The sequence below is a fragment of the Lithobates pipiens genome, unplaced genomic scaffold (genome assembly GCF_037356315.1).
Source record: "Lithobates pipiens isolate NorthernLeopardFrog02 unplaced genomic scaffold, aLitPip1_a1.2 Scaffold_3, whole genome shotgun sequence".
Taxonomy (NCBI): domain Eukaryota; kingdom Metazoa; phylum Chordata; class Amphibia; order Anura; family Ranidae; genus Lithobates; species Lithobates pipiens.
This window is the reverse complement of record NW_027507790.1, coordinates 283,570,940-283,643,028: the sequence shown is the minus strand read 5'-3', so window position 1 is coordinate 283,643,028 and position 72,089 is coordinate 283,570,940. Positions and strand designations below refer to the sequence as shown.

The following is a 72,089-nucleotide window of genomic DNA, read 5'->3' as shown; positions in this document are numbered from 1 at the left end:
TGTATATTGTCCCCGGGGTCATCGTACATCACAGGGACTGTATATGACTCCCGGGGTCACCGTACATAACAGGGACTGTATATGGTCCCCGGGGTCACCGTACATCACAGGGACTGTATATTGTCCCGGGGTTACTGTACATCACAGGGACTGTATATTGTCCCTGGGGTCACCGTACATCACAGGGACTGTATATTGTCCCCAGGGTCACCGTACATCACAGGGACTGTATATTGTCCCCGGGGTCACCGTACATCACAGGGACTGTATATTGTCCCCGGGGTCACCGTACATCATAGGGACTGTATATTGTCCCTGGGGTCATCGTACATAACAGGGACTGTATATGGTCCCCGGGGTCACCGTACATCACAGGGACTTTATATGACTCCCGGGGTCACCGTACATAACAGGGACTGTATATGGTCCCCGGGGTCACCATACATCACAGGGACTGTATATGGTCCCCGGGGTCACCATACATCACAGGGACTGTATATTGTCCCCGGGGTCACCGTACATCACAGGGACTGTATATTGTCCCTGGGGTCACCGTACATAACAGGGACTGTATATGGTCCCCGGGGTCACCGTACATCACAGGGACTTTATATGACTCCCGGGGTCACCGTACATAACAGGGACTGTATATGGTCCCCGGGGTCACCATACATCACAGGGACTGTATTATGTCCCTGGGGTCACCGTACATCACAGGGACTGTATATTGTCCCGGGGTTACTGTACATCACAGGGACTGTATATTGTCCCCGGGGTCACTGTGCATCACAGGGACTGTATATGTCCCCGGGGTCACCATACATCACAGGGACTGTATATTGTCCCCGGGGTCACCGTACATTACAGGGACTGTATATTGTCCCCGGGGGCACCGAACATCACAGGGACTGTATATTGTCCCCAGGGTCACCGTACATCACAGGGACTGTATATTGTCCCTGGGGTCACCGTACATCACAGGGACTGTATATTGTCCCCGGGGGCACCGAACATCACAGGGACTGTATATTGTCCCCAGGGTCACCGTACATCACAGGGACTGTATATTGTCCCCGGGGTCACCGTACATCACAGGGACTGTATATTGTCCCGGGGTCACCGTACATCAAAGGGACTGTATATGGTCCCCGGGGTCACTGTACATCACAGGGACTGTATATGACCCCCGGGGTCATCGTACATCACAGGGACTGTATATTGTCCCCGGGGTCACCGTACATCACAGGGACTGTATATTGTCCCCGGGGTCACCGTACATCACAGGGACTGTATATTGTCCCCCTGGGGACACTGTTTCATTTTTAAGATCATGTTATACTGTGGAGGTGTTTTGCCCCAATGTGGGGTACAGGGGCAGGCCATCTGGGGTGTTGGGGGGGTCGAGCCTCATGTTCTCTCCGTATAGTTGGAATATGACTTTTTTTTTTTCTTATGTAACATTTTGGGGATCACATCGTCCAATCATTCGCCGTCTGTCACTGATCTGTCTGCATTATTCTGGGATGGGGTTGCTGTTGGTTACCGGCCCTCATTTCCATCTGGAGGACACAGCCGCCCCCTGCTGGCTCCGCCCAGACACCAATGTTTGGGATTCGCTGTTAATGGGAAACGTCTGCGGAGAACATTTTATAATTTATCTATTTCTGGCACCACAAAAATTAATTATTGATAAGAGCCGAGAATCTTCAGTTCCATTCTGGCCGTCGGGCAGAGAGATTGGAGGAGAAGATAATCCGGGGGGCTCAGATCAGACGGGAACTTTCCATCAGCCAATAAATTGGGACCACATGTCGGAAATTGCGGATCATGTCCAATATGATGAATCACTTCACAGGTATTCTGCCGGGAGGGAGTGCCGACATTTGTTGTGGTGCCGCCATCTGAGGGCCCATTCACACCTTTCACCACAAGGGGGAGACAGTGTGCTGTGTCAGAGAAAATGTCCATTGTATCCAGATTGGCTCCATATGCCCCCTATAGACCAGAGAGCAGCCTGAGAGCCCAACGGGGTTCCCACCATCCCTGTGCCGAGTTCCCGGGTCTGTACACCCGCTGTGCCCATTATGAGGGGTTCCCACCATCCCTGTGCTGAGTTCCCAGGTCTGTACACCTGCTGTGCCCATTATGAGGGGTTCCCACCATCCCTGTGCCGAGTTCCCGGGTCTGTACACCCGCTGTGCCCATTATGAGGGGTTCTCACCATCCCTGTGCTGAGTTCCCGGGTCTGTACACCCGCTGTGCCCATTATGAGGGGTTCCCACCATCCCTGTGCTGAGTTCCCGGGTCTGTACACCCGCTGTGCCCATTATGAGGGGCTCCCACTATCCCTGTGCTGAGTTCCCGGGTCTGTACACCCGCTGTGCCCATTATGAGGGGTTCCCACCATCCCTGTGCTGAGTTCCCGGGTCTGTACACCCGCTGTGCCCATTATGAGGGGCTCCCACCATCCCTGTGCTGAGTTCCCGGGTCTGTACACCCGCTGTGCCCATTATGAGGGGCTCCCACCATCCCTGTGCTGAGTTCCCGGGTCTGTACACCCGCTGTGCCCATTATGAGGGGTTCCCACCATCCCTGTGCTGAGTTCCCGGGTCTGTACACCCGCTGTGCCCATTATGAGGGGTTCCCACCATCCCTGTGCTGAGTTCCCAGGTCTGTACACCTGCTGTGCCCATTATGAGGGGTTCCCACCATCCCTGTGCCGAGTTCCCGGGTCTGTACACCCGCTGTGCCCATTATGAGGGGTTCTCACCATCCCTGTGCTGAGTTCCCGGGTCTGTACACCCGCTGTGCCCATTATGAGGGGTTCCCACCATCCCTGTGCTGAGTTCCCGGGTCTGTACACCCGCTGTGCCCATTATGAGGGGCTCCCACCATCCCTGTGCTCAGTTCCCGGGTCTGTACACCCGCTGTGCCCATTATGAGGGGTTCCCACCATCCCTGTGCTGAGTTCCCGGGTCTGTACACCCGCTGTGCCCATTATGAGGGGCTCCCACCATCCCTGTGCTGAGTTCCCGGGTCTGTACACCCGCTGTGCCCATTATGAGGGGCTCCCACCATCCCTGTGCTGAGTTCCCGGGTCTGTACACCCGCTGTGCCCATTATGAGGGGTTCCCACCATCCCTGTGCTGAGTTCCCGGGTCTGTACACCCGCTGTGCCCATTATGAGGGGTTCCCACCATCTCTGTGCCGAGTTCCCGGGTCTGTACAGCCGCTGTGTCCATTATGAGGGGTTCCCACCATCCCTGTGCTGAGTTCCCGGGTCTGTACACCCGCTGTGCCCATTATGAGGGGTTCCCACCATCCCTGTGCTGAGTTCCCGGGTCTGTACACCCGCTGTGCCCATTATGAGGGGTTCCCACCATCCCTGTGCCGAGTTCCCGGGTCTGTACACCCGCTGTGCCCATTATGAGGGGTTCCCACCATCCCTGTGCCGAGTTCCCGGGTCTGTACACCCGCTGTGCCCATTATGAGGGGTTCCCACCATCCCTGTGCTGAGTTCCCGGGTCTGTACACCCGCTGTGCCCATTATGAGGGGTTAATTTTGTTTATTGAAAATCTTACAAACAACAACTTATATACAATAAAACCATAATAAATAAATAAAACATATTTACAAAATAATTGAATATAATTATACAAACCAGAAAGAACAAGAACAAAATAAACGGTGAAAACTAAATTGCACACAACATAATCCCTATGGGAGAGCCAGACTAAGGAACATCACCGTCACCATGCATGTAGCCTTTTATCAAAATTACATTGGATCTGAAAATCTAAGGGAGTGAAAGAAGAATACAAAGAAAGCCGCACACCCCGAGATCAACAGGCAGCCGCTACAGAGCCCTGATATTCCTCCACGCCTTTATCCAGGCCTCCTGCTGCCACCTGTCTTTCTCAAGACCCCGAATCTTCCCAACCTCACCACGTAAGGATACCTGACACCGTGCACTCCACGTGAAATAACGGACTACTAAAGTAACTAAAAAAAGGGTTTCCAAATCATAATCCCGACGAGTCTGGAAAGCCCCATACACCCACTCTGCATAACTCATATGGGGGAGGAAGGGTATACTCAGAGCCCTCCCCACCCTCTTGTACACCTCTATATTAAAAGGGCACTGAAGTAGAAAGTGATCCATGGACTCCACCACTCCTCCACACTCTACTCTCAGGCAGCCCCGATCACTCATGGAAAGAAACTTCAAGTTGCCCTTCACATATAGTTTTCCATGAAAGGCAAGCCAAGCCTGATCCCTAAACTTCATTGGGATTCTCTCCAAATTAATCAACCGCAAACCCACCCCCAAAACCAGGCTTGGGCAATCCCTCAAGGCCAGTGGCTCGCAAAAAGCAGAGCTCATGATCCGCTTCTCAAGAAGTTTCCTTGGAAGAGATCTGACTTCTCCTGCCGTTACTTGCCACTGCCGAAGCATTTTCAAACACGGGGCAACATAAGCCGGGAGCTTATCATGCTTGACCCTCAGGCTTTTCACTGGCCCACCATTTTCCCAGTCTCGCAGAAAGGGCCTAAACCAGGACTGGAAAATACCAACCCACCCAGGCGGTCTCTCTGCCAACATGTTACCAAGATTGTACTTCACAAACATCAGAGAGAAAAAGACTACAGGGTTGATCATCCCTAGACCACCCTCCCGCCTAGAAAGGTAAGTCACATTCCTTTTGACAAGGTTTATTCTGTTCCCCCATAACAGCTGGAAGAAACAAGTATAGACCCTGGTATAGAGAGAAGCTGGCAAAACGCAAACAAAACTGACATATAGAAAAATCGGAATCAGGTAAGTCTTGATCAGATCAACCTTTTCCCTCAAGGAAAGCTGCCAACCTTTCCAGCTTGCCACCTTGGCATCGGCATTCTCCAGCCTGTTCACCCAATTTGCATGACCATAGTCACCTGGGCCAAATTCAATGCCTAGAACTCTCATTTTTTGCTGGGGTTCCGGGAAGTCATCCGGGAGAACAAAGCTCTCACCTTCCACGCCCATCCAGAAAGCTTCACACTTGTCCTGGTTGACCTTTGAACCTGATGCCTCTGAATACTGCGTTATCACTGAGACCACCTCCTGCGCCTCCCCAGTCCCAGAGACAAAAACAGAAACATCATCAGCATAGGCCACAACTTTCAAAGGAGGCTCACCAGCGATGCCCAAAGGTACCCCACACAATGGCCCATTCTCCAGCCTTCTAATGAAGGGGTCAATTGCAAATGCATATAACAGAGGACTCAATGGGCACCCCTGATGCACACCCGAGCCGACCACAAAGGGTTGCCCGACCCAACCATTAACTAGCGGAAAGCTTTCAGCCCCTTTGTACAAAATCTTGAGCCAATCAATGAAACCCCCCTCCAGGCCATATCTGCCAAGAAGGAGCCATAAGTATTCATGATTAACCCGATCAAAGGCCTTAGCCTGATCCAATGTCAGCAAAAATTTACCCCAACCAGCAGCCCTACAACGCTCCAAGGCCTCCCGGACGGCTAACACTGCTGAGAAAGTGCTTCTACCTTGGACCGAGCAGTGCTGGTGGTGAGATAACAAACGGCCTGCCACTGGTGATAATCGCCAGAAAAAAATCTTTGCCAGTATCTTTCTATCGACATTAAGAAGGCTAATGGGGCGCCAATTCTCAATCGTCGAAGGATCTTTACCCTTTGACAGAAGGATCACTGCAGATTGCCTCATGGAGGGAGGGAGAGAACCCTCATACAAACAGCCATTAAAAACCTCCGCAAGGTAGGGAGCCAGGATCGTCTTAAAACATTTATAAAATTCAGCTGTCAACCCATCTGGCCCTGGCGTTTTCTTGATGGCCAGTTTATCAATAGCCTGGACTACCTCATCTGCAGTGATTTCATCTGTCAAATTCATCAAAGGAACATTACTTTCCAGTCCTGGTGTAGAGTCCAAAAAACCCAACATCCTTGTCTGATCAAGGTTCCTTCCTCCCAGGAGATCGGCATAGTATGACCTGACCACCTCCAGGATCCCTGACCTAGACTTCGTCAGAGAGGGGTTATGAGGGGTTCTCACCATCCCTGTGCTGAGTTCTCAGATCTGTACACCCGCTGTGCCCATTAGGTGTGACTAGGCCTCAGCCAGTGGAAGATACCAGGCTTGGCCCAAGGAGAGAAGAGTCCCTGTCTGCCTTTAGAGGGAGGATTGTCATTAAGCTGAAATGAATTGAGAAGGAAGAGGAGAAATTGATTGTTTTGATGGCTGAATTCAGGGAGAAGAAACAGATTTGTGCCAGTATAGTGTACAGTAAGAAGAGACCGGCTCTGAGGCCTGAGTTGAAGGACTTGGAACAAGTTGTGAGGAAGCAGAAGGAACCGCCGAGCTCTCTGAAGGAGAATAGAGGAATATTTAAGGAGAAATATAGAAATGAGGAACGTTTCAGCTGAATGAGTAGAGGAGCCGCTTCCTGCATGGAGGGTGATCCAATCAGTGAGGAGATGCCGGTACCGGCAGAGTCAGCGGAGAGTGAGGAGGTGGGCCCAGAGGATGAGCCCGGAGGATGAGTTCGGAAGATGAGCCCAGAGGATGAGCCCGGAGGATGAGTTCGGAAGATGAGCCCAGAGGTTGAGCCCGGAGGATGAGCCCGGAGGATAAGCCCGGAGGATGAGTTCGGAAGATGAGCCCAGAGGATGAGTTTGGAGGATAAGCCCAGAGGAGGAGCTCAGAGGATGAGCCCGGAGGATGAGTTCGGAGGATGAGCTTGGAGGATGAGCCCGGAGGATGAGCCCAGAGGAGGAGCTCAGAGGATGAGCCCGGAGGATGAGCCCGGAGGATGAGCCCAGAGGATGAGTTTGGAGGATAAGCCCAGAGGAGGAGCTCAGAGGATGAGCCCGGAGGATGAGCCCGGAGGATGAGCCCGGAGGATAAGTTCGGAGGATGAGCTTGGAGGATGAGTTCGGAGGATGAGCTTGGAGGATAAGTTCGGAGGATGAGCTTGGAGGATGAGTTCGGAGGATGAGCTTGGAGGATAAGTTCGGAGGATGAGCTTGGAGGATGAGTTCGGAGGATGAGCCCAGAGGAGGAGCTCAGAGGATGAGCCCGGAGGATGAGCCCGGAGGATGAGCCCGGAGGATGAGCCCAGAGGATGAGTTTGGAGGATAAGCCCAGAGGAGGAGCTCAGAGGATGAGCCCGGAGGATGAGCCCGGAGGATAAGTTCGGAGGATGAGCTTGGAGGATGAGTTCGGAGGATGAGCCCGGAGGAGGAGCTCAGAGGAGGAGCTCAGAGGATGAGCCCGGAGGATGAGCCCGGAGGATAAGTTCGGAGGATGAGCTTGGAGGATGAGTTCGGAGGATGAGCCCGGAGGAGGAGCTCAGAGGAGGAGCTCAGAGGATGAGCCCGGAGGATGAGCCCGGAGGATAAGTTCGGAGGATGAGTTCGGAGGATGAGCTCGGAGGATGAGCCCGGAGGAGGAGCTCAGAGGATGAGTTCGGAGGATGAGTCCGGAAGAGGAGCCCGGAGGATGAGCCCGGAGGATGAGCTCGGAGGATGAGTTCGGAGGATGAGTCCGGAAGAGGAGCCCGGAGGATGAGCTCGGAGGATGAGTTCGGAAGATGAGCTCGGAGGATGAGCTCGGAGGATGAGTTCGGAGGATGAGCTCGGAGGATGAGTTCGGAAGATGAGCTTGGAGGATGAGCTCGGAGGATGAGTTCGGAGGATGAGTTCGGAGGATGAGTTCGGAGGATGAGTTCGGAGGATGAGTTTGGAGGATGAGCCCGGAGGAGGAGCTCAGAAGATGAGTCCGGAAGAGGAGCCCGGAGGATGCGCTCAGAGGATGAGCCCGGAGGATGAGCCCGGAAGATGAGCCCGGAGGATGAGCTCGGAGGATGAGTTCAGAGGATGAGCTTGGAGGATGAGCTCGGAGGATGAGCCCGGAGGATGAGTTCAGAGGATGAGCTTGGAGGATGAGCTCGGAGGATGAGCCCGGAGGATGAGCCCGGAGGATGAGCCCGGAGGATGAGCCCGGAGGATGAGCTCGGAGGATGAGTTCGGACGATGAGCCCGGACGATAAGCTCGGAGGATGAGTTCGGAGGATGAGTTCAGAGGATGAGCCCGGACGATGAGCCCGGACGATGAGCTCGGAGGATGAGTTCGGAGGATGAGCCCGGCTCTTTAGCCACTTCGCCCAGTCATAGGCCTATCCAGGGTGCCCATCCTTTCATGATATGCTCTTGCTATGCCTTTGTCCATCTAATGTCACCAGCTACAGTGCCACCTAGTGACAGAAGAGAGAGGAGCAGCAATTAGAGAGGAATCAGTGGATCTCCTAGCAATTAGTCAGAAATTAGTTCTCATCCTAAACATCCCTAAAGAGTTAACCTCTATGAATGGCGGATGGAAAACGTCCATCTTAATTAGCGGGGGAGGGGGACACGGGGGGGGGCGCACCCCTCGCTCTCCTAAATCATCTTTTCAAACACAATTAGAACTGTTTGCAAACTCTGTCAGATCTGCAGAAGAATGCGATGTAATCCAACGCCGCTCGTTAGCCGCGGCGGATGCCAGCGCCGATCTTTAACCACGTTACCGCGCTGACAAACAATCCGGGGGGTCAGATTGGAGGATCTTAGAATAAACTTCCAGATTGGAAACAAATCCGCCCTGCGAGCGCGCGGCGCCCGGCCTGTGCCCACCAATGATACGGCTCAGAGATTGTCCATCGTGCTGGTAAATCGCTGCAGCTAATGGGCTTCATCTACATGGGGGACATAAAGGAGAACTAAAGGAAAAACCTTTTTTTGGTGTAGTAATTGAGGGTTCTAACCTCAGGTGTCCCCATTGGAAGATTTCCCCTCACTTCCTGTTCTGGTGACAACCCAACATTTGTGCTTTTCTTTTACTTCCGATGAACAAGTAGAGAGGAAACATTTCCCTAATGGGGACGCAGACAGCAATAAAACCTGACAGGGGGTCTCATCCCTGGCCCCTCCCATCAGTCTTGGCCCCTCCCTTCAGTTTTATATCCTCCCCTGGCCCCTCCCAACAGTCTGCAATTACTGATGCTGAAGAGTCACCAGAAGTCATTGGATATTTTGACAAGTTTCCTGTTTGGACAAAACAAATCAGATCCTCGGAGACCCCCTCCCCCTCCCCCTCGGGGCCCGACCTTCTCTATCCCACCCCCTCCCTCCTCTCCCCTCCCCCTAGGGGCCCAACCTTCTCTATCCCACCCCCTCCCTCCTCTCCTCTCCCCTCCCCCTAGGGGCCCGACCTTCTCTATCCCACCCCCTCCCTCCTCTCCCCTACCCATTGGGGCCCAATCTTCTCTATCCCACCCCCTCCCTCCTCTCCCCTCCCCCTAGGGGCCCAACCTTCTCTATCCCACCCCCCTCACCCTAGGGGCCCAACCTTCTCTATCCCACCCCCCTCCCTCCTCTCCCCTCACCCTGGCCCTAGGGCCCCAACCTTCTCTATCCCACCCCCCTCCCTCCACTGCCTTCCCCCTCCCCCTAGGGGCCCGACCTTCTCTATCCCACCCCACCCCCTAGGGGCCCTGCCTTCTCTATCCCAGTCCCCCTTTACATCAGAGTCCACAGAGTTCCCCTTTACATCAGAATCCACAGAGTTCCCCTTTACATCAGAGTCCACAGAGTTCCCCTTTACATCAGAGTCCACAGAGTTCCCCTTTACATCAGAGTCTACAGAGTTCCCCTTTACATCAGAATCCACAGAGTTCCCCTTTACATCAGAGTCCACAGAGTTCCCTTTTACATCAGAATCCACAGAGTTCCCCTTCACTATAAGGGGAGCTCTGGGAACCCTGATCTAAGGGGGAACTCTGTGGACTCTGATGTAAAGGGTGCTCTGAGAACACCGATTCCCCTTAGTGTACTCACTTAGAGGCAGGAGAGAGAAGGGGAGACTTCAGTCACAGACAGGGATGGATGGTGAGCTCACTCAACCCTTGGCAGTCACCACCTCTCATACAGATGGATCTGAGGCTGCTGGACTTCAAGTGTCCTGGTATCAGGTGGTCTGAATATTGTGTCCAGGCATCAGGCGGTCTGAATATTGTGTCCGGGTATCAGGCGGTCTGAATATTGTGTCCAGGCATCAGGCGGTCTGAATATTGTGTCCAGGCATCAGGTGGTCTGAATATTGTGTCCAGGTATCAGGCGGTCTGAATATTGTGTCCGGGTATCAGGCGGTCTGAATATTGTGTCTGGGCATCAGGCGGTCTGAATATTGTGTCCAGGTATCAGGTGGTCTGAATATTGTGTCCGGGTATCAGGCGGTCTGAATATTGTGTCCGGGTATCAGGCGGTCTGAACATTGTGTCCGGGTATCAGGCGGTCTGAATATTGTGTCTGGGTATCAGGAGGTCTGAATATTGTGTCCGGGTATCAGGCGGTCTGAATATTGTGTCCGGGCATCAGGCAGTCCGAATATTGTGTCCGGGCATCAGGCGGTCCGAATATTGTGTCCGGGTATCAGGCGGTTGAATATTGTGTCCGGGTATCAGGCAGTCTGAATATTGTGTCTGGGTATCAGGCGGTTGAATATTGTGTCCGGGTATCAGGTGGTCTGAATATTGTGTCCGGGTATCAGGCGGTTGAATATTGTGTCCGGGTATCAGGCGGTCTGAATATTGTGTCCGGGCATCAGGCGGTCTGAATATTGTGTCCAGGTATCAGGCGGTCTGAATATTGTGTCCGGGTATCAGGCGGTCTGAATATTGTGTCTGGGTATCAGGAGGTCTGAATATTGTGTCCGGGTATCAGGCGGTCTGAATATTGTGTCCGGGCATCAGGCAGTCCGAATATTGTGTCTGGGCATCAGGCGGTCCGAATATTGTGTCCGGGTATCAGGCGGTTGAATATTGTGTCCGGGTATCAGGCGGTTGAATATTGTGTCCGGGTATCAGGCAGTCTGAATATTGTGTCTGGGTATCAGGCGGTTGAATATTGTTTCCGGGAATCAGGCGGTTGAATATTGTGTCCGGGTATGAGGTGGTCTGAATATTGTTTCCGGGTATCACTCCGGCTGATTTGTTGATTAAAGTTCTTTGTATTTTATACGGACAGAAGATTCTGATTGTAAATACAAATAAGGAAAGAAATAGAAGCAAAGCACCCGCAGGATGATCAGCACAGGAATATATTATATATGAATCTATATTGTTATTATTAATGATTATCTTCATTTATTTTTATGATAATCTATCGAAAGATTATTGATTATAATTTTTCCAGGTCCCCTCCCCCGCTCTCTACGGACTCGCTCCCGGCGGTGGGATGATTTTTCAGGCGGATGCTCGGTGACGGTTTGGAAGTTTCGGCCCCCGCGGACGACCTCCGAATACTTCCTATCTCCCTCCACATCTCGGAGAGCAGAACGCGAATCGCAGAACCGGGCAAGACGCCGACTCAGCGGTCCTTCCGTGTAAATACACAACGCTTCAGGAATCGGACGCAGTGTTTATCCCGCAGCCAATCACGATTATCCGCCAGGGAGGGATGAAAGGAGCCGCAAATGGGAAGCGACAGAGGTCACGCCGGGTCGTGGCTCGCGCCGCGGCGAAAAGCAACCGAGCGGCTGGAGAATTCGCTGTGTTTAGGGAGCAATCAGACATTGCCGGCCCGGCAATCAGAGAACACCGCGAAAATGAGCGGACCGCGGGAAATACGACACTCAGCATATTCCTCGCCAACATGGCGCAATCTACAGGAGGCAGCAGTCATCTCTGTACACCACTGCGATATATGTCAGCGCTATATACATATATATAGAGAGAGAACACAAATAAACAAATAAATGAAAGTTAACCTAGAACTCCATATAGACTGAGCACCCTATATGGGTCTATATATAGGCTGAGCACAGTATAAGTGTCTATATACAGGCTGAGAGCACTATGGGGTCTATATATAGGCTGAGAGCACTATGGGGTCTATATATAGACTGAGTGCACTATAGGGGTCTATATATAGGCTGAGAGCACTATGGGGTCTATATATAGGCTGAGAGCACTATGGGGCCTATATATAGGCTGAGAGCACTATGGGGTCTATATATAGGCTGAGTGCACTATAGGGGTCTATATATAGGCTGAGAGCACTATGGGGTCTATATATAGGCTGAGAGCATTTTGGGGTCTATATATAGGCCGAGTGCACTATAGGGGTCTATATATAGGCTGAGAGCACTATGGGGTCTATACATAGGCTGAGAGCACTATGGGGTCTATATATAGGCTGAGTGCACTATAGGGGTCTATATATAAGCTGAGCACACTATAGGGGTCTATATAAAGGCTGAGCAGACTATAGGGGTCTCTATATAGGCTGAGCGCACTATAGGGGTCTCTATATAGTCTGAGCACACTATAGGGGTCTCTATATAGGCTGAGTGCACTATAGGGGCCTCTATATAGGTTGAGAGCACTATAGGGGTCTATATACAGGCTAAGCACACTTTAGGGGTCTATATATAGGCCTAGCACACTATAGGGGTCTATATATAGATTGAGCGCACTATAGGGTCTATATATAGGCCGAGCGCACTATAGGGGTTTATATATAGACCGAGCGCACTATAGGGATCTATTAATATGTCGAGCACAGTATAGGGGTCTATATATAGACCGAGCGCACTATAGGGATCTATTAATATGTCGAGCACAGTATAGGGGTCTATATATAGACCGAGCGCACTATAGGGGTCTATAAATATGCCGAGCACACTATAGGGGTCTATATATAGACCGAGCACACTATAGGGGTCTATATATAGACCAAGCGCACTATAGGGGTCTATATATAGACCGATCACAGTATAGGGGTCTATATATAGACAGAGTGCAACTATAGGGGTCTATATATAGGCCAATCACACTATAGAGGTCTATATATAGACCAAGTGCACTATAGGGGTCTATACATAGGCCAATCGCACTATAGGGGTCAAATATATAGACCATGCGCACTATAGGGGTCTATACATAGTCTAGCCGCACTATAGGGGTCTCTATATAGGCTGAGCGCACTATAGGGGGTTTCTATATAGACCGAGTGCACTATAGGGGTTTATATATAGACTGAGCGCACTATAGGGGGTCTATATATAGACCGAGCGCACTATAGGGGGTCTATATATATAGGCCAAGCACAGTATAGGGGTCTATATATAGACCGAGCGCACTATAGGGGGTCTATATATAGACCGATCGCAGTATAGGGGGCTATATATAGACCGAGCGCACTATAGGGGTCTATATATAGGCTGAGCACACTATAGGGGACTCTATATAGGCTGAGTGCACTATAAGGGTCTCTATATAGGCTGAGCGCACTATAGGGGTTTATATATAGACCGAACGCACTATAGGGGTTTATATATAGACCGAGCTCAGTATAGGGGTCTATATATGAGAGCACTATGGTGGGTGGGGAGTGTATGGTGGGGGTGGAGCCTATGGAGGGGGTGGAGTGTATGGTGGGGGTGGAGTCTATGGTGGGTGTGGAGTCTTTGGAGGGGGTGGAGGGTATGGTGGTGTGGAGACTATGGAGGGGGTGGAGTCTATGGTGGGGGGGAGTGTATGGAGAAGGTGGAGTGTATGGTGGGGGGTGGAATGTATGGTGGGTGTAGGATTGTATAGTGGGGTGGAGTCTATGAAGGGGGTGGAGTCTATGAAGGGGGTGAAGTCTATGGTGGAGGTGGAGTCTATGGTGGGGTGGAGTCTATGGTGAGGGTGGAGTGTATTTTGGGGAGTGGAGTTTATGGAGGAGATGGGGGTCTATGGTGGTTGTGGAGTGTATGGAGGGGGTGGAGTCTATGGAGGGGGTGGAGTGTATGGTGAGGTGGAGTGTAAGGTGGGGGGTGGAGTCTGTGGGGGTAGGAGTCTATGGGGGTGGAGTGTATGGTGGGGAGGAGTCTATGGAGGGGGTTGTGACGGAACCGATCCCACACTCCGGTTGAGTGTTTCCGTCTATATACCGCTTCCTAAGTCCTGGAACACAAGTCCAATGGATCTGGCTATAGGAACCCCCAAGAACTAGACGACACCAGTCTTAGGAGTACATCAGGAATGACTTTTATTTGAGATCTCACACAAAATATATATACAGCGGGGTGACTAAAACCTAACCTAATTAGCATGAGCTAATTATCTAATCAACACTCAGACTAGTTTGACTGAAGGGATAAGACTTTTCGGCTCCTAGCTCACAATTCAATAAACATTACTATAAACATAAACAAAGGATTAATTAGCACAAACAACAACGTTTGGAATGTCCTTACAAGCCAGACTAGACTCATTTACACAACAGACAGGTGGCTGGAGTTGATGACATTAGCATCTGGCAGTGTGTGTCCCAACATGAGACAACACACATTATATATACACATATACAGCATTAAATCTGACTAGCACAGATTATAGTGGGGTCCTCATTCACCCCGTGCCCCTTAAAATCCAGGGCCCATAATCGATCGGCAAGAGGCTCGCATTCAGTCCTCTCAAAAAGCCTGTGTCCTGGCTAGGTCTGTCACAGGGGTGGAGTGTATGTTGGGGTTGAGTGTATGGAGGGGGTGAAGTCTATGGAGAGGTGGAGTGTAAGGTGGGGGTGGAGTCTGTAGGGGGAGGAGTCTATAGAGGGGGTGGGGTTTATGGAGGGAGTGGGGTGTATGTGGGGTGGAGTCTATGGAGGGGGTGGAGTGTATGGTGGGGTGGAGTCTATGGAGGGGTGGAGTGTAAGGTGGGGGTGGAGTCTGTAGGGGAGGAGTCAGTATAGGGGGTGGGGTCTATGGAGGGGTGGAGTGTATGGTGGGGTGGAGTCTATGGAGGGGTGGAGTGTAAGGTGGGGGGGGGAGTCTGTGGAGGGAGGAGTCTGTGGAGGGGGTGGAGTGTATAGAGGGGTGGAGTGTATGGTGGTGTCAGAAACCATGAATCAGACTGAGACAAAAGTATAGTTAAATCTCACTTGTTTAATAATAATAATCAAAGAAGTGTAAACAGAGTAAACGTAGTGAAAACAACCAAAGTTCAGGAAGCAGAACGGATAGTCAGACAAGCCAAACATCAGAAAGCCAGAGATGAGCGTAGTAGAACAGCAAGCAGGATCTGGAGCCAGAAGGAATGTCAGCAAAGCAAGTCTTGAATAGGATCGCAGGAGTTTCTGTGATGTGACCAAGGCAAAGGCAGAGATCCTCTGGGCTGGAGGGCTTAAGTAGGCAGGACTGACGAGCAGGATATCATCAACAGCTGAGTCACTGTGGAGAGATAGCAGCTGGCAATTAGCCGACACCTGAGTAGCCAGCTCAGAGAAGGGACAGTATCCCCTCCTCAATGACCCCTCCCCCTCAGAGGACCACCAGGCTTGACGGGAAATTGTCTGTGGAAATCACAGAGGAGGACAGGGGCATGTATGTCCGAAGATGAGACCCGAGAGCGTTCCTCCGGACCGTACCCCTTCCAATGCACCAGGTACTGTATGCGCCCTTGGAACCTAAAAAACAATGGACTGAACTTCATACTCCTTATGGTTCTCAACTTGTACAGGGTGAGGACGTGGCACCGAGGTGGTAAATCGGTTACAGACCAAAGGTTTCAATAAGGAGACATGAAACACATTTGAGATGCGCATACTAGGAGGAAGGTCCAACGCGTAAGCTACTGGGTTAATCCTGCGAAGAATACGGAAAGGCCCAATAAACCGAGGTGAGAACTTCAGTGAGGGAACACGAAGCCGGAGGTTGCGAGATGACAGCCAGACCCTGTCCCCAACCTGGTAGGAAGGTGCTGGCAGGCGTCTGCGGTCAGCATGGAGTCTGTACCTATCATTAGCATGACGCAAAGCCTCCTGGACTTGTACCCAAGTGGAACGAAGACCACGGAGATGCTCCTCTAACGCAGGAATACTCTGCGGAAGAAACGAGTCAGGCAACATGGAAGGTTGGAAACCATAATTCACCATAAATGGAGACAATCGGGAGGCAGAATTCAAGGCACTGTTGTGAGCAAACTCTGCCCAAGGTAATAGGTCAGACCAGTTGTTATGATGGTCAGAAATATAGCAACGTAGGAATTGCTCCAAGGACTGATTGGCTCGTTCTGCGGCCCCATTAGACTGCGGGTGATACGCAGAAGAGAACGCAAGCTGGATTCCCAACTGTGCACAAAAGGCTCGCCAGAACCAGGAGACAAACTGACCGTCCCTGTCCGAGACAATCACCTTGGGTAGCTCAAGTAAGCGAAAGATCTCCTGAGAAAAAATGAAAGCCAGTTCCTTAGAGGGGGCAACTTCTTAAGTGGAATACAATGACACATCTGTGAGAACCGGTCAACCACCATAAGGATAACAGTGTTGCCCTGGGAGTTGGGCAATTCCACAATGAAATCCATAGACAGGTGAGTGCAGGGCCTCTCTCCATTGGGTATGGGTTGTAGGAGGCCCACTGGAAGGTGTGGTGGAGTCTTACTCTGAGCACACACTGGACAGGCAGCTATGAAGGCAATAACATCATCCCATAGACTAGGCCACCAGAATTGTTGGGAGATGGCCCAAATGAGTTGATTCTTCCCAGGGTGGCCAGCTGCCTTGGGAGAATGGTAAGTCTGGAGCACGGCAGTACGGAGACTCTCTGGGACAAAGCAGCGGTCACAAGGTTTATCAGGAGGAACATGGACCTGAGCAGCAAGAATTTTGTCCCCCAAAGGAGAAGTAAGACTGGAGAGAACCGTAGCCAAGATACGATCAGGAGGAATCATAGGAACCGGAACCGACTCCGACTTGGAAGTGGAGGAAAATTGTGGTGACAAGGCATCAGCCCTTACATTCTTAGTACCGGGTAAGAATGAGACAATGTAATTAAAGCTCAACAAGAAAAGAGCCCATCGCACTCTTCTGGGAGAGAGTCGCTTAGCCTCAGACAAGAATGTGAGATTCTTATGGTCAGTAAGAATAAGAACGGGCACAGTGGTACCTTCAAGGAGATGTCTCCATTCTTTCAGGGCTAAAATGATCGCCAACAGCTCTCTGTCACCAATCTCATAATTGCACTCAGCAGGTGACAATTTCTTGGAAAAGTAGCCACACGGATGCATAGCGCTCTCAGAGTTAGGACGTTGAGACAGAAGGGCGCCAACTCCAGTCTCAGAAGCATCAACTTCTAGGATAAAAGGCAACGTAGGATCAGGATGTGCCAACACAGGAGCAGAAACAACGGCAGCCTTGAGAGTCTCAAAGGCCTTAATGGACTCCGGAGACCAACTCTCTGGGTTGCCGTCCTTCCTGGTCATATCAGTCAGGGGCTTGACCAGAGATGAGAAGTTATGAATAAACTTCCGATAGTAGTTGGCAAAGCCCAGGCAACGCTGCAGAGGATGTAAACCCACGGGGTCGAGGCCAATGTAGGACTGCCGACAGTTTCTCTGGGTCCATCGAAAAAACAGCAGTGGAAATGACAGGAATGTAACCTGTTCGTGATGGAACTCGCACTTCTCCAGTTTACAATAGAGATTGTTCTCTCTTAGTTTCTGAAGTACACGACAGACAAAAATTATGGAGGAGTGTATGGTGGGGGAGGAGTGTATGGTGGGGGAGGAGTCTATGGAGGGGTGGAGTGTATGGTGGGGGTGGAGTGTATGGTGGGGGAGGAGTGTATGGTGGGGGTGGAGTGTATGGTGGGGGTGGAGTCTATGGAGGGGTGGAGTGTATGGTGGGGGTGGAGTGTATGGTGGGGGAGGAGTGTATGGTGGTGGAGGAGTTTATGGAGGGGTGGAGTGCATGGTGCGGGAGGAGTCTATGGAGGGGTGGAGTGTATGGTGGGGGAGGAGTCTATGGAGGGGTGGAGAGTATGGTGGGGGAGGAGTCTATGGAGGGGTGGAGTGTATGGTGGGGGAGGAGTCTATGGAGGGGTGGTGTGTATGGTGGGGGAGGAGTGTATGGTGGGGGAGGAGTCTATGGAGGGTGGAGTGTATGGTGGGGGAGGAGTGTATGGTGGGGGAGGAGTCAATGGAGGGGTGGGTTGTATGGTGGGGGTGGAGTGTATGGTGGGGGAGGAGTCTATGGAGGGGTGGAGTGTATGGTGGGAGTGGAGTGTATGGTGGGGGAGGAGTCTATGGAGGGGTGGAGTGTATGGTGGGGGTGGAGTGTATGGTGGGGGGGAGTCTATGGAGGGGTGGAGTGTATGGTGGGGGTGGAGTGTATGGTGGGGTGGAGACTATGGTGGGGGTGGAGTCTATGGTGGGGGAGGAGTCTATGGTGGGGGAGGAGTGTATGATGGGGAGGAGTCTATGGAGGGGTGGAGTGTTTGGTGGGGGACGAGTCTATGGTGGGGTGGAGTGTATGGTGGGGGAGGCGTGTATGGTGGGGGAGGCGTATATGGTGGGGGAGGAGTCTATGGAGGGGTGGAGTGTATGGTGGGGGAGGAGTCTATGGAGGGGTGGAGTGTATGGTGGGGGAGGAGTCTATGGAGGGGTGGAGTATATGGTGGGGTGGAGTATATGGTGGGGGTGGAGTGTATGGTGGGGGCGGAGTGTGTGGTGGGGGAGGAGTCTATGGAGGGTGGAGTGTATGGTGGGGAGGAGTGTATGGTGGGGGAGGAGTCTATGAAGTGGAGGAGTGTATGGTGGGGGTGAGGTGTATGGTGGGGGAGGAGCATATGGAGGTGGTGGAGTGTATGGTGGGAGAGGAGTCTATGAAGGGGTGGAGTGTATGGTGGGGGAGGAGTCTATGGAGGGGTGGAGTGTATGGTGGGGGAGGAGTCTATGGAGGGGTGGAGTGTATGGTGGGGGAGGAGTTTATGTAGGGGTGGAGTGTATGGTGGGGGAGGAGTGTATGGTGGGGGGAGGAGTCTATGGAGGGGAGGAGTGTATGGTGGGGGAGGAGTCTATGGAGGTGGTGGAGTGTATAGTGGGGGAGGAGTGTATGGTGGGGGGAGGAGTCTATGGAGGGGAGGAGTGTATGGTGGGGGAGGAGTCTATGGAGGGGTAGAGTGTATGGTGGGGGAGGAGTGTATGGAGGGGTGGAGTGAATGGTGGGGAGGAGTGTATGGTGGGGGAGGAGTCTATGGAGGTGGTGGAGTGTATGGTGGAGGAGGAGTCTATGGAGGGGTGGAGTGTATGGTGGGGGAGGAGTGTATGGAGGGGTTGAGTGTATGGTGGGGGAGGAGTCTATGGAGGGGGTGGAGTGCACATACATTTTGTAAGTATTCGTTGATTTTGGCCGGTGTCCTATCATATAGTGTCCCCCATCGGATAGTGTCCGCTGTGTAGTGCGCATGCGCAGTACACAGCACACACAGATTCCAAAAATAGCCGAGGATGGACGGCGCCAGCGCCGTGATTCCAGGTTCTATCGCCACCATCCAAGTGGACATAGCATAGGAATATAAAAGAGCCGAGCGCAGTGAGGGGCCCTCTAATTTTCCCAGCCCTATGTCCGCTTGGATGGTGGGGCTTCCACCTCCACTCACGGCACAGGCGCCGTTCATCTTCAGAGATTTTCCGAAGCTTCTTCTGCCGGGGCGGACACTATATGATGGCCGGACACTATCTGCCAGAACACCGAACTTCAGACACTGAAGAGATGAATGACGCATTGCGCATGCGCGGTTTGAACCTCCAGCTGATTCCACATCACAGGAAGTGAAACGCGTCGTATTTTCTGTCACAACACCGGAATGTCTCCAATCGCGTCTCTTTTGGTATCTTTTGGTGGTCGGACTCGCCGTCCTCTACAGGAAGATTGATCTGGCCACACAGCGGATAAAGAGGACATTTTTGGGCAGCCATTTTGTTGGTTGGCATCGGAGCGCTCATAATATCGCACTCCGGACTCTATTCCAGGTCTGATCACCGATTCATCACAATCTCCGATCTCTGGCGGCTATAAAGAAGTGAAGTGGTTGGAGTTTCTGACGGGTCCCATCAGATTGGGTAACAGAAGTGAAGTCTGAAGAAGTTTTCCATCGCCGCCATCTTGCTACACCCCGCCCTCCTACACAGTCTGACTCCATCTTGTTACACCCGCCGAAGTCATACCGATCACACTCCTCTCATATAATGATGTGGAGGATTTACTGGATGTAGAATTATAAAATGTCAGATCTGCACATTCACCGATGATTATAAAATTCAACATCCGAACAGACGGATCTCTAAATCCTCCAAATCATTATATAAGTGGAGCTCAGTGGTAAGATAAGTGAGAAATGCAAGACTCCAGTGGGTGTAACAAGATGGCTGCTTGGTGACTTCTCATTTTATTCTTAGACGAGAGCTGGGTGTAGAAAGATAGCGGCGGTGAAACGTCATTTCCGTTAGCAAATCTGATGGGTCGCCGAATGTGACGAAACATGGGAGGAGGCGGGGCTGACAGGACGGCGACAGCAAAAACAAACAACATATGGGGCGGGGCTAATGAAGCGGAGAGGCGGGGCCATGTAACGAGGCTTTATGGAGTGAATATAGGGAGGGGGCGGAGCGGTGTGCGTGGCTCCGCCCTCCCCGGTGACATCACGCCGTGTCCCGGATGTGGCGCAGTACCGGAGAGAAGTCGCCATGGTGAAGATCTCCTTCACTTCTCCCACCGGAGGGAAGAGCCCGAAAGAGGGCCACAGCCTGGTCACCGAGGAGGTAAGAGCCCCTCCCTCCCCCCACCGACCGATCCCCTACCGCACTGCACAGCCTGGTCACCGAGGAGGTTAGAGCCCATCCCCCACCGACCGATCATCCCCTCCCCCCACCGATCACATCATTACTGCCCCCCCATAATATAGTACAGTCTGTCCCCCCCCCATAATATAGTACAGTCTGTCCCCCCCCATAATATAGTACAGTCTGTCCCCCCCCCCCATAATATAGTACAGTCTGTCCCCCCCCCCCATAATATAGTACAGTCTGTCCCCCCCCCCCATAATATAGTACAGTCTGTCCCCCCCCCCCCCATAATATAGTACAGTCTGTCCCCCCCCATAATATAGTACAGTCTGTCCCCCCCCCATAATATAGTACAGTCTGTCCCCCCCCATAATATAGTACAGTCTGTCCCCCCCCCCCATAATATAGTACAGTCTGTCCCCCCCCATAATATAGTACAGTCTGTCCCCCCCCATAATATAGTACAGTCTGCCCCCCCATAATATAGTACAGTCTGTCCCCCCCCATAATATAGTACAGTCTGCCCCCCCCCCATAATATAGTACAGTCTGTCCCCCCCCATAATATAGTACAGTCTGTCCCCCCCCATAATATAGTACAGTCTGTCCCCCCCCCCATAATATAGTACAGTCTGTCCCCCCCCCATAATATAGTACAGTCTGTCCCCCCCCCATAATATAGTACAGTCTGTCCCCCCCCATAATATAGTACAGTCTGTCCCCCCCCCCATAATATAGTACAGTCTGTCCCCCCCCCATAATATAGTACAGTCTGTCCCCCCCCATAATATAGTACAGTCTGTCCCCCCCCCATAATATAGTACAGTCTGTCCCCCCCCATAATATAGTACAGTCTGTCCCCCCCCATAATATAGTACAGTCTGTCCCCCCCCATAATATAGTACAGTCTGCCCCCCCATAATATAGTACAGTCTGTCCCCCCCCATAATATAGTACAGTCTGCCCCCCCCCCATAATATAGTACAGTCTGTCCCCCCCCATAATATAGTACAGTCTGTCCCCCCCCATAATATAGTACAGTCTGTCCCCCCCCCCATAATATAGTACAGTCTGTCCCCCCCCCCATAATATAGTACAGTCTGTCCCCCCCCCATAATATAGTACAGTCTGTCCCCCCCCATAATATAGTACAGTCTGTCCCCCCCCCCATAATATAGTACAGTCTGTCCCCCCCCCCATAATATAGTACAGTCTGTCCCCCCCCCCATAATATAGTACAGTCTGTCCCCCCCCATAATATAGTACAGTCTGTCCCCCCCATAATATAGTACAGTCTGCCCCCCCCCATAATATAGTACAGTCTGTCCCCCCCCATAATATAGTACAGTCTGTCCCCCCCCATAATATAGTACAGTCTGTCCCCCCCATAATATAGTACAGTCTGTCCCCCCCCATAATATAGTACAGTCTGCCCCCCCCATAATATAGTACAGTCTGCCCCCCCCCCCCATAATATAGTACAGTCTGTCCCCCCCCATAATATAGTACAGTCTGTCCCCCCCCCATAATATAGTACAGTCTGTCCCCCCCCATAATATAGTACAGTCTGTCCCCCCCCATAATATAGTACAGTCTGTCCCCCCCCATAATATAGTACAGTCTGCCCCCCCCCCCCCATAATATAGTACAGTCTGCCCCCCCCCCCCATAATATAGTACAGTCTGCCCCCCCCCCCATAATATAGTACAGTCTGTCCCCCCCCCCCATAATATAGTACAGTCTGTCCCCCCCCCCATAATATAGTACAGTCTGTCCCCCCCCCCATAATATAGTACAGTCTGTCCCCCCCCCCATAATATAGTACAGTCTGTCCCCCCCCCCATAATATAGTACAGTCTGTCCCCCCCCCCCATAATATAGTACAGTCTGTCCCCCCCCCCCATAATATAGTACAGTCTGTCCCCCCCCATAATATAGTACAGTCTGTCCCCCCCATAATATAGTACAGTCTGTCCCCCCCATAATATAGTACAGTCTGTCCCCCCCATAATATAGTACAGTCTGTCCCCCCCCCATAATATAGTACAGTCTGTCCCCCCCCCCCATAATATAGTACAGTCTGTCCCCCCCATAATATAGTACAGTCTGTCCCCCCCCCCCCCCCCATAATATAGTAGTGTTGTTTTCCTCTACCCCGACCATTCCGAGTTCTCTCCGTTTACCACCCTCTGAACTCCCCCCTTGTAGACAGTTTTCAATCCATCTACTCACCCCCTATGATCCGTGCCAACCCACCTCCCACCCCGTCTACAGACCTTCCTTTATCTAGATACACCACGTCTACGGACCTTCCTTTATCTAGATACACCACATCTACGGGCCTTCCTTTATCTAGATACACCACATCTACGGGCCTTCCTTTATCTAGATACACCACGTCTATGGGCCTTCCTTTATCCAGATACACCACGTCTACGGGCCTTCCTTTATCTAGATACACCACGTCTACGGGCCTTCCTTTATCTAGATACACCACGTCTACGGACCTTCCTTTATCTAGATACACCACATCTACGGGCCTTCCTTTATCTAGATACACCACATCTACGGGCCTTCCTTTATCTAGATACACCACGTCTACAGACCTTCCTTTATCCAGATACACCACGTCTACGGGCCTTCCTTTATCTAGATACACCACGTCTACGGGCCTTCCTTTATCTAGATACACCACGTCTACGGGCCTTCCTTTATCTAGATACACCACGTCTACGGACCTTCCTTTATCTAGATACACCACATCTACGGGCCTTCCTTTATCTAGATACACCACATCTACGGGCCTTCCTTTATCTAGATACACCACGTCTACGGCCCTTCCTTTATCTAGATACACCACGTCTACGGACCTTCCTTTATCTATATACACCTCGTCTACGGACCTTCCTTTATCTATATACACCACGTCTACAGACCTTCCTTTATCCAGATACACCACGTCTACGGGCCTTTCTTTATCTAGATACACCACGTCTACGGACCTTCCTTTATCTATATACACCACGTCTACAGACCTTCCTTTATCCAGATACACCACGTCTACGGGCCTTCCTTTATCTAGATACACCACGTCTACGGGCCTTCCTTTATCTAGATACACCACATCTACGGGCCTTCCTTTATCCAGATACACCACGTCTACGGGCCTTTCTTTATCTAGATGCACCATGTCTACGGGCCTTCCTTTATCTAGATACACCATGTCTACGGGCCTTCCTTTATCTAGATACACCACGTCTACGGGCCTTCCTTTATCTAGATACACCACGTCTACGGGCCTTCCTTTATCTAGATACACCACGTCTACGGGCCTTCCTTTATCTAGATACACCACATCTACGGGTCTTCCTTTATCTAGATACACCACATCTACGGGCCTTCCTTTATCTAGATACACCACGTCTACGGACCTTCCTTTATCTAGATACACCACGTCTATGGACCTTCCTTTATCTACATACACCACGTCTACGGGCCTTCCTTTATCCAGATACACCACGTCTACGGGCCTTCCTTTATCCAGATACACCACATCTACGGGCCTTCCTTTATCTAGATACACCACGTCTACGGGTCTTCCTTTATCTAGATACACCACATCTACGGGCCTTCCTTTATCCAGATACACCACGTCTACGGGCCTTCCTTTATCTAGATACACCACGTCTACGGGCCTTCCTTTATCCAGATACACCACGTCTACGGACCTTCCTTTATCTAGATACACCACGTCTACGGGCCTTCCTTTATCCAGATACACCACGTCTACGGGCCTTCCTTTATCCAGATACACCACATCTACGGGCCTTCCTTTATCTAGATACACCACGTCTACGGGCCTTCCTTTATCTAGATACACCACATCTACGGGCCTTCCTTTATCTAGATACACCACATCTACGGGCCTTCCTTTATCTAGATACACCACGTCTACGGGCCTTCCTTTATCTAGATACACCACATCTACGGGCCTTCCTTTATCTAGATACACCACATCTACGGGCCTTCCTTTATCTAGATACACCACATCTACGGGCCTTCCTTTATCTAGATACACCACATCTACGGGCCTTCCTTTATCTAGATACACCACATCTACGGGCCTTCCTTTATCTAGATACACCACATCTACGGGCCTTCCTTTATCTAGATACACCACGTCTACGGGCCTTCCTTTATCTAGATACACCACGTCTACGGGCCTTCCTTTATCTAGATACACCACGTCTACGGGCCTTCCTTTATCTAGATACACCACGTCTACGGGCCTTCCTTTATCTAGATACACCACGTCTACGGGCCTTCCTTTATCCAGATACACCACGTCTACGGGCCTTCCTTTATCCAGATACACCACGTCTACGGGCCTTCCTTTATCTAGATACACCACGTCTACGGGCCTTCCTTTATCTAGATACACCACGTCTACGGGCCTTCCTTTATCCAGATACACCACGTCTACGGGCCTTCCTTTATCCAGATGGCAACTCACCTCCTCATAGAAGATTAGTAGATTGGATTGGTAAGAACGATTCTTCATGAATCCATGCTGATTACTGCTAATGATAGCGTTCTCATTACTAACATCTTGTATATAGTCCCTTATCATCCCCTCCAAGAGTTTACATACTATTGATGTTGGGCTGACTGGTCTGTAATTCCCAGGGATGTATTTTGGGCCCTTTTTAATTATTGACTTTTCTCCAATCAGCTGGTACCATTCCAGTCAGTAAAAATTAGGAACGATGGTCTGGCATTTACCTGACTGAGTTCCCTGAGTACCCTCGGGTGCAAGCCATCTGGTCCCGGTGCTATGTGTCTTTCATGTTCTATCTTAGCCCTCCTTATTGCACCCTTACATGTCTTGTTGCCTTCTTTGCAAAGTCGGAATGCTGATGATGATCCCTGAACCTTGTATTTTTTGATGGCCTCCTCCTTTGCTTTTATATGCATTTTTACATTGGAGTTAAGCCATCCAGGACCTTTGTTCGCTCTTTTGCCCATCCCCCACACCATTACACCCCCAAACAACATTGGTGCACCTAATAAAGTATCCGGTGAGTGAATCCTACAGACCCCCCAGTTCTGCATATCACACAACATAAAGAATTGTACTACCAAATCCAATCTATTCTCCTGTCCTATAAATACATGGTACAGTCTGTCGTCCCCCCTCCCCCCCGTGGTAGATCTCGGTGTCGGGGGTTGTGCAATCCTCAGTGTAGAGAAGTACAATGGAGGAAGTTGTGTTCATTTCTCCATTTTTTAGCACGTAGGGGGAGGGGAGGCTCAGTCACATCGTGGGATCAGCGTCTCTCTGCCAGGTGTACAGACTGGCCCCGCCCCTGCTCAGGTGTCCACACATCCATTGGTTATGGTATGGGGGAGGGGTGATCTGTGTTCTGCATCGACTGCAGAGATCTGCTGATTCCTCGCAGTGTGCAGCCAAACGTGAATGGAGAGGAATCCCCGCCCCCTGCCCATCCCCCGCCCAGAATACCACTGACCTGGAACAAGCATGCACCCAGTGAAGTCTCTTCTTCTAACCACCAACCGGGGGAGGGGCCAACCTAGTGGGAATGTTCAGTTGTTGGCCCCCTCCATAGTGATCGGTGTATTGAGGGTGCAGCCCATGGGGGAGGAGCCAGCTTGGTGGGAGGGTTCATTGGCATATTGGGGGAGGTGGTGGGAGGGCTCATTGGTATATTGGGGAGGGGGTCGGCTTGGTGGGCGTGTTCATCGGTATATTGGGGGTTAATAACTCTCCCTCTTGTCTTGCAGGACCCGGAGGTCGGCACTCATGTCGCGGAGCGGCGCTCCAGCGGGCAATGTCTGCTCATGCTCCTGGGATTGGCCTTCATCCTTGCCGGACTGATTGTGGGCGGAGCCTGCATATACAAGTTCTTTGTGCCGCGGGTAAGGTAACGCCCCCTCACCTTCCCGGTGAATTATTCATCATCGTGCCGTCCAGATGGGGGATGATGATGATGGGGGGGGGGGGGGATCCCAGACAGAGGGGGTGGAACTATGTGTTTGGGCGGAGTTTTACAAGACTCCTGAGCATGTGATATGGAGGGACGCGTGGTCATTGTTTAACAAGGTGACTCCGCCCCAACTTCCTCCTGATTGGTTTAAAACCCGCTCCCCCTCTCAGCTGTGGTGGAACTACAAGTCCCAGGTGGTAATGCAGGACTCCCAGGGGCCGAGGGATGACAGGACTTGTAATGGAGGATTTGTTGGGTTGACCTCAAAGGTTCTATTACCTGGACAGACCTTGGGGGAGGGGTCACCAGTATTGGCCCCTCCCCCCACTTCCTCCTCCAATCCTCTTCTTGTATTTTGCAGCACAAGGTGTTGGAGGGTCACCTCTCCTACATGGACAATCGGAAGGATGTGAAGGAGCCGTATTATCTCCCCATCTCTGAGGAGGCCGATATCCGGGAGGAGGAGAACGTGGCCTTCATCAACGTCCCCGTCCCCAGCTTCGCCGACGGAGACTCCGCCGCCATCGTCCACGACTTCGACCGAGTGAGTGCCACTCCCCCTCTGTACCGGGTGGTGTGGGCGGAGCTCCCCCTCTGTACCAGGTGGTGTGGGCGGAGCTCCCCCTCTGTACCGGGTGGTGTGGGCGGAGCTCTGGATGGTGTGGGTGGAGCTTCCTCTGTATGATCTTCTCTGCTCTGTTTTCCGGTTCAGCTCCTGACGGCCTACCTGGACCTGCAGATTCAGAAATGTTACATCATTAATCTGAACACATCGGTGGTCCTGCCCCCGCGGAGTCTGCTGGACCTCTTCATGAAGCTGGCGGTATGTAAGGGGGGAGGGGGACAAGGATCTGCTTTCTGATTGGTGGTTTGGGCTCATCTGGAATGGTGGAGGGGAGGGGGGGGGAGATGGATTGACGGTTCCTGTGGTCTGCCCACACTGGAGGGACGTCTCTTATTTCATGTTAGGGTGGCCGCTAATAATCCTAACCCCTCCCCCCCCCACCCCATCCAAAACCAGGGCTTTTCCATAAAATTCAGGGATATCGGGGGAAGGGAACTGGAGATGAATGCCCGGCTGATGCAGGATAGGATTTCCCAGACACGCCCCCTGCAGGCCCCGCCCCATCTCACATTCAGGAAGCGGATGTTCCTCCCAGCCACCAATCATCAGATTCAGGCCTGGAATTGGGTGACCAATCAGGAAGTGTGTGTGTGTGTGTGTGTGTGTGTGGGGGGGGGGGGCGGCGGCGGCACCTGGCTGTTCTGGAAATGTCATTGATTGGTTCCACATTAATAATACACTCCACATCTCTGGAGGGGAAAGGTTGGGGGGGGGGGGGGGTTGGACCCCTCGATCGGGGTGGAGGGGTTGGAGGCGGCTGATTGGCTGTCCAGTAAGCGGGAATGTTTCAGAGCAATGCATTATGGGAAGAATGTAACGCTGTGCTGTTCTCTGCCCCTCCCCCAGTCCGGATCCTACCTGCCCCAGACCTACCTGGTGAGCGAGGAGTTGGTGGTGACGGAGAAGATCGATGATTTGTCTGAACTCGGGATCTTCATCTATCAGCATTGTGTGGGGAGGGAGACCTACCGACTGCAGCGCCGCGACCAGATCACCGGTGAGCCCGTCATTGGGGGAGGGGACACCGTCTGTATACATTGCACACTGACATGTTTCAGGCACTGGAGGAGGAATCCCTGTGTATAATAGGAGGGGGGAGGGATATGTATATTGGGGGGAAGGGGATATGTATATTATAGGGGAGGGGGAGGGAATTGTATATGGGGGGGATATGTATATTAGAGGGGGGAGGGGAAGGGATATCTATATGGGGGGGAGATATGTATATTAGAGGAGGGGAGTAAACCTCTGTTGGGCGGAGTTTGGCTTCACTAACCCCTCCCCCCTATTTTGCAGGACTCCAGAAACGATCGGCCGAGGTGTGCCGCAGCATCCTTCACTTCGGGAATAACTTTGTGACTCAGACTTCCATCTGTGAGCTGTGAGCGCGCGGCGCGGAGTTCCCCGCCAGGCCCCGCCCCCCTGATATAACGTGCAGTGATAATCAATGCGTTTGTTTTCTTAGTCGTGTGTGCGTCCGCTTCTTCTAGCTTCAGTAACAGCCCGGCGGGAAGGCGACTCAGGAATCCCCCGATCGGTCACCACGGTGATGATCCGTGCAATCCCTTGCAACGCCGCACATACGCTCCTCCCCCACAGACCCCACTAATCAATCAGCGCATGTCTGATTCTGTGTGCTACTACTGTATACCGCCCCTCCCCCGCCTACCGCACCTCCCCCGCCTAGAGGACTCTCTGCATAGATTTGTACTATTAATGTCTGCCCCTCCCCCACTACCCCTATATATGATCTATTTTCTATATAGAAATCTATAAATGGAATATAACGAGTGTGTGTGATGTACGTTCGTCTTTTTCCTGCTGCGGGGCTCCGGAGACGTATCATTAAAGGGGCCCCGTCTGCCCTCCCCCCACCCCACCCCCAGCCTGGAGATCCTCCAATGACAACTTTGTGTTCATTATCATTATTTTCTTGCCTTGTTTTTAAAGTGTTCACCGAGGTGATAAAAGACGATTGTGCCGTGTATGTGAGACCACCAATAAAACGTGTTTCTCTAATCCGTGTCTGTCATCTGTGTACACAGGAGCTTACACTCTAAGGTCCCCTCCCCCACAGTCACATCAGTCTCTGTACAGAGGAGCTTACACTCTAATGTCCCCTCCCCCCACAGTCACATCAGTCTCTGTACAGAGGAGCTTACACTCTAATGTCCCCTCCCCCACAGTCACATCAGTCTCTGTACAGAGGAGCTTACACTCTAATGTCCCCTCCCCCCACAGTCACATCAGACTCTGTACAGAGGAGCTTACACTCTAATGTCCCCTCCCCCACAGTCACATCAGTCTCTGTACAGAGGAGCTTACACTCTAATGTCCCCTCCCCCACAGTCACATCAGTCTCTGTACAGAGGAGCTTACACTCTAATGTCCCCTCCCCCCACAGTCACATCAGACTCTGTACAGAGGAGCTTACACTCTAATGTCCCCTCCCCCACAGTCACATCAGACTCTGTACAGAGGAGCTTACACTCTAATGTCCCCTCCCCCCACAGTCACATCAGTCTCTGTACAGAGGAGCTTACACTCTAATGCCCCCTCCTCCCCACAGTCACATCAGTCTCTGTACAGAGGAGCTTACACTCTAATGTCCCTGTAATGTACACACTGTGGGTCCAGCTTGGTCGGGCCCCGGATGAAGGGAGGGGGTCTCGATGGATGAATTGTCTGAAGATTGATCTCCTTGGTCTGGGTGGGGGAGGGGGGACCAGATTCATATATGCTCCTGGAACATGTTTTGGGGGGGGGGGGGGGGGGGAGACCGTGCAGACGGACAATCAAATTCCTAGAAAGCCGGAGTTGGATTTGCCGGTATCTCGTCTTCCAGCCCTTGAAAGATGGAGTCCCTCCCATCTCCACCATTCAAAAGGTGGCCCCTCCGGCCCCTGCCAGTCATTTACCAAGAACCGAAGGATGGAACTGAAAACCATAATAATTGGAGGGTGGAGTTGGGCTGTCCTGGAAGAGGAGTTCCCAGGAAGTCTAAGGCCGGTTTTCGGAAGTTGTCTTCCAGGACAGCCCTTGAGAGGATCCCCGGTACTCACCAGATCGGGGGGGAAACGGCTTGGAGGACTTTCCTCCCAAGATCCTGATTGGACGTTAAGTCTAGTCCATAATGCCTTGTAAATGTGGAGCAGCTTGACCATGTGGCTTCTGGGGTGGCACCAGCTCTTGAGGATCAGAATGCCCTTGTGGAGTAGCTTCACTCCCAGGAGGGTCTCTAATCTTCTGCAATCTCTGGTCTGATCCACCCAGTAGAGTCACCTTCCCGAAAAAAGGACAATAAGTGAATGTGCGATTCTTCATGGTTTGGTTGCCTCTCTCTGATACACCGCCGCACATCTACATGAAGTCGTCTCTCTGATACACCGCCGCACATCTACTACATGAAGTCGTCTCTCTGATACACCGCCGCACATCTACTACATGAAGTCGTCTCTCTGATACACCGCCGCACATCTACTACATGAAGTCGTTTCTCTCGTTTGAGGTGTTCTGACAGAATGAAGGACAATATCTCGTGACTTATGAACTTTAGATGCCACCTTCCCGGGATCTGTCTCCAAACATCGGAAGGAATGTCTCTAATGGAAAGAGCTGCAATCTCACCGACCCTCTGGGCTGACGTGATTCCCACGAGGAGCATCGTCCTAAATGTGATCGGCCTCTGAGGACGATCGATGGGTCCCGGGTGGGAGTTCTGTTACCTCAGACTGGTTTGTGTGTAGTGATTGCAGAACTCAGAGATAAGGGGATCTACCTCTAATGGTTTCTCTAGGTCCACACTTAAGGCGGCTGTCTGAACTTTAATAGTACTATTAGTACAAGTATAATAGTACAAGAAGGGTCTATCCCTTCTTGGAGGAACTGGGATGTTTGTTCATCTCCCCCCGGCCATCCAACCAAATGTTAAACTTCCTCCAGACTTTTCTAGAAGTAGCTCGGTGACCGGCTTCTGGCTCTGTAGTAATAAGGTCTGAACAACTCTTTCTTAGGCCTTTGCTCCTCAGAATTTCTTCCTCGGTATCCACTCTGAACGCTTCAGCAGAGAGGTCCCTGTGACCAGGAGGCCGGTCTGTCAACTTTACCAAAGCTGTGAACCATAAGCTCTTGGGCCAAAATGGCGCCTCTAGGATTAAACACATTCCTTCTGCTAGAACTGTCAGGATGAGGTGAAGCGGTGGAAACGCATTGGCCAAGATGAAGGTCCAAGGGGGTCTGCAAGGCGTCTACCACCAAGGGTTGATCTCCTGGGCATAGCGAGCAGAAACTGGGAACTTTTGCATTCTCTTTGGAAATAAGTCCACTTCTGGTTTCCCTCAGTGAGCTGCTATGTGGTGGAAAACTTGCGGGTGTAGAGGCCAGTCTTTATTCGGAACTTGCTGTCAACTCAAGACGTCTGCAAGGCCGTTCTGCTCTCCTTTCAGGTGTGTTGTGGAGGTGGATTCTGCCCACTGAAATAGGTGCTACCAACATTAGCCAAAGACTTCTGGTGCCTCCCTGCTGTTTATATAGGCTACTGCCGTCATATTGTCTAGGCGGACTTGTAGATGGTGACCTTGTATTATGTCCTGAAACACTAGTAGGGCTCTGAGGATTGCTGTTCTCCAATTGGAAGAGAATTTTTTCTCCTCTGGCGTCCACCTCTAAGACGGTATCTAGTCCAGGACCGAAGACTAAGTCTCCAGTAAAGGGGACGCAGCACAGGCATATCTTGGGCGCCATGTCTCTTCCCCCCCTCAGATTTTCATCCAGACTGACCTTCTGGCCGCAGTTTTAGCCGCAATTTTAACGGAAGCATAGGGAAGGTTATAAAGCGCTCCCCTCTAGGAGTGCCGGCCTTTAGGTGTTCTTGTAATTGTGACAACCAGAACTCAAGATTTCTAGATACACAAGAAGTGGCCAGAGTTGGCTTCAGGCCCCCCATTGATGCATCCCAGGCCCTCTCTTAGCCCTTGTACACACGGGTCGGACATTTCAACAACCAAATCCATCGGATTTTGTCCGAAACTGTTGCATACACACGGTCGGACAAAGTTGTCGGAAAATCCGATCTTTCAGAACGTGATGACGTAGTTTCGTTACGATGGGACTACATTCAGACTAGTAGCCAATAGCTTTGATGTAGGAATTTGATCTGAGCATGCGTGGCACGTTGTCCGATCGGAATTCTCTACACATGATCGGAGTATGTCCGATCGGAGCATTTTGTCGGAAAATATTTCCAGCAAGTTGGAAAATTGGGTCCGACGGAAACAGTCCGATGCATACCACACACAGTCAGAATATCCGACAAAACGGTCCGATAGGAAACATTCCGACGGAATCTCCGACCGTGTGTACAAGGGCTAAGACTAGGTCTGTTTTCCTGTCCATCGGGTCCTTTAAATGCCCCATATCCTCCAGGGCAAGGGCAGACTTTGGACAGAGGGGCGTCTAGTTTTGGATTTTTATTCCAGACCACCTCCTGGGTTCTTGTCAAAGGGGGATCTTCTTTTAAGAGAATTGGAAAAGAAAGCCCCCCCCCCCCCGCCCCCGAGGGCCTCATAGAACTTCTTCCTCCTCCAGCGTATCATAAATGGCGCTCAACACTCCACTTCCTCAAGGGACAGCTCGTATTTTGTGGCTTTATTAGCTACAGCCTGATCCTCACCCCGGTCAGAGTCGTGCCGCGCACACGCGATCGGAATTTCGGCCAGCAAAAGACCAATGAGAGCTTTTCGTCGGAAAATGCGACTGTGCGTGCGCTCCATCGGGATTTAGCCGGCTGAATACCCGCCAGCAAAAATTTGAGAGCTTTCTATCGGAATTCCCGATCGTATGTATGCAATTCTGACTCGCAAAACTCACGCATGCTCAGATTCAACTACGAGACGGAAGCTGTTGGCTACTGGCTATTGAACTTCCTTTTTCTAGTCCCGTCGTACGTGTTGTAGGTCACAGCGTTCTCGGCGGTCGGAATTTGGTGTGACCGTGTGTAGGCAAGACAGCTTGAGCGGAATTCCGACTGGAAAACCATCAGCTTTTCCCGTGGAGAATTCCGATGGTGTGTGCGTGGCATTAGAGGATTCAGGGATAAGTAATGCGTGGCTCTGCTCCCTGACTCTAGGGGGCTCCCCAGAGCTGGATGTTGGGCCTGGTGAAGAGCGAATCGCAGCTGCACTAGTGGTGGAAGCCGACGTGTTTACATCTACGATTAATTCCCTCAGAGATTTAAAGGTCGATGCCATCTCATCTTTAAAGGAGTGAAGGAGAGTCTTCCTCTGGTTCCAGGACGCCGGCATAATTCTTTATTAGAGCCCGAGGAGAACGTCTTCCCACAGCTGGGGCACTTCTTCCCTCCTGACTTCTCTTCTCTTGGAACCTCCTCAGCCTGTAAATAAAAACAGATGATCTTCGCATCAAACCTCTTTAAACAGCCGTTCTGCAACCACCGGACTGCATGTTCCCGGGACAGTGAGGTATCCACCACCGTGGTGTACTACAAGTCCCAGCCTTACAACTACCAACATGTAAAAACCGCAGTACAAGGCTTGCCCAGCAGCCTACCCGGGTTGGGCTGGTGCCTGCATCCGCTGGAGTGCCCCGGGGATTTGCCTCCACGGTCCCCCCTTCCTGCTCCCCATCCCGCCGTTAGTCCGGTGGTATTGCTGGACGCTGGTCAGGATTACTAGGCCCAGCCTGGGCTTTTCCCCTCATCCTTTCCCCCCTGGAGCCCCGGAACCCTCAGAGCACAGTGATGATGTGGTTCCCCTGGAAATAACGCAAACGTTGTCTCCGGCCCCCACCGCGATCGCAGCAAGGAGATGAGATGGATGAATCCACCTGCACAGCTCCTGGGGGGGACCTGCATCACTGGCACACCTCGGCACTGGGGGGGGGGGGGGGGGGTAATGGGTCAGGCCCAGAACCCAAAGAAAAAAACGGTAATACTTCACTGGAGCTGATAGATAGGACCCAATCCCCCTCCCCCCACAAATTCTGACTTTGAATGGCCCCATCCCCCCTCATTTCAAATTTTCAGCTTGGTCCTTCCAGAACCCCCCATGGAGCACATGACTCGGAGTGAGGATTATATTGTATGAGCAGTACCCCAAACTCCCCACTAGATGGCAGCACAGTAAGTGTATCACACACTATATACATACAGTATATAGGGATTATATACACTCCATATATACTGTATGTGTGTATATATACTCCCTATATACTGTGTGTATGTATATATAAATGTTCAGAGGTTGCAGCAGTGGGAGTGTCACAATCAGCGATGACATCACTCTTCCATCCGCTCTTTATTATCGGACAGGAAATACACGAGATTACAAAGTATCAGGCGAGCGAAACGTTCTCAGCTTCCTCTATATATATATAACAAGCAGAGACAAAACCTCCAAACAGCGATATATCAGATAAACGACATTGTAAGTGATCCCCACCTGATCCCTCCCGATCCCACCCACCTGATCTCCCCCCCCCCACCTGATCCCTGATCTAATGAAGAAGGGAGAGGTACTTGTCACATGGTGAATGAGGATGGGAGGGGTACCTGGCACATAGTGAACGAGGAAGGGAGGGGTACCTGGCACATAGTGAATGAGGAAGGGAGGGGTACCTGGCACATAGTGAATGAGGGAGGGGTACCTGGCACATGGTGAACGAAGAAAGGGAGGGGTACCTGGCACATGGCGAATGAGGAAGGGAGGGGTACCTGGCACATAGTGAATGAGGAAGGGAGGGGTACCTGGCACATAGTGAATGAGGGAGGGGTACCTGGCACATGGTGAACGAAGAAAGGGAGGGGTACCTGGCACATGGCGAATGAGGAAGGGAGGTGTACCTGGCACATGGTGAATGAGGAAGTAAGGGGTACCTGCCACATGGTGAATGAGGAAGGGAGAGGTACTTGTCACATGGTGAATGAGGAAGGAAGGGGTACCTGGCACATGGAGAATGAGGAAGAGAGGGGTACCTGTCACATGGAGAATGAGGAAGAGAGGGGTACCTGGCACATGGTGAATGAGGAAGGGGGGTGTACCTGGCACATGGTGAATGAGGAAGAGAGGGGTACCTGGCACATAGTGAATGAGAAAGGGAGAGGTACTTTTCACATGGTGAATGAGGAAGGGAGGGGTACCTGACACATGGAGAATGAGGAAGGGAGGGGTACCTGACACATGGAGAATGAGGAAGAGAGGGGTACCTGGCGCATGGTGAATGAGGGAGGGGTACCTGGCACATGGAGAATGAGGAAGGGAGGGGTACCTGGCAAATAGTGAATGAGAAAGGGAGGCATACCTGCCACATAAGGAAGGGAGAGGTACCTGGCACATAGTGAATGAGGAAGGGGGAGGTACCTGGCACATAGTGTAAGAGGAAGGGAGGGGTACCTTGTGTGACGAGAGTCCCTTTGGGTGAGGGGCCCTTGTTTCAGCTCCTTAGGCCTCTCTTATGTATGTCACCCTGTGTCTGATAGGGGCGCAGGGTGACCAAGAAAAGGATGGGCAGCTACTTAATGGACACAATGGAGAATGTGGTTTAGATTACTTCAGATGGGACAGTCATATTTATCCACAATATCTCCCAGGAAATATATAAAGACTATTCCTGGTTTATTTGATTCTGAACTATACATGTGAAAGAGCTGATCACATTATCCTCTGTACAATGGAGGAGATGGGTGACTCCTACTGGGGTCTCCTGCTATTGTGAGAAGGAGTTCTGTGTTTATTTTTATGATAATGTGTGTTGTGTCTTCTGAGCTCGGAGACGACAAGGCTGCCCTGAAAGGTCATATCTGAGTCACCTAGGCTGGTTAAATGATTAGTTAATTAGCTCATGTTATTTTATGTTTCTGGTTACAGTTGCATTGTTATGCCGCGTACACACGGTCAAACTGTATGACGTACTTAGTCTGGCGGAAAAGTACGCCAGATTGTCCGTCGGAATTTCCGAACGGGCTACTTGCCCACACACGGCACTTTTTGAGCGGACTAATACGGCGTACTTTTGAAATGAACGGACTCGCCCACACACGCGGAGGAAAGTCCGCTCATTTCGAGCGCGTCTCCAGGTAGGCGGGGCCCGCGAAGGAGACGTCGCTGGCCCCGCCGCCTGGTATGGACTTAAAGGGGAACCCCAACGCCGAAAAAAAACGGCGTGGGGGTCCCCCCCAAGTCCACAACAGACCCTTGTCCGAGCACGCTACCCGGCCGGCCAGGAAAGGGGGGCGAGCGAGCGCCCCCCCCTCCTGAGCCGTACCAGGCCACGTGCCCTAAACATGGGGGGGTGCCTTGGGGAAGGGGGGGGCCGCGCGGCCCCCCCACCCCAAAGCACCTTGTCCCCATGTTGATGAGGACAAGTGCCTCTTCCCGACAACCCTGGCCGTTGGTTGTCGGGGTCTGTGGGTGGGGGGCTTATCGGAATCCGGGAGCCCCCTTTAATAAGGGGGCCCCCGGATACCGGCCCCCCACCCTATGTGAGCTCCTTGTCCCTTTATAAGTGGCCGCGCAGCACGGCCCTGGCATTGTGGCCGGAGAGACCGTCGAGGCAACATCTCCTGGAGAAGAAGAAGAAGAAGAACGGAAGGCGGCGGCGGCGACAGAAGAACCGAAGAGGGGGACAAGACCCCCGAAGTCGGGAGAAGAGGCCGGCGGCGAGGAAGAAAGCCGGACTCCTCCGCTAGCAAAAGAGCTACAAGAAGATTAGCGGAGGAGTCCGGCGAGAAGACCCCCGAAGACGGAAGACCCCCGGAGCTGTGCAATAAAGTATTTTATCTCGTGTGTTGTGTTTTTTTTTTTGTACTTTTTTTCACAGGTGAATGGGTAGGGGTACATTGTACCCCATACTCATTCACATAGGGTGGGGGGCCGGTATCCGAGGGCCCCCTTATTAAAGGGGGCTCCCGGATTCCGATAAGCCCCCCGCCCGCAGACCCCGACAACCAACGGCCAGGGTTGTCGGGAAGAGGCCCTTGTCCTCATCAACATGGGGACAAGGTGCTTTGGGGTGGGGGGGCCGCGCGGCCCCCCCTTCCCCAAGGCACCCCCCATGTTGAGGGCACGCGGCCTGGTACGGCTCAGGAGGGGGGGGGCGCTCGCTCGCCCCCCTTTCCTGGCCGGCCGAGTAGCGTGCTCGGACAAGGGTCTGATGTGGACTTGGGGGGGACCCCCACGCCGTTTTTTTTCGGTGTTGGGGTTCCCCTTTAAGTCCATACCAGGCGGCGGGGCCAGCGACGTCTCCTTCGCGGGCCCCGCCTACCTGGATACCCGCTCGAAATGAGCGGACTTTTCTCCGGGCGGGAAAAGTCCGCTCATTTCAAAAGTACGGCGGACTGGCATACACACGGCCGGATTGTCCGCCGAAATGCGAGTACGACGGACAGAATTTCGAAAAAAACGAAATTCTTAGTACTCCGGACTGCACGCTGAAAAAGTCCGCTGAAGCCCACACACGAGCGGACTGTGTTTCGGCGGACTAAGTAGGCCATACAGTCCGCTCATGTATACGCGGCATTAGGGTAATATGATCAGGAGGTGGGCATGTTCTTCTCAAATGTACGGTATCTAACAAAAGTAAGTACACCCCTCAGTCACATGTGTGTAAATGTTTTCTTCTCTCTTTTCATGTGACAACACTGAAGAAATGACACTTGTCTACAATGTAAAGTAGTGAGTGTACAGCTTGTATAACAGTGTAAATTTCCTGTCCCCTCAAAATAACTCAACACACAGCCATTAATGTCTAAACAGCTGGCCACAAAAGTCAGTACACCCCTAAGTGAAAATGTCCAGATTGGGCCCAAAGTGTCCATATTTTGTGCGGCCGCCATTATTTTCCAGCACTGCCTTCACCCTCTTGGGCATGGAGGTCACCAGAGCTTCATAGGTCACCACTGGAGTCCTCTTCCCCTCCCCCATGATGACATCACGGAGCTGGTGGATGTTGGAGACCTTCCCCTCCTCCACCTTCCCTCTGAGGATCCCCCACAGATGATCAATAGGGTTTAGGTCTGGAGACATGCTTGGCCAGTCCATCACCTTTACCCTCAGCTTCTTTAGCAAGGCAGTGGTGGTGTTGGAGGTGTGTTTGGGGTGGTTATCATGTTGGAATACTGCCCTGCGGTCCAGTCTCTGAAGGGAGGGGATCATGCTCTGCTTCAGTATGTCACAGTACATGTTGGCATTCATGGTCCCCTCAATGATCTGTAGCCCCCCAGTGCCGGCCGCACTCATGCAGCCCCGGACCATGACACCCCCACCACCATGCCTGACTGTAGACAAGACACACTTGTCTTTGTCCTCCTCACCTGGTTGCCCCCACACACGCCTGACACCATCTGACACCAAATACCTTTATCTTGGTCTCATCAGACCACAGGACATGGTTCCAGTAATCCATCTCCTTAGTCTGCTTGTCTTCAGCAAACTGTTTGTGGTCTTTCTTGTGCATCATCTTTAGAAGAGGCTTCCTTCTGGGATGACAGCCATGCAGACCAATTTGATGCAGTGTGCGGCGTATGGTCTGAGCACTGACAGGCTGACCCCCCCCCCACCCCTACAACCTCTGCAGCAATGCTGGCAGCACTCATACGTCTATTTCCCAAAGACAACCTCTGGATATGACGCTGAGCACGTGACCTCAACTTCTTTGGTGGACCATGGCGAGGCCTGTTCTGAGGGGAACCTGTCCTGTTATACCGCTGTATGGTCTTGGCCACCGTGCTGCAGATCAGTTTCAGGGTCTTGGCAATCTTCTTATAGCCTAGGCCATCTTTATGTAGAGCAACAATTCTTATCTTCAGATCCTCAGAGAGTTCTTTGCCATGAGGTGCCATGTTGTACTTCCAGTGACCAGTATGAGAGAGTGAGAGCGATAACACCAAATTTAACACACCTGCCCCCCATTCACACCTGAGACCTTGTAACACTAACGAGTCACATGACACCGGGGGAGGGAAAATGGCTAATTGGGCCCAATCTGGACATTTTCACTTAGGGGGTGTACTGACTTTTGGTGCCAGTGGTTTAGACATTAATGGCTGTGTGTTGAGTTATTTTGAGGGGACAGGAAATTTACACTGTTATACAAGCTGTACACTCACTACTTTACATTGTAGACAAGTGTCATTTCTTCAGTGTTGTCACATGAAAAGAGAGAAGAAATGTCACTGAGGGGTGTACTTACTTTTGTTAGATACTGTATAAAAGCCTGTATTTCTTGTCCAATAAAGGATTCCATGTTGCAGTTATGTATCTGAGCTAGTCTCGCCTGGTTCTTAGTTACTATATATGGCTGTAATATCTGATATCTGAAGGTCCAGACTGGAGGAATCAGTGCGCTGACCGAAGCACTTAAGCGGAGTGCAATGGGGTTCTGTGACATTGGTGGCAGCAGTGGGGGCTTCCTGCAGTCTGGGACATCCAAACCTCCACTGGGATCCAAGGTCCGGATAGCAGGAGAGGTACAGACACCATGGAAGAGGAGATCAGAAGGAGGTTGGGAGAGATGCAGCTACAGCACAGAGGACCGGTATCAGAGCAGGTCCTGCTGGGATGGTTTGATTCTGTCCACTGGGAACTCTGGAAGGAAAGGCTGTGAGCACAGACACCAGGGAAATGTTCTCCCCTCCCTCCAGGAACGGTACTGGTCGCAGTACGGATTGCGGGTGCTGTTTTTGGGATAAAAAGATGAGTTAAGCAGACGGGTCTGGGCAGAGATGCGGCTGGATCTACAGAGCCCTCCGGTGTATCCCAAGCGTTCCCTTGGATAGCGGATGACGGCCCAACGGAAGGCTTTGGCTACAGTGGCCTGGAACTATTCTACGTGAAGCCAATAGGGGACCCGGACTTTGGGAGCGATTTGGAGTGGCGGTTGGACAAAATTATGGATTTCAAAGAAGAGATAGTGAACGTCTCGGAAGTGCACTGGGCACGGGAAGATTTGGAGTTTCTGGCCGATCAGGAATGGGAGTTGGAGATCGCCTACAGGCGGCTGCTAGACTCTCCTCAGTGCCGGGGCTGGGCTCCCTTTGCCTGGGACTATCCAGAAGTACCAGCCAACAGTCCTGAAATCTTGGCTGAAGCGTCAGCAATGGGGAAGAGTAATAGCGTGCTTTGCCCATCTCCGCCCACAGCTATGGAAGCGAAGGTCTGATGGCAGAGCGCTGACTCACCTTGACAAACCTGTTTCTACTCAGGACGAGTTTGGATGGAGAAATGCATCCGTCCAATGGCAGTTCACGAGCTTGGGAGAAGAGGAGGATGTCCTCATTCCCCAGACATGGATCACAGAAAGCAGTTATTTAATTGACTTTTCATTAGAGGATGTTATGGATGATGTCACCTGCCAAAGTATTGGCACTGGGCCCAAGGGCCACCAGCCCATGCCCTGGACTTTCGGCAATTCCAGAGACTGGGGATTTATTAGACTTTTCTGTAGAGGAGGATCACTTAGCGAACCCCCAGCAGAAGTGCTGGCAGCAGGACAGAGTACTGCAGACCCCGGCTGCACACCAGTGATGGATTCAGAGGCCCGAGGTGAAAAGGTGGTTCTTCTTCCCCAGTGGATTTCAGAGACGCAGGGAGGGGAAACACCCCGAGGCTGACTTCATGTCCTACACCCCGAGGCTGACTTCATGTCCTACACCCCGAGGCTGACTTCATGTCCTACACCCCGAGGCTGACTTCATGTCCTACACCCCGAGGATGACTTCATGTCCTACACCCCGAGGCTGACTTCATGTCCTACACCCCGAGGCTGACTTCATGTCCTACACCCCGAGGCTGACTTCATGTCCTACACCCCGAGGATGACTTCATGTCCTACACCCCGAGGCTGACTTCATGTCCTACACCCCGAGGCTGACTTCATGTCCTACACCCCGAGGCTGACTTCATGTCCTACACCCCGAGGCTGACTTCATGTCCTACACCCCGAGGCTGACTTCATGTCCTACACCCCGAGGCTGACTTCATGTCCTACACCCCGAGGATGACTTCATGTCCTACACCCCGAGGCTGACTTCATGTCCTACACCCCGAGGCTGACTTCATGTCCTACACCCCGAGGCTGACTTCATGTCCTACACCCCGAGGCTGACTTCATGTCCTACACCCCGAGGCTGACTGTTCCTCATGTCCTACACCCCGAGGCTGACTTCATGTCCTACACCCCAAGGCTGACTTCATGTCCTACACCCCGAGGCTGACTTCATGTCCTACACCCCGAGGCTGACTTCATGTCCTACACCCCAAGGCTGACTTCATGTCCTACACCCCGAGGCTGACTTCATGTCCTACACCCCAAGGCTGACTTCATGTCCTACACCCTGAGGCTGACTTCATGTCCTACACCCCGAGGCTGACTTCATGTCCTACACCCCGAGGCTGACTTCATGTCCTACACCCCGAGGCTGACTTCATGTCCTACACCCCGAGGCTGACTTCATGTCCTACACCCAGAGGCTGACTTCATGTCCTACACCCCGAGGCTGACTGTTCCTCATGTCCTAAACCCTGAGGCTGACTTCATGTCCTACACCCCAAGGCTGACTTCATGTCCTTCCCCCCCGAGGCTGACTTCATGTCCTACACCCCGAGGCTGACTTCATGTCCTACACCCCGAGGCTGACTTCATGTCCTACACCCCAAGGCTGACTTCATGTCCTACACCCCGAGAGTGACTTCATGTCCTACACCCCGAGGCTGACTTCATGTCCTACACCCCGAGGCTGAATTAATGTCCTACACACCGAGGCTGACTTCATGTCCTACACCCCGAGAGTGACTTCATGTCCTACACCCCGAGGCTGACTGTTCCTCATGTCCTACACCCCGAGGCTGACTGTTCTTCATGTCCTACACCCCGAGGCTGACTTCATCTCCTACACCCCGAGGCTGACTGTTCTTCATGTCCTACACCCCGAGGCTGAATTCATGTCCTACACCCCGAGGCTGACTTCATCTCCTACACCCCCCGAGGCTGACTGTTCCTCATGTCCTACACCCCGAGGCTGACTGTTCTTCATGTCCTACACCCCGAGGCTGACTGTTCTTCATGTCCTACCCCCCGAGGCTGAATTCATGTCCTACACCCCAAGGCTGACTTCATCTCCTACACCTCGAGGCTGACTTCATCTCCTACACCCCGAGGCTGACTGTTCTTCATGTCCTACACCCCGAGGCTGAATTCATGTCCTACACCCCGAGGCTGACTTCATCTCCTACACCCCCCGAGGCTGACTGTTCCTCATGTCCTACACCCCGAGGCTGACTGTTCTTCATGTCCTACACCCCGAGGCTGACTTCATGTCCTACACCCCGAGGCTGACTGTTCCTCATGTCCTACACCCCAAGGCTGACTTCATCTCCTACACCCCGAGGCTGACTGTTCTTCATGTCCTACACCCCGAGGCTGAATTCATGTCCTACACACTGAGGCTGACTACATATCCTACACCTTGAGTCTGACTTTTCTTCATGTCCTATACCCCGAGGCTGACTTCATAGCCTAAACCCCAAGGATGACTTCATATTCTACACCCCGAGGAGGACTTCATGTCCTACACCCCGAGGCTGACTTCATATCCTACACCCCGAGGCTGACTGTTCCTCATATCCTACACCCCGAGGCTGAATTAATGTCCTACACCCCAAGGCTGACTGTTTTTCATGTCCCACACCCCCAGTCTGACTGTTCTTCAACCCTACACCCCAAGTTTGACTTCATGTCCTACACCCCAAGGCTGACTTCATGTCCTGCACCCCAATGCTGATTTCATGTCCTGCACCCCAAGGCTGACTTCATGTCCTACACCCCAAGGCTGACTTCATGTCCTGCACCCCAATGCTGATTTCATGTCCTGCACCCCAAGGCTGACTTCATGTCCTGCACCCCGATGCTGACTTCATGTCCTATCCTACACCCTGAGGCTGACTTCATGTCCTGTACCCTGAGGCTGACTGTTCTTCATGTCCTACACCCTGAGGCTGACTTCATGTCCTACACCCCGAGGATGACCTTCATGTCTTACACCCCGAGTCTGACCCTTCTTCATGTCCTACACCCCAAGTCTGACTCTTCTTCATGTCCTACACCCCGAGGCTGACTTCATGTCCTACACCCCGAGGCTGACTGTTCCTCATGTCCTACACCCCGAGGCTGACTTCATGTCCTACACCCCAAGGCTGACTTCATGTCCTACACCCCGAGGCTGACTTCATGTCCTACACCCCGAGGCTGACTTCATGTCCTACACCCCAAGGCTGACTTCATGTCCTACACCCCGAGGCTGACTTCATGTCCTACACCCCGAGGCTGACTTCATGTCCTACACCCCGAGGCTGACTTCATGTCCTACACCCCGAGGCTGACTTCATGTCCTACACCCAGAGGCTGACTTCATGTCCTACACCCCGAGGCTGACTGTTCCTCATGTCCTAAACCCTGAGGCTGACTTCATGTCCTACACCCCAAGGCTGACTTCATGTCCTTCCCCCCCGAGGCTGACTTCATGTCCTACACCCCGAGGCTGACTTCATGTCCTACACCCCGAGGCTGACTTCATGTCCTACACCCCGAGGCTGACTTCATGTCCTACACCCCGAGAGTGACTTCATGTCCTACACCCCGAGGCTGACTTCATGTCCTACACCCCGAGGCTGAATTAATGTCCTACACACCGAGGCTGACTTCATGTCCTACACCCCGAGAGTGACTTCATGTCCTACACCCCGAGGCTGACTGTTCCTCATGTCCTACACCCCGAGGCTGACTGTTCTTCATGTCCTACACCCCGAGGCTAACTTCATCTCCTACACCCCGAGGCTGACTGTTCTTCATGTCCTACACCCCAAGGCTGACTTCATCTCCTACACCCCGAGGCTGACTTCATCTCCTACACCCCGAGGCTGACTGTTCTTCATGTCCTACACCCCGAGGCTGAATTCATGTCCTACACCCCGAGGCTGACTTCATCTCCTACACCCCCCGAGGCTGACTGTTCCTCATGTCCTACACCCCGAGGCTGACTGTTCTTCATGTCCTACACCCCGAGGCTGACTTCATGTCCTACACCCCGAGGCTGACTGTTCCTCATGTCCTACACCCCAAGGCTGACTTCATCTCCTACACCCCGAGGCTGACTGTTCTTCATGTCCTACACCCCGAGGCTGAATTCATGTCCTACACACTGAGGCTGACTACATATCCTACACCTTGAGTCTGACTTTTCTTCATGTCCTACACCCCGAGGCTGACTTCATAGCCTAAACCCCAAGGATGACTTCATATTCTACACCCCGAGGAGGACTTCATGTCCTACACCCCGAGGCTGACTTCATATCCTACACCCCGAGGCTGACTGTTCCTCATATCCTACACCCCGAGGCTGAATTAATGTCCTACACCCCAAGGCTGACTGTTTTTCATGTCCCACACCCCCAGTCTGACTGTTCTTCAACCCTACACCCCAAGTTTGACTTCATGTCCTACACCCCAAGGCTGACTTCATGTCCTGCACCCCAATGCTGATTTCATGTCCTGCACCCCAAGGCTGACTTCATGTCCTACACCCCAAGGCTGACTTCATGTCCTGCACCCCAATGCTGATTTCATGTCCTGCACCCCAAGGCTGACTTCATGTCCTGCACCCCGATGCTGACTTCATGTCCTATCCTACACCCTGAGGCTGACTTCATGTCCTGTACCCTGAGGCTGACTGTTCTTCATGTCCTACACCCCGAGACTGACTTCATGTCCTACACCCCGAGGATGACCTTCATGTCTTACACCCCGAGTCTGACCCTTCTTCATGTCCTACACCCCAAGTCTGACTCTTCTTCATGTCCTACACCCCGAGGCTGACTTCATGTCCTACACCCCGAGGATGACTGTTTTTCATGTCCTAAACCCCGAGGCTGACTTCCTGTCCTACACCCGAGGCTGACTTCATGTCCTACACCCCGAGGCTGACTGTTCCTCATGTCCTACACCCTGAGGCTGACTGTTCTTCATGTCCTACACCCCAAAGATGACTTCATTTCCTACACCCTGAGGCTGACTTCATGTTCTACACCCCGAGGCTGACTTCATGTCCTACACCCCAAGGCTGACTGTTCCTCATGTCCTACACCCTGAGGCTGACTTCATGTCCTACACCCCGAGGCTGACTTCATGTCCTACACCCCGAGGATGACTGTTCTTCATGTCCTAAACCCTGAGGCTGACTTCATGTCCTACACCCCGAGGATGACGTCATGTCCTACACCCCGAGGATGACTTCATGTCCTACACCCCTGAGCCTGACTTCATGTCCTACACCCCGAGGCTGACTTCATGTCCTACCCCCCGACGATGACTGTTCTTCATGTCCTAAACCCCGAGGCTGACTTCAGGTCCTACACCCCGAGGGTGACTTCATGTCCTACACCCCGAGGCTGACTTCATGTTCTACACCCCAAGGATGACTGTTCTTCATGTCCTAAACCCCGAGGCTGACTTCATTTCCTACACCCCGAGCATGACTGTTCTTCATGTCTTACACCCCGAGTCTGACTCTTCTTCATGTCCTATACCCCGAGTCTGACTCTTCTTCATGTCCTACACCCCGAGGCTGACTTCATGTCCTACACCCCGAGGATGACTGTTTTTCATGTCCTAAACCCCGAGGCTGACTCTTCTTCATGTCCTACACCCCGAGGCTGACTTCCTGTCCTACACCCGAGGCTGACTTTATGTCCTACACCCCGAGGCTGACTTTATGTCCTACACCCCGAGGCTGACTGTTCCTCATGTCCTACACCCTGAGGCTGACTGTTCTTCATGTCCTACACCCCGAGGATGACTTCATGTCCTACACCCTGAGGCTGACTTCATGTCCTACACCCCGAGGCTGACTTCATGTCCTTCCCCCCTGAGGCTGACTTCATGTCCTACACCCCGAGGATGACTGTTCTTCATGTCCTAAACCCCGAGGCTGACTTCATGTCCTACCCCACTAGGATGACTTCATGTCCTACACCCCGAGGATGACTTCATGTCCTACACCCCTGAGCCTGACTTCATGTCCTACACCCCGAGGCTGACTTCATGTCCTACCCCCCGAGGATGACTGTTCTTCATGTCCTAAACCCCGAGGCTGACTTCATGTCCTACACCCCGAGGATGACTGTTCTTCATGTCTTACACCCCGAGTCTGACTCTTCTTCATGTCCTACACCCCGAGGCTGACTTCATGTCCTACACCCCGAGGATGACTGTTTTTCATGTCCTAAACCCCGAGGCTGACTTCCTGTCCTACACCCGAGGCTGACTTCATATGTCCTACACCCCGAGGCTGACTTCATGTCCTACACCCCAAGGCTGACTTCATGTCCTACACCCCAAGGCTGACTGTTCCTCATGTCCTACACCCTGAGGCTGACTGTTCTTCATGTCCTACACCCCGAGGATGACTTCATGTCCTACACCCTGAGGCTGACTTCATGTTCTACACCCCGAGGGTGACTTCATGTCCTACACCCCGAGGCTGACTGTTCCTCATGTCCTACACCCCGAGGCTGACTGTTCTTCATGTCCTACACCCTGAGGCTGACTGTTCTTCATGTCCTACACCCTGAGGCTGACTTCATGTTCTACACCCCGAGGCTGACTTCATGTCCTACACCCCAAGGCTGACTGTTCCTCATGTCCTACACCCTGAGGCTGACTGTTCCTCATGTCCTACACCCTGAGGCTGACTTCATGTCCTACACCCCGAGGCTGACTTCATGTCCTACACCCCGAGGATGACTGTTCTTCATGTCCTACACCCCGAGGCTGACTTCATGTCCTACACCCCGAGGATGACGTCATGTCCTACCCCCCGAGGATGACTTCATGTCCTACACCCCTGAGCCTGACTTCATGTCCTACACCCCGAGGCTGACTTCATGTCCTACCCCCCGACGATGACTGTTCTTCATGTCCTAAACCCCGAGGCTGACTTCAGGTCCTACACCCCGAGGGTGACTTCATGTCCTACACCCCGAGGCTGACTTAATGTTTTACACCCCAAGGATGACTGTTCTTCATGTCCTAAACCCCGAGGCTGACTTCATTTCCTACACCTCGAGCATGACTGTTCTTCATGTCTTACACCCCGAGTCTGACTCTTCTTCATGTCCTACACCCCGAGTCTGACTCTTCTTCATGTCCTACACCCCAAGTCTGACTCTTCTTCATGTCCTACACCCCGAGGCTGACTTCACGTCCTACACCCCGAGGATGACTGTTTTTCATGTCCTACACCCCGAGGCTGACTTCATGTCCTACACCCCAAGGCTGACTGTTCCTCATGTCCTACACCCTGAGGCTGACTGTTCTTCATGTCCTACACCCCGAGGATGACTTCATGTCCTACACCCTGAGGCTGACTTCATGTTCTACACCTCAAGGCTGACTGTTCCTCATGTCCTACACCCCGAGGCTGACTTCATGTCCTACACCCCGAGGCTGACTTCATGTCCTACACCCCGAGAGTGACTTCATGTCCTACACCCCGAGGATGACTGTTCTTCATGTCCTAAACCCCGAGGCTGACTTCATGTCCTACACCCCGAGGATGACGTCATGTCCTACACCCCGAGGATGACTTCATGTCCTACACCCCTGAGCCTGACTTCATGTCCTACCCCCCGAGGATGACTGTTCTTCATGTCCTACACCCCGAGGATGACTGTTCTTCATGTCTTACACCCCGAGTCTGACTCTTCTTCATGTCCTACCCCCCGAGGATGACTGTTCTTCATGTCCTACACCCCGAGGATGACTGTTTTTCATGTCCTAAACCCCGAGGCTGACTTCCTGTCCTACACCCGAGGCTGACTTCATGTCCTACACCCCAAGGCTGACTTCATGTCCTACACCCCAAGGCTGACTGTTCCTTCATGTCCTACACCCTGAGGCTGACTGTTCTTCATGTCCTACACCCCGAGGATGACTTCATGTCCTACACCCTGAGGCTGACTTCATGTTCTACACCCCGAGGATGACTTCATGTCCTACACCCCAAGGCTGACTGTTCCTCATGTCCTACACCCTGAGGCTGACTTCATGTCCTACACCCCGAGGCTGACTTCATGTCCTTCCCCCCCGAGGCTGACTTCATGTCCTACACCACGAGGATGACGTCATGTCCTACACTCCGAGGATGACTTCATGTCCTACACCCCTGAGCATGACTTCATGTCCTACACCCCGAGGCTGACTTCATGTCCTACACCCCGAGGATGACTGTTCTTCATGTCCTACACCCCGAGGGTGAATTCATGTCCTACACCCCGAGGATGACTTCATGTACTGCACCCCAAGGATGACTGTTCTTCATGTCCTACACCCCGAGGCTGACTTCATGTCCTAAACCCAGAGGCTGACTTCATGTCCTACACACCGAGGCTGACTTCATGTCCTACACCCCGAGGCTGACTTCATGTCCTACACCCTGAGACTGACTGTTCTTCATGTCCTAAACCTCTAAAGGCTGACTTTATGTCCTACACACTGAGGCTGACTACATATCCTACACCCCGAGGCTGAATTCATGTCCTACACCCCTGAAGCTGACTTCATGTTATACACCCCGAGGCTGACTTCATGTCCTACACCCCGAGGCTGACTTCATATTCTACACCCCGAGGCTGAATTAATGTCCTACACCCCAAGGCTGACTTCATGTCCTGCACCTCGATGCTGATTTCATGTCCTGCAACCCGATGCTGACTTCATGTCCTACACCGCAAGGCTGACTTCATGTCCTGCACCCCGATGCTGACTTCATGTCCTATCCTACACCCCGAGGCTGACTGTTCTTCCCTGTTTCCCCCAAAATAGGACCATGTATATGTGTCTCTCTGTATATATTATATATACTGTATATGTGACTCTGTGTTTATATTATATATATATTGTATATGTGACTCTCTGTGTATATTATATATACTGTATATGTGACTCTCTGTATATATTATATATACTGTATATGTGACTCTCTGTATATATTATATATACTGTATATGTGACTCTCTGTTTATATATTATATATACTATATATGCGACTCTCTGTGTATATATTATATATACTGTATATGTGACTCTGTATATATTATATATACTGTATATGTGACTCTCTGTGTATATATTATATATACTGTATATGTGACTCTATGTGTATATATTATATATACTGTATATGTGACTCTCTGTGTATATATTATATATATGACTCTATGTTTATATATTATATATACTGTATATGTGACTCTGTGTATATATTATATATATGACTCTATGTTTATATATTATGTATACTGTATATGTGACCCTTTGTATATATTATATATACTGTATATGTGACTCTGTGTATATATTATATATACTGTATGTGTGGCTCTCTGTATATATTATATATACTGTATATGTGACTCTCTGTGTATATATTATATATATATATACTCTATATATGACTCTATGTGTATATATTATATATACTGTATGTGTGGCTCTCTGTATATATTATATATACTGTATATGTGACTCTCTGTGTATATATTATATATATACTCTATATATGACTCTATGTGTATATATTATATATACTGTATATGTGATTCTCTGTATATATTATATATACTGTATATGTGACTCCCTGTGTGTATATTATATATACTGTATATGTGACTCTTTGTATATATTATATATACTGTATATATGACTCTGTGTGTATATATTATATATACTGTATATGTGACTCTATGTGTATATATTATATATACTGTATATGTGACTCTGTATATATTATATATATGGTATATGTGACTCTGTGTTTATATTATATATACTGTATATGTGACTCTTTGTATATATTATATATACTGTATATGTGACTCTCTGTGTATATATTATATATACTGTATATATGACTCTATGTGTATATATTATATATACTGTATATGTGACTCTGTATATATTATATATACTGTATATGTGACTCTGTCTATATATTATATATACTGTATATGTGACTCTGTATATATTATATATACTGTATATGTGACTCTGTCTATATATTATATATGCTGTATATATTAAATATACTGTATATATGACTCTATGTCTATATATTATATATACTGTATATGTGACTCTCTGTATATATTATATATACTGTATATGTGACTCTCTGTATATATTATATATACTGTATATGTGACTCTGTATATATTATATATACTGTATATGTGACTCTCTGTATATATTATATATACCGTATATGTGACTCTGCATATGTGACTCTGTGTATATTATATATACTGTATATGTGACTCTCTGTGTATATATTATATATACTGTATATGTGACTCTCTGTATATATTATATATACTGTATATGTGACTCTGTATATATTATATATACTGTATATGTGACTCTCTGTATATATTATATATACCGTATATGTGACTCTCTGTATATATTATATATACTGTATATGTGACTCTGTATATATTATATATACTGTATATGTGACTCTCTGTATATATTATATATACCGTATATGTGACTCTGCATATGTGACTCTGTGTATATTATATATACTGTATATGTGACTCTCTGTATATATTATATATACTGTATATGTGACTCTGTATATATTATATATACTGTATATGTGACTCTCTGTATATATTATATATACCGTATATGTGACTCTCTATGTATATATTATATATACTGTGTCTATGGATGTGATGATGTCATATAAGGAGGACGATGGAATGTAGAACACACAGACAGATCTCGGGTCACAATATAAACAATTTCTCATCCAGAGGAATAAAAACAAATCTTTTATTTTCTGACATTTTACTATAAAAATAAATATTTGAAGAAGATTTCCCATAGGGAACATTGGAAGATAGGGAGGATAGGGAAGATGGGGAGGATGGGGAGGATAGGGAACATAGAAGGATAGGGAGGATAGGGAGGGAGGATGGGGAAGATAGGGAGGATAGGGAAGATGAGGAGGATACAGAAGATGGGGAGGATAGGGAGGGATGGAGGATGGGGAAGATAGGGAAGATGGGGAGGATAGGGATGGAGGATGGGGAAGATAGGGAAGATGGGGAGGATAGGGAGGGAGGATGGGGAACATAGAAGGATAGGGAGGGAGGATAGAGAAGATGGGGAGGATGGGGGAGATAGGGAGGATAGGGAAGATAGGGAAAATAGGCAGAACATTATCCAGAGACATCGCAGGGAAGGATTGCAGAGCACTCGGGATAAGTGACAGTGCGGTCTGTGAACGGTAATAAATAAATTGGGATTATATCCCAGTCCTGTACACGCTGGTCATTGGGGGATGGGGCACTGAGAAAGCTGATGGCTGATATGTAGGAAAACAGATATAAGACATATACAATGTATCACATATAGAGGGAGTTTCAGAATTAGAGGATTGGACTGAAAATTAGCAAGGGGTGGGTGGAGCTTGGCTCCTCAGGGGTGGGACATGTCAGGGCACTAAACCATTTCATGTACAGCATTTGTCAAATGTGCAAAATCTTCATATAAAATAATATTACAAATATACAATTGTATGTACAGAGCCGGGACCCTGAACCGTGAGTACAGCAATGATATATAGTTACATGTCTAGGGGGCCAATATCTATGGGGCGTGGGCCAACATCTATGGGGCGTGGTCCAATATCTATGGGGAGTGGTCCAATATCTATGGGGCGTGTGCCAACATCTATGGGGTGTGTGCCAACATCTATGGGGCGTGGGCCAACATCTATGGGGCGTGGGCCAACATCTATGGGGCGTGTGCCAACATCTATGGGGCGTGGTCCAATATCTATGGGGCGTGGTCCAATATCTATGGGGCGTGTGCCAACATCTATGGGGTGTGTGCCAACATCTATGGGGCGTGGGCCAACATCTATGGGGCGTGGGCCAACATCTATGGGGCGTGGTCCAACATCTATGGGGCGTGGTCCAATATCTATGGGGCGTGGTCCAATATCTATGGGGCGTTTGCCAACATCTATGGGGTGTGGTCCAATATCTATGGGGCGTGGTCCAATATCTATGGGGCGTGTGCCAACATCTATGGGGCGTGGGCCAACATCTATGGGGCGTGGTCCAACATCTATGGGGCGTGTGCCAACATCTATGGGGCGTGGTCCAATATTTATGGGGAGTGGGCCAATATCTATGGGGCGTGGTCCAATATCTATGGGGAGTGGGCCAATATCTATGGGGTGTGGTCCAATATCTATGGGGAGTGGGCCAATATCTATGGGGCGTGGTCCAATATCTATGGGGCGTGGGCCAACATCTATGGGGCGTGGGCCAACATCTATGGGGCGTGGGCCAACATCTATGGGGAGTGGGCCAACATCTATGGGGCGTGGTCCAATATCTATGGGGAGTGGTCCAATATCTATGGGGTGTGGGCCAATATCTATGGGGCGTGGTCCAATATCTATGGGGAGTGGTCCAATATCTTTGGGGCATGGCCCGTGGGGTGTGTACAGAGGTGAGAGCTCTCATCTCCTGAGCTCCTACACACAATGCAATCCCTGTCCAAGGGGGAAAATGTGGATCCCCAAAACCCATTGGCTACATCTACAGATACTGTGGATACTTTAAGTGAAATAGACCCCCGTTGGACTGTAACCTCTTGGTGGCGCACTTGCTCATCACCCATCCCCCCTTGCTCCACCCCCAGGGGGCTCTGGAAGCCCCTCTGTTCCTATGAACGTCACCAACTCTACAAGACCAGAGCAAAGTTCTCCTGGGTCCACCGCCATCTGCCCATCTCTCCGGATTCAGGGCGGAGTCAGCAAGTGGAAAATGGAGCTTCAGTATAAACTGACAAATTTATATTCAAAATCCTGTGTGCAAAGGCTCCGCAATTGGGCAGAAATGAGGGAACTTCCTGCGACCAGCGGAAGCTTTGTATCGTACGTCCTCCCCACCCGCGGGGGTTCCTCTGAGAGCTGTAAAGGGGAGGAGTTTCATGGTGAGCCCCCTTGGACCTCCTGAGATCTGATTGGACGGGACTTGGCGGGGGGGCAGATTATAAAGTGTTGCTGAATATCTCCAGCTCTGTACAGTCCACAATGTCCTGCCGGGAAAGCCGTCTCTTGAACTCGTCGGTGGTGAAGTAGTAAATGATGGGATCCAAGCAGCAGTTCATACTGGCCAGGCACAGCGCCACCGGGTGGAAGGTCAGGATGGCCTTCTTGTACTGACACCGCTGGATCTTATTGGCCTTGGCCAGGAAGTCTAGTGGGAAGCTGAGGTGGTAAGGTCCGAAGCAGAGGAGGAAGACGAAGGTGCAGGTCAGGATCATCTTCAGCGCCTTCTTCTTCTCTCCCAGATCGTGAGAAGCCGAGTGCGGCTCCTTCAGTGACATCACAGTCCTCCAGGAGCAATAGCCGACCACCACCAGCGGCGCGATGAAGCCGAAGAGCTCGGCGAAGGTCACCGCCAGTATGGAGTTGGTGGTCCCGATGTCCAGCAGAGGCAGATCGGCGAAGCACTGGTTTTCTGCGTCGCCGATGGTGGAATTGTTTCCAATCCTCAATAGGGGAAAGGGAAGGCAGCTGACGCAGACGACGATCCAGCCGGCGACGCTGACATACACGTCAGACATGCGCTTTCTGTCGGTGAACTTGAAGGGGTAGATCAGGTAGAGGAAGCGCCTGACGCTGATGCAGACCAGGAAGACGATGCTGGCGTACATGTTGACGTATTTCAGGTAGAAGCAGAACATGCACGTGAATCGGCCGAACGGCCACGACTTGTTCAGGTAATAGAATATGCGCAGCGGCAGGGACAGGACCTGCAGGAGGTCGGCGATGGCCAGATTGATCATGAAGATGACGGCTCTTTTCGTTTCTTTCATGTAGGCGTAAAACACCCAAAGAGCCAGGACGTTCCCGATCAGTCCGGGGACCAGGATGACGGCGTAGGTGACGGCGTACAGATAATGCATGAACTGCTCGTCTACTTTACACTCGGTGACATTGTCACCACCAAACATCTCCCGCTCCACCGCCATCCACCAGTTCAGAGTCGAACGCTAACCACATCAATGTTCCACGCGTTTCACCATATCGGCTGCCTCATTCCCACGACTCTTCAGAGCTGTGCGCTTCGGCCCATCGCGGTGCAGCACTCAAATGTAATTCCATCTAGCCGGTTACAAGGAGAAGGCCGCAATGAAACATATCGGGGACACTTCTAGGAATCTTCATGACGGGAGACATCCCGACTCCAAAGTCTTCAAAGAGGGATCTGAAGAGAAAAATACATGAGAATAAATGATCTGCAGCCAGGAAAAAGGATAACAAAGCGTACCCCGAAATACCCAACCCCTGAGATCAAGCCAAATACACAGAGTACCCCGAAATACCCAACCCCTGAGATCAAACCAAATACACAGAGTACCCCGAAATACCCAACCCCTGAGATCAAGCCAAATACACAGAGTACCCCGAAATACCCAACCCCTGAGATCAAATCAAATACACAGAGTACCCCGAAATACCCAACCCCTGAGATCAAGCCAAATACACAGAGTACCCTGAAATACCCAACCCCTGAGATCAAGCCAAATACACAGAGTACCCCGAAATACCCAACCCCTGAGATCAAGCCAAATACATAGAGTACCCCGAAATACCCAACACCTGAGATCAAGCCAAATACACAGAGTACCCCGAAATACCCAACCCCTGAGATCAAGCCAAATACACAGAGTACCCCGAAATACCCAACCCCTGAGATCAAGCCAAATACATAGAGTACCCCGAAATACCCAACACCTGAGATCAAGCCAAATACACAGAGTACCCCGAAATACCCAACCCCTGAGATCAAGCCAAATACACAGAGTACCCCGAAATACCCAACCCTCTGAGATCAAGCCAAATACACAGAGTACCCCGAAATACCCAACCCCTGAGATCAAGCCAAATACATAGAGTACCCCGAAAAATACCCAAACCCTGAGATCAAGCCAAATACACAGAGTACCCCGAAAAATACCCAAACCCTGAGATCAAGCCAAATACACAGAGTACCTCAAAATACCCAACCCCTGAGATCAAGCCAAATACATAGAGTACCCCGAAATACCCAACACCTGAGATCAAGCCAAATACACAGAGTACCCTGAAATACCCAACCCCTGAGATCAAGCCAAATACATAGAGTACCCCGAAAAATACCCAAACCCTGAGATCAAGCCAAATACATAGAGTACCCCGAAAAATACCCAAACCCTGAGATCAAGCCAAATACACAGAGTACCTCAAAATACCCAACCCCTGAGATCAAGCCAAATACATAGAGTACCCCGAAATACCCAACACCTGAGATCAAGCCAAATACACAGAGTACCCTGAAATACCCAACCCCTGAGATCAAGCCAAATACACAGAGTACCCCGAAATACCCAACCCCTGAGATCAAGCCAAATACACAGAGTACCCCGAAATACCCGACCCCTGAGATCAAACCAAATACACAGAGTACCCCGAAATACCCAACCCCTGAGATCAAGCCAAATACACAGAGTACCCCGAAATACCCAACCCCTGAGATCAAATCAAATACACAGAGTACCCCGAAATACCCAACCCCTGAGATCAAGCCAAATACACAGAGTACCCCGAAATACCCAACCCCTGAGATCAAGCCAAATACACAGAGTACCCCGAAATACCCAACCCCTGAGATCAAATCAAATACACAGAGTACCCCAAAATACCCCAGCCCTGAGATCAAGGCAAATACACAGAGTACCCCGAAATACCCAACCCCTGAGATCAAGCCAAATACACAGAGTACCCCGAAATGCCCAACCCCTGAGATCAAACCAAATACACAGAGTACCCCGAAATACCCAACCCCTGAGATCAAGCCAAATACACAGAGTACCCCGAAATACCCAACCCCTGAGATCAAGCCAAATACACAGAGTACCCCGAAATACCCAACCCTGAGATCAAGCCAAATACACAGAGTACCCCGAAATACCCAACCCCTGAGATCAAACCAAATACACAGAGTACCCCGAAATACCCGACCCCTGAGATCAAGCTAAATACACAGAGTACCCCGAAATACCCAACCCCTGAGATCAAGCCAAATACACAGAGTACCCCGAAATACCCAACCCCTGAGATCAAATCAAATACACAGAGTACCCCGAAATACCCAACCCCTGAGATCAAACCAAATACACAGAGTACCCCGAAATACCCAACCCCTGAGATCAAGCCAAATACACAGAGTACCCCGAAATACCCAACCCCTGAGATCAAGCCAAATACATAGAGTACCCCGAAATACCCAACACCTGAGATCAAGCCAAATACACAGAGTACCCCGAAATACCCAACCCCTGAGATCAAGCCAAATACACAGAGTACCCCGAAATACCCAACCCCTGAGATCAAGCCAAATACACAGAGTACCCCGAAATACCCAACCCCTGAGATCAAGCCAAATACACAGAGTACCCCGAAATACCCAACCCCTGAGATCAAGCCAAATACACAGAGTACCCCGAAATACCCAACCCCTGAGATCAAATCAAATACACAGAGTACCCCAAAATACCCCAGCCCTGAGATCAAGGCAAATACACAGAGTACCCCGAAATACCCAACCCCTGAGATCAAGCCAAATACATAGAGTACCCCGAAAAATACCCAACCCCTGAGATCAAGCCAAATACACAGAGTACCTCAAAATACCCAACCCCTGAGATCAAGCCAAATACATAGAGTACCCCGAAATACCCAACCCCTGAGATCAAGCCAAATACACAGAGTACCCCGAAATACCCAACCCCTGAGATCAAGCCAAATACACAGAGTACCCCGAAATACCCAACCCCTGAGATCAAGCCAAATACACAGAGTACCCCGAAATACCCAACCCCTGAGATCAAACCAAATACACAGAGTACCCCGAAATACCCAACCCCTGAGATCAAGCCAAATACACAGAGTACCCCGAAATACCCAACCCCTGAGATCAAATCAAATACACAGAGTACCCCAAAATACCCCAGCCCTGAGATCAAGGCAAATACACAGAGTACCCCGAAATACCCAACCCCTGAGATCAAGCCAAATACATAGAGTACCCCGAAAAATACCCAACCCCTGAGATCAAGCCAAATACACAGAGTACCTCAAAATACCCAACCCCTGAGATCAAACCAAATACACAGAGTACCCCGAAATACCCAACCCCTGAGATCAAGCCAAATAAACAGAGTACCCAGGGACTGCCGCCCCTCTCTGCCAATCCCTACACTGGCTTCCCCTCCCCCACCGTGTAAAATTCAAAATGCTAACCAAAACATACAAGGCAATCCACAACATTCCCCCCCCCCCTCTATATTACCAACCTCATCTGCAGATATCGCCCAAATCGTCCCCTCCGCTCCTCCCAGGACCTCCCGATCTCTAGCTCCCTTGTTACCTCCTCTCATCCTCGCCTTCAGGACTTCTCCAGAGCCTCTCCCCTCCTCTGGAACTCCCCTCCCCAGTATATCTGATCAGCCCCTAACCTGTCCACCTTCAGGAAATTCCTGAAAACTCATTTATTTGGGGAAGCCGATCCCACCCCCACCTAACAACTGTCCCCGAGCCCCCCCCCCCCCCCCCATCAAATAATTCTCTGCAGCTATTACCTTTTGTACCACCACCCCCTCCCCTTAGAATGTGAGCTCTACAATTCGGGCCCTCCTGTACCTTCTGTATTGTACTGTAATTGTGTTGTCTCCCCCCCTATACATTGTAAAGCACTGCGTAAACTGTTAGCGCTATATAAATCGTAAATAATAATAAAAATAACCTCTCAGATTAAGCCAAATACACAGAGTACCCCGAGATATATTATCCAATCCAGTGATCAAGCTGAATACACAACACACCCCAAGATTCCCACCCTGCAAGGTAAACCCAAATGCACGGTGTACCCCAAGTTCCCAACCTCTGAGATCAGGCTGAATTTCTTGAAACAACCGAGGCTCCCAGCTGAGACCACCGCCTGTGGAAGGGAATTCCACATCCTTGCCGCTCTTACAGTGAAGAACCCTCTACATAGTTTAAGGTTAAACCTCTCTTCTTCTAATTTTAATGAGTGGCCATGAGTCTTCTTAAACTCCCTTCCACAAAAGTTTTCTACCTATTGTGGGGTCACCAGTCCTGTATTTATATATTGTGGGGTCACCAGTCCGGTATTTATATAATGAAATCATATCCCCTCTCAGGCGTCTCTTCTCCAGAGAGAATAAGTTCAGAGCTCACAACCTTTCCTCATAACTAATATCCTCCAGACCCTTTATCAGCTTTGTTGCCCTTCTTTGTAGTCCATTTCCAGTACATCCTTGCTGAGGACTGGTGCCCAGAACTGGACAGTATACTCCAGGTGCGGCCGGACCAGAGTCTTGTAGAGGGGAGAATTATCGTTTTATCTCTGGAGTTGATCCCCTTTTTAATGTCAATATTCTGTTTGCTTTGTTAGCAGCAGCTTGGCATTGCTGAGCCCATCATCTACTAGGACCCCGAGGTCCTCCTCCATCCTAGATCCCCCCAGAGGTTCCCCTCCCCCCAGTCTATAGATTGCATTCAGATTTTTGCCACCCAGATGCATTATGTTACGTACCTGGCAGGAGTCGGATATGACGAGGTCGGCCTCCTTTGTATCTCCGACCCAAGCTCCACTGAATGTGGAACAGGTGGTATCTAGGGTTAGGAGGAACACGAGTGCCTGGGTATGTTGCTTGCAGAACTTGCAGAGGAGGATCTGGCAGAACAACAGGCAGAAATCTGAGATGAGATTCTCCGGATCCGCTGATGTTAAGGCGGAACTCCAACCGATGTGCAAGTTCAGGTGTCGTGTCCCGTCAGGACTTCCTGAAGACTGGAGACGGAAGAAGAATCGTGAGGATAGCCGGGTTCGGTAACAGGCGGGCAACGGGGTACAAGACATCAGGCAGGAGCAGAGTCAGATCAAGCCGGGATCAGGAAACAAGAAGTCACAGGTATCAGAGTCCAAAGGCAGAGTCAGGGCAAGTCGGGGTCAACAAGGGCTATCAAGCAGGTTTTCAGGCAGAGTACAGAGGATCAGGACAAGCTGAAGACCAGTCAGCACTGTTTGTAAGCAGAGCGCCCTTCAAATCGCCCTTCAAATCGCCCGTCTGGTGCGAATTGTGGTTAGGGGAGCGCTCCTGCGCACGCACGCCGTTGCGCGTGTGCATCAGCGGTTCTAGAAGTCCGTTGTTGTCTGTGCGTGCACGCATGCACACAAGTGTGAGCTATGAGCAAACTAATAGTTTTCTTACACATTATTTTACATTTTTTTACATTGAACCTCATTTGTCATGTAGTTGCCCCTCCCCCCATTCATTTGTTCAGATCTTCTTACAAGGTTTCCAAATCCTGCGGAGAAGTTATTGCCCTGCTTAGCTTCGTATCATCCGCAAATACAGAGATTGGACTGTTTCCACCATCCCCATCCTCCAGGTCGTCTATGAACAAATTAAATAGGATTGGTCCCAGCACAGAACCCTGGGGGACCCCACTACCCACCCCCGACCATTCCGAGTACTCCCCATTTATCACCACCCTCTGAACTCGCCCCGTAGCCAGTTTTCAATCCATGTCCTCACCCTATGGTCCATGCCAACCCACCTTATTTTATCTAGATACACCACGTCTATGAGCCTTCCTTTATCCAGATACACCACGTCTACGGGTCTTCCTTTATCTAGATACACCACGTCTACGGACCTTCCTTTATCTAGATACACCACGTCTACGGGCCTTCCTTTATCTAGATACACCACGTCTACGGGCCTTCCTTTATCTAGATACACCACATCTACGGGCCTTCCTTTATCTAGATACACCACGTCTACGGGCCTTCCTTTATCTAGATACACCACGTCTACGGGCCTTCCTTTATCTAGATACACCACGTCTACGGACCTTCCTTTATCTAGATACACCACGTCTATGAGCCTTCCTTTATCCAGATACACCACGTCTACGGGCCTTCCTTTATCTAGATACACCACGTCTACGGGCCTTCCTTTATCTAGATACACCACATCTACAGGCCTTCCTTTATCTAGATACACCACGTCTACGGGCCTTCCTTTATCTAGATACACCACATCTACAGGCCTTCCTTTATCTAGATACACCACGTCTACGGACCTTCCTTTATCTAGATACACCACGTCTATGAGCCTTCCTTTATCCAGATACACCACGTCTACGGGCCTTCCTTTATCTAGATACACCACGTCTACGGGCCTTCCTTTATCTAGATACACCACGTCTACGGACCTTCCTTTATCTAGATACACCACGTCTACGGGCCTTCCTTTATCTAGATACACCACGTCTACGGGCCTTCCTTTATCTAGATACACCACGTCTATGAGCCTTCCTTTATCCAGATACACCACGTCTACGGGCCTTCCTTTATCTAGATACACCACGTCTACGGGCCTTCCTTTATCTAGATACACCACGTCTACGGGCCTTCCTTTATCCAGATGGCAACTCACCTCCTCATAGAAGATTAGTAGATTGGATTGGTAAGAACGATTCTTCATGAATCCATGCTGATTACTGCTAATGATAGCGTTCTCATTACTAACATCTTGTATATAGTCCCTTATCATCCCCTCCAAGAGTTTACATACTATTGATGTTGGGCTGACTGGTCTGTAATTCCCAGGGATGTATTTTGGGCCCTTTTTAAATATTGGCTTTTCTCCAATCAGCTGGTACCATTCCAGTCAGTAGACTGTCAGTAAAATAAATAATTTTTGTCTACATGATAGAAAATATCTAGAAGTTGAACTTTGGGGGACAATGCCGGGATTCGGTTGGCCGGATTGTCCAGCGGGAATCGCAAACTCGGTAAATTATTGAAGATTAAAAAGGAAATTTGTTTCTATAAGACGGAGATTGTAACACAGAGGTCTGGAGAGAGACGATATGAATGTCACATTCTTGGAATTTTCTGCTTTATTCTTCACTACAAACCAAGAAAAAGGAAAAACATTTTCTTACTTATTGAAGTGATAAAATATGAGAACATTGTATCTGTAGGGAGCAGACTGGAACTGAGGGGGTTAAATTGGTAGAAAACGGAAGGAGAAATCTCTATACAATGTATCTCTGAAGACTTCCGGCTTCATTGTCAGCGATCCACAGAGCCGAAGACGAGAGTCACATTTCACCGGATCTCATGGAGTAATGACCCCAGATCCATGATGGGGGAGGAGCCCCAGATCCATGATTTGGGAGGAGCCCAGAACCATGAAGGGGGAGGAGTCCAAGATCCATGATGGGGAGGAGCCCCAGGTCCATGATGGGAGAGGAGCCCCAGATCCATGATGGGGAGGAGCCCCAGATCCATGATGGGGGAGGAGCCCCAGATCCATGATGGGGAGGAGCCCCAGATTCATGAAGGGGGAGGAGTCCCAGATCCATGAAGGGGGAGGAGTCCCAGATCCATGATGGGGGAGGAGCCCCAGATCCATGATGGGGGAGGAGCCCCAGATCCATGATGGGGAGGAGCCCCAGATCCATGATGGGGAAGGAGCCCCAGATCCATGAAGAGGAGGAGCCGCAGATCCATGATGGGGGAGGAGCCCCAGATGCATGATTTGGGAGGAGCCCAGAACCATGAAGGGGGAGGAGTCCAAGATCCATGATGGGGAGGAGCCCCAGGTCCATGATGGGAGAGGAGCCCCAGATCCATGATGGGGAGGAGCCCCAGATCCATGATGGGGGAGGAGCCCCAGATCCATGATGGGGAGGAGCCCCAGATTCATGAAGGGGGAGGAGTCCCAGATCCATGAAGGGGGAGGAGTCCCAGATCCATGATGGGGGAGGAGCCCCAGATCCATGATGGGGGAGGAGCCCCAGATCCATGATGGGGAGGAGCCCCAGATCCATGATGGGGGAGGAGACCCAGATCCATGATGGGGGAGGAGCCCCAGATCCATGATGGGGAGGAGCCCCAGATCCATGATGGGGAAGGAGCCCCAGATCCATGAAGGGGAGGAGCCGCAGATCCATGATGGGGGAGGAGCCCCAGATGCATGATTTGGGAGGAGTCCCAGATCCATGAAGGGGGAGGAGTCCCAGATCCATGATGGGGGAGGAGCCCCAGATCCATGATGGGGGAGGAGCCCCAGATCCATGATGGGGAGGAGCCCCAGATCCATGATGGGGAAGGAGCCCCAGATCCATGAAGGGGAGGAGCCGCAGATCCATGATGGGGGAGGAGCCCCAGATGCATGATTTGGGAGGAGCCCAGAACCATGAAGGGGGAGGAGTCCAAGATCCATGATGGGGAGGAGCCCCAGGTCCATGATGGGAGAGGAGCCCCAGATCCATGATGGGGAGGAGCCCCAGATCCATGATGGGGGAGGAGCCCCAGATCCATGATGGGGAGGAGCCCCAGATTCATGAAGGGGGAGGAGTCCCAGATCCATGAAGGGGGAGGAGTCCCAGATCCATGATGGGGGAGGAGCCCCAGATCCATGATGGGGGAGGAGCCCCAGATCCATGATGGGGAGGAGCCCCAGATCCATGATGGGGGAGGAGACCCAGATCCATGATGGGGGAGGAGCCCCAGATCCATGATGGGGAGGAGCCCCAGATCCATGATGGGGAAGGAGCCCCAGATCCATGAAGGGGAGGAGCCGCAGATCCATGATGGGGGAGGAGCCCCAGATGCATGATTTGGGAGGAGCCCAGAACCATGAAGGGGGAGGAGTCCAAGATCCATGATGGGGAGGAGCCCCAGGTCCATGATGGGAGAGGAGCCCCAGATCCATGATGGGGAGGAGCCCCAGATCCATGATGGGGAGGAGCCCGGATCCATGATGGGGGAGGAGCCCCAGATCCATGATGGGGGAAGAGAGCCAGATCCATGATGAGGGAGAAGTACCAGATCCATGATGGGGGAGGAGCCCCAGATCCATGATGGGGAGGAGTCCCAGATCCATGATGGGGAGAAGCCCCAGATCCATGATGGGGGAAGAGAGCCAGATCCATGATGAGGGAGAAGTACCAGATCCATGATGGGGGAGGAGCCCCAGATCCATGATGGGGAGGAGCCCCAGATCTATGATGGGGAGAAGCCCCAGATCCATGATGGGGGAGGAGCCCCAGATCCATGATGGGGAGCAGCCCCAGATCCATGATGGGGAAGGAGCCCCAGATCCATGATGGGGAGGAGCCCAGATCCATGATGGGGGAAGAGAGCCAGATCCATGATGAGGGAGAAGTACCAGATCCATGATGGGGGAGGAGCCCCAGATCCATTATGGGGAGGAGCCCAGAACCATGAAGGGGGAGGAGTCCAAGATCCATGATGGGGAGGAGCCCCAGGTCCATGATGGGAGAGGAGCCCCAGATCCATGATGGGGAGGAGCCCCAGATCCATGATGGGGGAGGAGCCCCAGATCCATGATGGGGAGGAGCCCCAGATTCATGAAGGAGGAGGAGTCCCAGATCCATGAAGGGGGAGGAGTCCCAGATCCATGATGGGGGAGGAGCCCCAGATCCATGATGGGGGAGGAGCCCCAGATCCATGATGGGGGAGGAGCCCCAGATCCATGATGGGGAGGAGCCCCAGATCCATGATGGGGGAGGAGACCCAGATCCATGATGGGGGAGGAGCCCCAGATCCATGATGGGGAGGAGCCCCAGATCCATGATGGGGAAGGAGCCCCAGATCCATGAAGGGGAGGAGCCGCAGATCCATGATGGGGGAGGAGCCCCAGATGCATGATTTGGGAGGAGCCCAGAACCATGAAGGGGGAGGAGTCCAAGATCCATGATGGGGAGGAGCCCCAGGTCCATGATGGGAGAGGAGCCCCAGATCCATGATGGGGAGGAGCCCCAGATCCATGATGGGGGAGGAGCCCCAGATCCATGATTTGGGAGGAGCCCAGAACCATGAAGGGGGAGGAGTCCAAGATCCATGATGGGGAGGAGCCCCAGGTCCATGATGGGAGAGGAGCCCCAGATCCATGATGGGGAGGAGCCCCAGATCCATGATGGGGGAGGAGCCCCAGATCCATGATGGGGATGAGCCCCAGATTCATGAAGGGGGAGGAGTCCCAGATCCATGAAGGGGGAGGAGTCCCAGATCCATGATGGGGGAGGAGCCCCAGATCCATGATGGGGGAGGAGCCCCAGATCCATGATGGGGAGGAGCCCCAGATCCATGATGGGGGAGGAGACCCAGATCCATGATGGGGGAGGAGCCCCAGATCCATGATGGGGAGGAGCCCCAGATCCATGATGGGGAAGGAGCCCCAGATCCATGAAGGGGAGGAGCCGCAGATCCATGATGGGGGAGGAGCCCCAGATGCATGATTTGGGAGGAGCCCAGAACCATGAAGGGGGAGGAGTCCAAGATCCATGATGGGGAGGAGCCCCAGGTCCATGATGGGAGAGGAGCCCCAGATCCATGATGGGGAGGAGCCCCAGATCCATGATGGGGAGGAGCCCGGATCCATGATGGGGGAGGAGCCCCAGATCCATGATGGGGGAAGAGAGCCAGATCCATGATGAGGGAGAAGTACCAGATCCATGATGGGGGAGGAGCCCCAGATCCATGATGGGGAGGAGTCCCAGATCCATGATGGGGAGAAGCCCCAGATCCATGATGGGGGAAGAGAGCCAGATCCATGATGAGGGAGAAGTACCAGATCCATGATGGGGGAGGAGCTCCAGATCCATGATGGGGAGGAGCCCCAGATCTATGATGGGGAGAAGCCCCAGATCCATGATGGGGGAGGAGCCCCAGATCCATGATGGGGAGCAGCCCCAGATCCATGATGGGGAAGGAGCCCCAGATCCATGATGGGGAGGAGCCCAGATCCATGATGGGGGAAGAGAGCCAGATCCATGATGAGGGAGAAGTACCAGATCCATGATGGGGGAGGAGCCCCAGATCCATGATGGGGAGGAGCCCCAGATCTATGATGGGGAGAAGCCACAGATCCATGATGGGGAGGAGTCCCAGATCCATGATGGGGAGAAGCCCCAGATCCATGATGGGGGAAGAGAGCCAGATCCATGATGAGGGAGAAGTACCAGATCCATGATGGGGGAGGAGCCCCAGATCCATGATGGGGAGGAGCCCCAGATCTATGATGGGGAGAAGCCCCAGATCCATGATGGGGGAGGAGCCCCAGATCCATGATTTGGGAGGAGCCCAGAACCATGAAGGGGGAGGAGTCCAAGATCCATGATGGGGAGGAGCCCCAGGTCCATGATGGGAGAGGAGCCCCAGATCCATGATGGGGAGGAGCCCCAGATCCATGATGGGGGAGGAGCCCCAGATCCATGATGGGGAGGAGCCCCAGATTCATGAAGGGGGAGGAGTCCCAGATCCATGAAGGGGGAGGAGTCCCAGATCCATGATGGGGGAGGAGCCCCAGATCCATGATGGGGGAGCCCCAGATCCATGATGGGGGAGGAGCCCCAGATCCATGATGGGGAGGAGCCCCAGATCCATGATGGGGGAGGAGACCCAGATCCATGATGGGGGAGGAGCCCCAGATCCATGATGGGGAGGAGCCCCAGATCCATGATGGGGAAGGAGCCCCAGATCCATGAAGGGGAGGAGCCGCAGATCCATGATGGGGGAGGAGCCCCAGATGCATGATTTGGGAGGAGCCCAGAACCATGAAGGGGGAGGAGTCCAAGATCCATGATGGGGAGGAGCCCCAGGTCCATGATGGGAGAGGAGCCCCAGATCCATGATGGGGAGGAGCCCCAGATCCATGATTTGGGAGGAGCCCAGAACCATGAAGGGGGAGGAGTCCAAGATCCATGATGGGGAGGAGCCCCAGGTCCATGATGGGAGAGGAGCCCCAGATCCATGATGGGGAGGAGCCCCAGATCCATGATGGGGGAGGAGCCCCAGATCCATGATGGGGAGGAGCCCCAGATTCATGAAGGGGGAGGAGTCCCAGATCCATGAAGGGGGAGGAGTCCCAGATCCATGATGGGGGAGGAGCCCCAGATCCATGATGGGGGAGGAGCCCCAGATCCATGATGGGGAGGAGCCCCAGATCCATGATGGGGGAGGAGACCCAGATCCATGATGGGGGAGGAGCCCCAGATCCATGATGGGGAGGAGCCCCAGATCCATGATGGGGAAGGAGCCCCAGATCCATGAAGGGGAGGAGCCGCAGATCCATGATGGGGGAGGAGCCCCAGATGCATGATTTGGGAGGAGCCCAGAACCATGAAGGGGGAGGAGTCCAAGATCCATGATGGGGAGGAGCCCCAGGTCCATGATGGGAGAGGAGCCCCAGATCCATGATGGGGAGGAGCCCCAGATCCATGATGGGGAGGAGCCCGGATCCATGATGGGGGAGGAGCCCCAGATCCATGATGGGGGAAGAGAGCCAGATCCATGATGAGGGAGAAGTACCAGATCCATGATGGGGGAGGAGCCCCAGATCCATGATGGGGAGGAGTCCCAGATCCATGATGGGGAGAAGCCCCAGATCCATGATGGGGGAAGAGAGCCAGATCCATGATGAGGGAGAAGTACCAGATCCATGATGGGGGAGGAGCTCCAGATCCATGATGGGGAGGAGCCCCAGATCTATGATGGGGAGAAGCCCCAGATCCATGATGGGGGAGGAGCCCCAGATCCATGATGGGGAGCAGCCCCAGATCCATGATGGGGAAGGAGCCCCAGATCCATGATGGGGAGGAGCCCAGATCCATGATGGGGGAAGAGAGCCAGATCCATGATGAGGGAGAAGTACCAGATCCATGATGGGGGAGGAGCCCCAGATCCATGATGGGGAGGAGCCCCAGATCTATGATGGGGAGAAGCCACAGATCCATGATGGGGAGGAGTCCCAGATCCATGATGGGGAGAAGCCCCAGATCCATGATGGGGGAAGAGAGCCAGATCCATGATGAGGGAGAAGTACCAGATCCATGATGGGGGAGGAGCCCCAGATCCATGATGGGGAGGAGCCCCAGATCTATGATGGGGAGAAGCCCCAGATCCATGATGGGGGAGGAGCCCCAGATCCATGATTTGGGAGGAGCCCAGAACCATGAAGGGGGAGGAGTCCAAGATCCATGATGGGGAGGAGCCCCAGGTCCATGATGGGAGAGGAGCCCCAGATCCATGATGGGGAGGAGCCCCAGATCCATGATGGGGGAGGAGCCCCAGATCCATGATGGGGAGGAGCCCCAGATTCATGAAGGGGGAGGAGTCCCAGATCCATGAAGGGGGAGGAGTCCCAGATCCATGATGGGGGAGGAGCCCCAGATCCATGATGGGGGAGCCCCAGATCCATGATGGGGGAGGAGCCCCAGATCCATGATGGGGAGGAGCCCCAGATCCATGATGGGGGAGGAGACCCAGATCCATGATGGGGGAGGAGCCCCAGATCCATGATGGGGAGGAGCCCCAGATCCATGATGGGGAAGGAGCCCCAGATCCATGAAGGGGAGGAGCCGCAGATCCATGATGGGGGAGGAGCCCCAGATGCATGATTTGGGAGGAGCCCAGAACCATGAAGGGGGAGGAGTCCAAGATCCATGATGGGGAGGAGCCCCAGGTCCATGATGGGAGAGGAGCCCCAGATCCATGATGGGGAGGAGCCCCAGATCCATGATGGGGAGGAGCCCGGATCCATGATGGGGGAGGAGCCCCAGATCCATGATGGGGAGAAGCCCCAGATCCATGATGGGGGAAGAGAGCCAGATCCATGATGAGGGAGAAGTACCAGATCCATGATGGGGGAGGAGCCCCAGATCCATGATGGGGAGGAGCCCCAGATCTATGATGGGGAGAAGCCCCAGATCCATGATGGGGGAGGAGCCAGATCCATGATGAGGGAGAAGTACCAGATCCATGATGGGGGAGGAGCCCCAGATCCATGATGGGGAGGAGCCCCAGATCTATGATGGGGAGAAGCCCCAGATCCATGATGGGGGAGGAGCCCCAGATCCATGATGGGGAGCAGCCCCAGATCCATGATGGGGAAGGAGCCCCAGATCCATGATGGGGAGGAGCCCAGATCCATGATGGGGGAAGAGAGCCAGATCCATGATGAGGGAGAAGTACCAGATCCATGATGGGGGAGGAGCCCCAGATCCATGATGGGGAGGAGCCCCAGATCTATGATGGAGAGAAGCCCCAGATCCATGATGGGGAGGAGTCCCAGATCCATGATGGGGAGAAGCCCCAGATCCATGATGGGGGAAGAGAGCCAGATCCATGATGAGGGAGAAGTACCAGATCCATGATGGGGGAGGAGCCCCAGATCCATGATGGGGAGGAGCCCCAGATCTATGATGGGGAGAAGCCCCAGATCCATGATGGGGGAGGAGCCCCAGATCCATGATGGGGAGGAGCCCCAGATCCATGATGGGGAAGGAGCCCCAGATCCATGATGGGGAGGAGCCCCAGATCCATGATGGGGGAAGAGAGCCAGATCCATGATGAGGGAGAAGTACCAGATCCATGATGGGGGAGGAGCCCCAGATCCATGATGGGGAGGAGCCCCAGATCTATGATGGGGAGAAGCCCCAGATCCATGATGGGGAGGAGCCCCAGATCCATGATGGGGAGGAGCCCCAGATCCATGATGGGGAGGAGCCCCAGATCCATGATGGGGAAGGAGCCCCAGATCCATGATGGGAAGGAGCCCCAGATCCATGATGGGGGAGGAGCCCCAGATCCATGATTTGGGAGGAGCCCAGAACCATGAAGGGGGAGGAGTCCAAGATCCATGATGGGGAGGAGCCCCAGGTCCATGATGGGAGAGGAGCCCCAGATCCATGATGGGGAGGAGCCCCAGATCCATGATGGGGGAGGAGCCCCAGATCCATGATGGGGGAGGAGCCCCAGATCCATGATGGGGGAGGAGCCCCAGATCCATGATGGGGGAGGAGCCCCAGATCCATGATGGGGAGGAGCCCCAGATCCATGATGGGGGAGGAGACCCAGATCCATGATGGGGGAGGAGCCCCAGATCCATGATGGGGAGGAGCCCCAGATCCATGATGGGGGAGGAGCCCCAGATCCATGATGGGGAGGAGCCCCAGATCCATGATGGGGGAGGAGACCCAGATCCATGATGGGGGAGGAGCCCCAGATCCATGATGGGGAGGAGCCCCAGATCCATGATGGGGAAGGAGCCCCAGATCCATGAAGGGGAGGAGCCGCAGATCCATGATGGGGGAGGAGCCCCAGATGCATGATTTGGGAGGACCCAGAACCATGAAGGGGGAGGAGTCCAAGATCCATGATGGGGAGGAGCCCCAGGTCCATGATGGGAGAGGAGCCCCAGATCCATGATGGGGAGGAGCCCCAGATCCATGATGGGGAGGAGCCCGGATCCATGATGGGGGAGGAGCCCCAGATCCATGATGGGGGAAGAGAGCCAGATCCATGATGAGGGAGAAGTACCAGATCCATGATGGGGGAGGAGCCCCAGATCCATGATGGGGAGGAGTCCCAGATCCATGATGGGGAGAAGCCCCAGATCCATGATGGGGGAAGAGAGCCAGATCCATGATGAGGGAGAAGTACCAGATCCATGATGGGGGAGGAGCCCCAGATCCATGATGGGGAGGAGCCCCAGATCTATGATGGGGAGAAGCCCCAGATCCATGATGGGGGAGGAGCCCCAGATCCATGATGGGGAGCAGCCCCAGATCCATGATGGGGAAGGAGCCCCAGATCCATGATGGGGGAAGAGAGCCAGATCCATGATGAGGGAGAAGTACCAGATCCATGATGGGGGAGGAGCCCCAGATCCATGATGGGGAGGAGCCCCAGATCTATGATGGGGAGAAGCCCCAGATCCATGATGGGGAGGAGCCCCAGATCCATGATGGGGAGAAGCCCCAGATCCATGATGGGGGAAGAGAGCCAGATCCATGATGAGGGAGAAGTACCAGATCCATGATGGGGGAGGAGCCCCAGATCCATGATGGGGAGGAGCCCCAGATCTATGATGGGGAGAAGCCCCAGATCCATGATGGGGGAGCAGCCCCAGATCCATGATGGGGAGGAGCCCCAGATCCATGATGGGGAAGGAGCCCCAGATCCATGATGGGGAGGAGCCGCAGATCCATGATGGGGGAAGAGAGCCAGATCCATGATGAGGGAGAAGTACCAGATCCATGATGGGGGAGGAGCCCCAGATCCATGATGGGGAGGAGCCCCAGATCTATGATGGGGAGAAGCCCCAGATCCATGATGGGGAGGAGCCCCAGATCCATGATGGGGAGGAGCCCCAGATCCATGATGGGGAGGAGCCCCAGATCCATGATGGGGAAGGAGCCCCAGATCCATGATGGGAAGGAGCCCCAGATCCATGATGGGGGAGGAGCCCCAGATCCATGATTTGGGAGGAGCCCAGAACCATGAAGGGGGAGGAGTCCAAGATCCATGATGGGGAGGAGCCCCAGGTCCATGATGGGAGAGGAGCCCCAGATCCATGATGGGGAGGAGCCCCAGATCCATGATGGGGGAGGAGCCCCAGATCCATGATGGGGAGGAGCCCCAGATTCATGAAGGGGGAGGAGTCCCAGATCCATGAAGGGGGAGGAGTCCCAGATCCATGATGGGGGAGGAGCCCCAGATCCATGATGGGGGAGGAGCCCCAGATCCATGATGGGGGAGGAGCCCCAGATCCATGATGGGGAGGAGCCCCAGATCTATGATGGGGAGAAGCCCCAGATCCATGATGGGGGAGCAGCCCCAGATCCATGATGGGGAGGAGCCCCAGATCCATGATGGGGAAGGAGCCCCAGATCCATGATGGGGAGGAGCCCCAGATCCATGATGGGGGAAGAGAGCCAGATCCATGATGAGGGAGAAGTACCAGATCCATGATGGGGGAGGAGCCCCAGATCCATGATGGGGAGGAGCCCCAGATCTATGATGGGGAGAAGCCCCAGATCCATGATGGGGAGGAGCCCCAGATCCATGATGGGGAGGAGCCCCAGATCCATGATGGGGAGGAGCCCCAGATCCATGATGGGGAAGGAGCCCCAGATCCATGATGGGAAGGAGCCCCAGATCCATGATGGGGGAGGAGCCCCAGATCCATGATTTGGGAGGAGCCCAGAACCATGAAGGGGGAGGAGTCCAAGATCCATGATGGGGAGGAGCCCCAGGTCCATGATGGGAGAGGAGCCCCAGATCCATGATGGGGAGGAGCCCCAGATCCATGATGGGGGAGGAGCCCCAGATCCATGATGGGGAGGAGCCCCAGATTCATGAAGGGGGAGGAGTCCCAGATCCATGAAGGGGGAGGAGTCCCAGATCCATGATGGGGGAGGAGCCCCAGATCCATGATGGGGGAGGAGCCACAGATCCATGATGGGGGAGGAGCCCCAGATCCATGATGGGGAGGAGCCCCAGATCCATGATGGGGGAGGAGACCCAGATCCATGATGGGGGAGGAGCCCCAGATCCATGATGGGGAGGAGCCCCAGATCCATGATGGGGAAGGAGCCCCAGATCCATGAAGGGGAGGAGCCGCAGATCCATGATGGGGGAGGAGCCCCAGATGCATGATTTGGGAGGAGCCCAGAACCATGAAGGGGGAGGAGTCCAAGATCCATGATGGGGAGGAGCCCCAGGTCCATGATGGGAGAGGAGCCCCAGATCC

At 52.1% G+C, this 72,089-nt stretch overlaps 2 protein-coding genes across 2 annotated transcripts; one reads left to right on the top strand and one right to left on the bottom strand.

Annotated features, from left to right (window-relative positions):
* The first annotated feature begins 20,484 nt into the window (after window positions 1–20,484).
* Window positions 20,485–29,312, top strand: ITM2A (integral membrane protein 2A). The gene is made up of 6 exons (XM_077463236.1): window positions 20,485–20,640; window positions 26,466–26,600; window positions 27,030–27,212; window positions 27,381–27,491; window positions 28,140–28,290; window positions 28,590–29,312. Exons 1-6 carry the CDS (start codon window positions 20,566–20,568, stop codon window positions 28,676–28,678), a joined length of 744 nt encoding a protein of 247 aa, XP_077319362.1. The 5' UTR covers window positions 20,485–20,565; the 3' UTR covers window positions 28,679–29,312.
* A 23,582-nt stretch (window positions 29,313–52,894) lies between these two features.
* Window positions 52,895–54,648, bottom strand: GPR174 (G protein-coupled receptor 174). The gene has a single exon (XM_077463235.1). It carries the CDS (start codon window positions 54,414–54,416, stop codon window positions 53,430–53,432), a length of 987 nt encoding a protein of 328 aa, XP_077319361.1. The 5' UTR covers window positions 54,417–54,648; the 3' UTR covers window positions 52,895–53,429.
* Between the last annotated feature and the right edge of the window lie 17,441 nt (window positions 54,649–72,089).

Excerpts from the sequence above, each read along its gene's own strand:
- ITM2A (XM_077463236.1), top strand. The coding sequence starts at position 20,566 with ATGGTGAAGATCTCCTTCACTTCTCCCACCGGAGGGAAGAGCCCGAAA. Across the intron at positions 26,601-27,029 it reads ACAAGTTCTTTGTGCCGCGG|CACAAGGTGTTGGAGGGTCA; the intron begins GTAAGGTAACGC and ends TGTATTTTGCAG. Across the intron at positions 27,213-27,380 it reads TCGTCCACGACTTCGACCGA|CTCCTGACGGCCTACCTGGA; the intron begins GTGAGTGCCACT and ends TTTCCGGTTCAG.
- GPR174 (XM_077463235.1), bottom strand. The coding sequence starts at position 54,416 with ATGGCGGTGGAGCGGGAGATGTTTGGTGGTGACAATGTCACCGAGTGT.